Raw genomic sequence first — 72,089 nt, forward strand, 5'->3', positions numbered from 1 at the left:
AAATGAGCATTGTTCAAAAGAAGTTGGCGAGTGTTTATGAGGATTGTAAGTATTTAGAATTTGGGGGGGTCCTTAGGAAAAATTTGTAGACACAAATTCATGTGTTGCGGTCTTGGCATAATGGTTGGGTTCGATTGGGATTGTCTTATATGATATTAGTGTGCGAAAATTTAGTTTTGCTTGGGGCAAGCAAAAGTCAAGTGTGGGGTATTTTGATACGTGCATATTTAGCTATATATTTAGTATAGATTTTTATTATTTATTAGCTAATTATTTGAAAATTATGGACAAAAGGTACTTAATTGCGCTTAAATTGTATTTTCAGTCCAAAAGATATGCACGGAAGCAAAAGGAAGCAGGAAATACGGTCGAAAGCTCGGGAACTAAAGAAAGAAGGAAAAGAACCAAATCCCAATGGACTCACCGAGTCTGGACATTTACTCGACAAGTACCCACGAATGTTCATGAAGTAAAACATAAATTCCTTACCATACACAGATTCAACAAGGGGACTCGGCGAGTCGGTTGGCTACTCTACGAGTAGCCTCTGTTTTCTAAAAACTATAAGTAGAGGCCAAATTCTAAAACAAAGCCCTCTCTGGGTTTTTGAAGGATTACCTTGCAACTAGGAAGGTTGTTGGAGCTCTGGAAATGGTGAGAGTCAACCCTAGTTTTCAATTCTAAGAAGATTAAAGGCAACATAAGTTTACTCTTTACTTTATCTATTGTTTTAATCATGTTTAAACTACTACACATCGTTTTTTAGTTGCTTTGTGCTACAATCATGAGCTAAGCTTTATATCTTCTGTTTAGGGTAGGAAAATTTACAACTATGGATTGATTTGTGGTTGGATTAATTATTTATTGGTGAATTTAGTTTCATTAAGTTTGTAAAAGAACCTTATGCATTAACCATAACTATTTTCTGTTAATTATCAAGTAATTAAGCTGCATGAACATCTCTTAATTGCTTATCTCATGTGATTTATGTGAAAGCATTGTTATGTGCCTAGGAATAGCGAACGTGAAACTACGATTAACTAGAAAATGGGTAAATTAATGTGTGAGCTTGTGTGATAAACCATCAACAAGAGGTTAAATGAATGACCAATGTAATTAACCACTACAAGTCTTATTTAACCCAAATAATTAACTAGGAAATTTATTAGTTTAATCAATTGGCCATTGTTTGAATTGATATGTTTTCTAAGGATTGGTAATAGCGAATGTGAACCTAATCACTTTAATCGGTAGCCAATAACAATTAATCCATTGCACTTACCATAAAATCAACCATAGAAGTAGATAAACCGAACCTAAACAGAAGTCTTTTCATTATTGAATTTAGTTGATTTTTACTTGCTTTATCTGTTAATTATTTAATTTGTGTGTTAGTTAGTTCATCTATTTGTCTCGTCTTGCAAAACTAGAGAAACCCTTTTACTTTTATTACTTGTTTTAGTTAATTCTAGTTATTAGTTTAATTACCGTTCTCTGAGTTCGATACCCTGCTTATTCAACTATATCACTGATTGACAGGTCCACTGCCTTTTGTGTGTCTAATTCATATTTAAAAAGTAGGATAAAACTAGTTTGTTTCACACACATCACTTGGTATGAGATTTAAAGATCCAGATCAAGCAAAAACTAAGTTGTGCAACTATATCGTATCCAATGGTTACCAATTATGCTTTGTTAAAAATGATAGGAAAAGGTTGTTGGCACATTGTTGCAAGAGTAAGTGTACCTTCATGTTATGGGCATCATGGATGAGTGATGAAGATAGCTTCCAAATTAATTATTTGAACTTAGAGCATAACTACGCTAGGAAATTCACGTTAGGTTCATTGGTTTCATATTCATGGATAGGAATTCATTATACCAAACAAATCGTACACGGACAAAAGATGATTGTCATAAAATTAAGATTAGAAGTTATTAGTAAGTTTGGTATTCATGTCAGTCTTGGTCAATGCAATAGGGCTAAGAAATATGCTTTCAAATTAATAGATGGAACTCTTGTGGAACACTATGCAAAGTTATGGTCATATGGAGAAGAGGTTAGGAGATCAAATCCAGGTTCAACTATCAAAGTTGATGTCAGCAACATGCCAAATAGGAAGAAGTACTTTAGTAAATTTTATGTTTGCTTTGATGTAGTGAAAAAATGATGGATAGAGGAATGCAGGATGATAATAGGACTTGATGGATGTTTTATGAAAGGCATTTGTAAGGGAGAATTACTATGTACTATTGGCAGAGATGCAAACAATTAGATTTATCCAATTGCATGGGTAGTAGCATGTGTTGAGAACAAAGAGAATTGGAAGCGGTTTTTGGATAATTTTATTGATGATTTGCAATTGCATTTAGGGAATGGATACAACTTAATATCAGATGGGCACAAGGTATCTACTAAATTTTTATGATAGTATGTATTGATTATTTATGCTTTGTTTGTTAGTATCTAATCTTATTAAGGTTTTTTGTTATAGGGTTTGATAGAAGCTGTGAAATAGATGTTATCCTATGCAGAACACAGACAATATACTAGACACAATCAAATTTTGCAGAAAAGGTATAGTGGTGCCCACTATAGTACCTTATTTTAGAGAGTTGCACAATCAACAACTGAACAATCATTCAAAACTGCAATGAGAGAGCTTGAGATGATAAATCCAGATGCTCATAAGTACCTGATGGATAATGACCCAAAGACTTGGTCATTGGCAATTTACCAAATTGGACGATGTTGTGCTATTGTAGAGAATGGTATGTGTGAAAGCTTCAATTCACTCATAGTAGATGCTATAAAAAAGCCTCTTATCATAATTTTAGAGGAATTAAGATTGTATATGATGGAAAGATTATACAACTTAAAGTTGAAGGGACAAGCATGTGGAAATCAAGTATTCCCGAAAATAAGAGAGCTACTCAATAAACTAAAGTTCTATCAGAGAAATTACATTGTACTACCTAGTGGCTTGAATCAGTTTGAGGTGAGAGGAATTGGAGATGTATATGATAGTTATCTGGAGATGAGAACTTGATCATGTAGGTTATGGGAACTCAATGAATATTGTTGTGTCCATTCGGTTGCTAGTGTGGTGTATCTCAATGGGAATGTGGATGATTATGTGGACAAAATGTTCAATAGCAATACCTTCATGAAATCATATAAGTATAGAATTTCAGGGATGAATGGGTCTAACATGTGGCCAGAAACTGAATATACACCACCATTAGCCCCTGTGAGTAGAAGAATGCTTGGAAGACCAACTGTTAAAAGGAAGAGGGATGTCACAAAAAATAATGGCAGAACACAGAAAAAATAAACAAGGATTCAACAGTTACTAATTGCACCAAGAATGTTTCCAAAACTGGAAAGGGGTGAAGTGCAGCATTTGCAAGCAACTAGGTCACAATAAAGCAACTTGTTCTGTGGGAAGACCCCAAAAACTTAATGTAAAGAAGACATGGAACAAAAAATGTTCATGTATTACACTACTTAAATTTTATTTGGATTGTACATAAAATTTAGGTTTTCATGACTTATATAACAATCTTTCACCATGCTATCTAGGTAACTGCAAATGAAGGTCAAGAACAAGAAGAAATTCAATTAACTCCAATTGAGGTACAAGTTACTCAAACACAAGTTTGGGAAGGTATCCAAGTTGAGGTGCAAGTTGAACAGTGATTAGATGATGATGGTATTGACATTGAATATTTGTATAATGATGTGGAAGCTGAAGAGGATAATATTGAAGTTTAAGAGGTCAATGCTGCTAATGCTCAAGTTCAAGAGGTCCCACAAGTACCACACATATATGACTTATAGAGAATGATCAAAAGAAGAAAGTTTGAGAGAATCATGAAGTTGAAGCTAGGTAAGAGAGTGGGTGATGAGCATGCTCCAGGGAATTCAAGTGAAAAAGCTCTTCTTATAGTCTAGGATAGTATTGGTAATTTTGTTTTAATATGGTTACGTTGTTGAAAGAATTGGATCCCTTGATACTTGGTAGTTTTTATTTATGTAAGGTTATATTGAATTTGAAATGTATGAAAGTATGTTGCCTTATTATTACATGATATAGTGATACTAGGTTGGTTGCCTTATTATTGCATGCATGCACACAAATGGGTAATATGGTACATTATCATAATATGTGCATGATATATACAGACCAAAACAATATGCTCCTCATTTTTTATTATTGTCAGTTCTTGCACATAAAAAGGGAAAACAAAGTGGACACAAACCGATCCACTCCTATATAATCCAACATTTATGGTCCCATGTTATTATTAAAGTAATGTGGTCCATTCTTGCACATGCAATATACTCAGTTCCTTGTAAACAACACAGACAGTGTACTTTTGCAAGGTCCAAGAATCTAATACACACACAAACACTTTCCAATTGACAATAATATAAGGACACTTTTCATTATAATAATGTCAAAAGACTTTACAAAACCATACATTTCTAGTACAAAAGGCCCTATCATTCAGTCTTGGCAGTATTCATGAACTGCATACAGTACTAAAATGATCCCAAAAGTTGGAATTGTTATCATCAACCACTCATATACCAAAGCCCCCAAAAGTACGTTGGAATTTTTATCGTCAACCTAACCCTAAGACATATACAAAAAACCCCATCCCCGACTAACTTCACTTCCATAACATCCAAAGGCAAAACACAACCACCACAAGAACCACAATCACAATCTTCAACCTAGCAGCTACTTTGTTTGACTGAACCAGGAGCTTTTGCATCCCCTCAACCTCATGATTCTCCTTTAATAGGAGAAACTTTAACTCTACCACTTTAATCCTACACTCACGCAATTTAGATTGATCCTCTCTACTGTCCAAATGTTGCTTCATGGAGTAAATCAATGTTTTGTAGTAACCATCTTCCAACACATCATCTATCCACTCACAGAAGTTGAATTTCATAAGCATGGTTGGTTAATCGTTTAAACAAGCATAGGTCGTAGTTATTAATCAATAAATCTTGGTCTATTAATCAAGTAAGCAAACACAGAATGTCATAATTGCTAATCAAGTAATATTTATCGTATTGTTCATGTCAGACTAATTATGGTTTTTGGAACCCTAATTTCTTGAATAAAGCTTAGATTAAGTAAAGGATTATCAACACAAAAGTAATGTGGGTCAATTGGAAGCTCGCCAAGCTATTACGACATTTACACCCTGCTCCTGAGTTTCACTTAACGAAAGAACAGAACAGAATTGAGAGGATTTGGAAGGAAAACAGAGAATTTTGGTTGCTCCCTAGTTTTTTTTTTTAAGAAGAGAAGAGAAGAACAGAACGGATTGTAGAGGAATTGTATCGCTCTAAACTTTCCTCCCAAATCGGGAGGAATTGGAGAGAAAGAAACGCATGGAAGATAAAAAGTTAATTTATGACGAAAATACCCTTAGCCTTGATGATAAAAGGATACGCCCCTGTCTTCTATTCTACCTTCTTCATCATCTAGCCTTCTGCCTTCTCCAACTGGTACGCACAATTTCTGTTTTTTTTTACAGCTTCTTATATAAAGCATAATTTCTTCTTATATACAGCTTCAAACTAGTTTTTTGGTTATTATTCTGACGTATCATCTAGCCTTCTGCCTTGTGTTTTGTTTTTGGTTATTATTCTGTACATAATTTCTTCTTATAAACAACAACCTGTTTTCATATTTCTAGTAAAAAGGGTAAAATTGGAAATAAAATCAAATTGGATATAATATCAGCAAATGACTATACAGCAAATTTGTTTTTCCTTTCTCCTCACAGTAAGTATATATCAGCAAATGGGCAGAAATATATATAACTAATGATAACAAACTTTTTATATATTTTCATTTAATTCCTGTGATCTTTTGTGGTTTTCCCAGATATATTAACACCCAAAAAACTAATCAGCATTAAAAATTAATTTTTTTTTGTACATGCTTAAGTACTTATTGTTTGTTGTAGATGTATAATTAGAATAATATAAAACTTTTAACTTACCATTAGTATGACCTGATGGGCATTGTTTGTCACAAATTTCTTAAAATTAGCTATTGAGTTTTATACTTTGAACGACTAAATTCAACTTAAATCTTAGTTGGTAATTACCAATTGATTCGCCTCAATTACATTGGGTGAACCATATTAGAAAACATCTTGTAAATATAAAGTATTTACATATTTGTCTCCATGATGGATAGAATTTACAAATATTCATCTTACAAGTACTTAGTATTTTCAACAATATACATATATCAATATTACCATGCAATCAATTTTATTCGTACACAAAATCTAGATATATGCCTAATACTTTTATGATATTGTTTACCAATATTGCTAGAATGTGATCAATGTATATATGTTTTATATTACTAAATCATATTTCTCCAATTCGGAAATAATCAATATTTAAAAATTGCTTTGAATATTGGAGATGGGGTTGTATATTTTCAAAGCTTAGGGGCTAAAGCAAAACTTCTTTCAACCTTCGACTTTCATGCTTAAGTGAGACAAATGTATGCTACCTATGCTTACAAATGTTTTATTTATTTATTTATTAAGAGTATAAAAAGACAACCGATCTTAATCTATGAAGATGTTCTTAACCTAAATATTGTTGTTTATCAATGTTGTTTAAATTTAACTCAAACTATTTTATCATGTATCAGAAAAACGGATTAGTTCATATATAGTCCTTATGGATACTCCGATACTCAACCCTGCCCATGCTTTAAGAGCCCGACAATTGCAAGTCGTTAACTTGATATGCTTGTTGTTTACTTTTATTACACAACGTAATATGGCCAACAAAAAGCGGGTTAGGTTACCCACTAGAAAAGTTATTTTAGAAAGACAAGTTGTACGGGAAGAGTTGCTACACAATCTTTTAGAAGGTGGTCAATGTCGTGACCTTATTCGTATGAGTGAAAACGCTTTTAGGAGATTGTGTGAAATCTTACAAACTGTTGGTGGTCTACGACGTACGCAACGCATGTCCGTTGAGGAACATGTTGCTAGATTTTTGCATATTGTAAGTAATGATTTGCGAACTCGGTTTACCTCATGGATGTATCGTCGCTCTAGATCAACAACGAGTAGGTGCTTCCATAGAGTATTACGATCGATTATAGCAATAGAAGGTCTTTATATTCAGCAACCTACAGGTGATGTTGTCCCAAGAGAAATTCAAGAAAGTAGGAGATTTTATCCTTTTTTCAAGGATTGTATAGGGGCAATAGATGGAACACATGTTCGTGTCCATGTGCCTAATAGAGATGCCCCTAGATATCGTGGTCATAAATGATACCCGATAATAAATGTATTAGTTGCTTGTACATTTGATTTGAAGTTTACGTATGTGTTAACGGGTTGGGAGGGTACTGCATCAGACTCGAGAATAATAAAGAACGCATTTACTAGAAACGATAAACTAATAATTCCATCAGGTAATTTATTAAACCAATGTAATTTCAATATCTAATATTTTTCAATAATATTGATTAACCTCTTTATAGGTAAATATTGTTTAGTAGATGGGGGTTTGCCTCATACGAATAAACTAATGGCGCCATATAGAGGTGTTAGATATCATTTAAAAGAGTACTCCATGCGTGGTCCACAAAATTCTAAAGAGTTGTTTAATCTTCGTCATGCTTCTTTACGTAACACCATTGAGCGAGCTTTTGGTGTCCTTAAAAGAAGGTTTCCTATCATTCGAAGTATAACGGAACCATTTTACTCTTGTGAAACACAATCTGCCATATTTTTGGCATGTTGTATTTTACACAACTTTGTATTAGATGAAGACCGCGACATAAATCTTGAAGATGAGGTGATGCAAGAGATCTTAAACGGACCACAAGAGCAAGATCGTCGTAATTCAACAGAAACAAATGAGGGTAATAGAATGGCAGAGCAACTAAGGAATTCAATTGCAAATGAAATGTGGGAAAATTATTTGACACATTCAAACAATTAAATTAATATGTAAAACAAGTTTCATTTTGATACATTTTGTTTTCAATTTCACATTGTATTGATGATTGGTTTTTTAGATTAATTATGTTATTTACCCTTCATATATTTTGATTAGTATTATCCTTCATATTGTGGTCTAACAATGTACCATTCTTTAATTTTTATTCCTATGTGCAAAGTCATCATGATCAAACAGGAAGCTGGTGGTAGTGAAAAGGAACAAGTTAAATGGTCATAAATAATGGATTATGCGTACATCCAAGCGATGATTAAACAACAAGAGACACGCAATAGGGTGAATGGTAGTTTCACACCAACTGCATATGCTCAAATGGTTGAGGAATTGAACACAAACCATCAAATGGATATTACCAAAAGTCATTTGAAGAATCGCTACAAAACCTTAAAAAAAACATTTTTCGCAATGGTACGATCTGTTTAGGGGAATTTCAATGAGCGGGTTCTCTTGGAATTCGTCTACTCTAACTAATAGAAGCGGAGGAAGAAGTATGGGATAATTTAATAAAAGTAATTGTTCCTTTTATGTCTATGTTATTTTTTTAAAATATTTTATGTTATCGTTTGCAATACTAATTATTTTTGTGTTGTTATACAGTCAAAACCTGAGGCTGTGTCTTTAAGGACAAAAAAGATTGCATACTTCGATGAGATGTTGGTATTATTTGCAAGGGATAGGGCATCTGGTGCACATGCTGAGACAGCGAAAGAAAGAAATGCCCGATTAAATAAAAATGAAAACATTCAAGTTGAAACACAAAAAGAAGTTGATGACATGTTAGCTAACAATGAAATTCATTTGGAGAACAAATATATTGATCTTGATGATAACATTCAGGATGTTATTCCACCTCCTTTTTCACAAGAACAGTCTTCATGTGCAAAGAAGTGTAAGAGTAAAAAGAGGAAATTTGAAGACGACGAAGAAGAAGATATTAACTCAAAGATAATGAAATCGGTTGATAATGTGGTTGGTGCTATCAGGGAGGGTAATATAATTTTTGATAGAGCTTATCCTCGGGAATATACAGGGGAAGAAATTTATAGAGAATTGGAGTTGGTGGGTTTGGAACCCCATGAATTATCGAGGGCTCTAAATTTTTTGGCAACAAATCAAGCAAAAGCTAGGATATTGTTCAATTGTCTCCTTCAGATACGGATGGGTGTCCTCAAAGATATGATGGGTGGACGTGATTAAATAACCTTGGGTGATTGTTACTGGATTGATCTAATGTGTTTATGATTTTGGTTTTTTTTTGTTTTTTTTGAGTTGTTTGTGGTTTTCGTTTTGCATCTTGAAAACAATTGAATAACATGCGGTTTTCCTTTTTACAATTTACTTTATATTAAAATAAAATTGTTTTGTTAATGTTTTAAGTAGAGGGGAGGAAGGGAGAGTTGGTTTTTTTGGGGTAGGGGTACGGTAGAATGAATGTGGGGATGTAAAGACTTAATATTTACTCAAAAGCATAAAAGGTATAATTGTCTTTTTTTTACTTTCTTTTCTTTCCTTTAATGAACTCGGGAGCACCTAAAATGAATACTCTCTTTTCCTTTCTTTCGAACTCGGGAGCACTGGATACTTTATTATTTCCGTTCCCTTCCTTTTCTTTTCTCTCCTTGTTCTTCCTTTCTTTCCTTTTCTTTCCTTTAATGAACTCGGGAGCAGGGTGTTAAAGAACCTGCTCCCAGGAATTTCCAATGTGCCACGATGTCCGTTGTAATGAGGTTTTCTCACAGTCACATTCGGTAGGGTGATTCACGTAACCGACATTGGAACCTCGTAGCCTCAACGGAGGATGAGCAACCCATTGGGAGATTTCTAAGTTGAACAACTTTGTTTGAATGGTCGGATGAAGGAAACAATGTAACAAGAGTGTGCTATATGAGGGTATCATTTATTAGGTAGGTGGTGACCGAGTTGTGACGTGGCTGAGTAGCTAGGTTTAGCTAATCTCACACATCAGATTGCCAAGTAACCGGACAACCGTCTAAAATCGATCGAAACGGCATAATTGACAGGTAATATGAAAGTGACCCATCCGAGACAAAGCCAAAACTTCATTCTGCTACAGCGAAATTCTTGGGCCATCTCAATGGGTTAGTGTCAATTTCCCTTTTATAAACAAACTTAACATTTCCAATCTTAATATTCTTAGTCGTACATAAAGATTTCATAAGGGTATGATATGTTATTTCTTGTATTGTGTTGTGTAGTACCCATTCTTTTCTTTGCAGATTTAATATTCTGAAACCCGGATCTTATTCAATCCGTGGGTCAGTTTTGTCCCGGCTATTTATTGTGTCAACTGGTGTTCGGATCTCATAGCACACGAATTAGTCACACACTTAGTGTAGAACTCTCTCAAATCTCTTTCAATATATTGTGTTCATTTTAGATTAGGGTTTCAGTTGAGTTAATCTCTATGTAAATCACCTTCTGTTAACAGTGAAAAGTGAATCTGGAGTAAACTTCCTTTTGTAATTTGAATGATGTATAAACAATGTGGTTTTATAAACTGATCAAGTTGGGAAAACTATGAGTTTATAGTTTCTTCCCATACATAGCCAAAAATGTTGTGAGCATAGAAACACCATCCTCAAATCCACAACAATTACCCAAGCCATAAAAACACCATCCTCAAATCCACAGCATACAAAACAATTACTTGCTGAGCACACATTTAAGTTCATTATTTCACAGTATGTTTTAAAACCTGAATGCAACTTAACAACCATTGCAAATGGATTTTGAGGCTTAAATTCCTCGATACCCAGACCACAAGTTGCAGATTTCTAACTCGTTAGATTTTTCAAATAGCAAATTTATCAATGTACAGGTAGTTCAACCCTGTATGCAACAACATCTAAACTTTGAAATGAAGCCCAGATAACTTCAATTAAAACAAGTACAAATGCATCACGATAATATGATATTACTCCCTAACAATTTTGCAAACAAGACATTTACAAAAATCATCTCTAAGCCCTCTCACCTCTAATCCTCCTAGCCAACTGCATATCCTTAGGCATAATAGTAACCCTCTTGGCATGAATGGCACACAAATTAGTATCCTCGAACAAACCTACCAAATAAGCCTCCGAAGCCTCCTGAAGTGCAGCCACTGCACTGCTCTGGAACCTCAAATCTGTCTTGAAATCTTGAGCAATTTCTCTCACAAGTCTCTGAAACGGAAGTTTGCGGATCAGAAGCTCGGTACTCTTCTGGTACTTGCGGATTTCCCTGAGAGCGACAGTTCCTGGCCTGAATCTGTGGGGCTTCTTCACTCCTCCGGTGGCCGGTGCTGATTTCCTTGCAGCTTTTGTCGCCAATTGCTTTCTCGGAGCCTTTCCTCCAGTTGATTTGCGAGCAGTTTGCTTGGTTCTTGCCATTTTTTGCGAAGATACGCGGTGATTAAGAAGCTTTTGTTATGTGTATGCAAGACTGATTGCTGTGAGGATTTGTGGAGGAAGATATCTGTTTTTTATAATGGTTTGCCGCTGATGGGGTTTGTGGAGATTTGAAACTTTTCGGAGGGACAGCGGCGCGAACGAGATTTGTCCGTTGGATTGTTGAAGTGATAAATGGACGGCCTAGATTATGGGTTTTAAGGCGACACGGATTGCGATCCGTGTGCTTTTTTTTATGTAACCGGTATGTGTTTTTAAAAAAAATATATATATTGGATTATAAACTTATGTTGAATTTCGTAGAAGACACCCTTGATATTTTAAATTTGGTTGTAAAAAATGCTAACGTGATTTTTTAAATTTATTTAATCGTATTCTTTTTTTGTTTTAAATATAAAATAGCACCTTTGTTATTGGGTTTTTTTTTGTCACCCAAGTAAATCTTTTGTGGGTCCTTTTTATCACGTATTTATTTATTATACCGACTCGGTTTCGTTAGTAACCATCCCCAATTCTATGTTTAAGCTTCAAAACATCAAAGTTGGCAATTAATCTTGGTTTTCACCTAGACTGTTGCGGTAGAGACTGCACCACCGGTACCACTTAAACTGGAACATTGCCTTTCCACCGCGGTTTGGGTACGGTGGAGGCCACACTACGGCTTCCTACAAAAGCGTTCTTTTCTTTCCATTTTATTTCATGTGACCGTTAAACGGTCAGATTTAATATATATATATATATATATATATATATATATATATATATATATATATATATATATATATATATATATGTTTTTTCTTTTTAAGCTTTAAGCTTTCTTATTTAAACCTTTCAAATCTTAACAATTTTTTTTATCTTCCTACTACATTTCTTTCAAAAAAAAAATAAAAAAATGTCATCATTCGGTTCTTCTGAAAACTTTGATATTATATTTGATGTTTTTGTCGCTGCTACTAAATTAGTTGAACAAACGTATGAATCGGCATGCAGTAGCGCAGTCGGAAGTGCTGAACGGAGATCCCGAATATATGTTTATAGAAATCGTGAAAAAACACACAAACGCTTGATACAATACTACTTTCAAGAAAATGTCACTTTTCAATGGTACTACTTCCGAATGTGTTTTAAAATGTTCAAACATTTATACGAACATATAGTCGAAGATCTAACGAAGGAGTGTGATTTTTCCCAACAACGGTTCAATGCTAGAGGTACACCCGATTTCACCACTTTACGAAAATGAGCAGCTGCACTTCATCAATTAGCATATGACATCCCTCCTAATGCGTTGGATGGGAGTTTTAGGATGTGCGTTAGGACTGTACGAGATAGTCTCCATTATTTTTGTAAAACTATTATTCAGCTTTATATGCCAAAATATTTACGTAAGCCTACACACAATGGCATCATGAAATTGCAATTTTATCATGCTAGCGTACATGACTTTCTTGGATGTTAGAAAGTTTAGATTGTCTACATTAGGCATGGGAAATTTTCCCTACCTCACACCATGGTCAATTTACCCGAGGTGATCATGGGCATCCAATCGTCATACTTGAAGAAGTGGCATCATAAGATCTATGGATTTGACATGCTTTTTTAACAACATATGCGACGGATTTGCACATGATTCTTATTTTCAATTGCGTGGAACACCATATAAATATGGTTATTATCTAGTTAATGAGATCTATCCTGAGTACGCAGATTTTTTTTTAAATCGTTTACATGTCTGCATGATTCTCGCTGGAAAAAATAAAGAAATCTCAAGAAAGAGCTAGGAAGGATGTCAAGCGGGCTTTTGGAACTTTCAATAAACATTGGTTCATATTGAAAAAACCAACAATTTTTTTCATCTAGGAAAAAATGCATGAAGTCATATATGCATGTATAATACTGCATAACAAGATTATTGAAGATGAAGGAAGAGCAATATGTGATTATGATGAGCAGGAAACCATTCTCGAGACACAAGCAATAGAAATTGGTGGCGAATAGTACATTGAAAAGAGAGGTGATGTTTGTTCCAATGAAACATTTCATAATCTTTATATGGGCTTTATGGAACACATTTACGAGATTCAACACATTAACATCAATTTGGATCCCCAGAGTGGCCCGGAAAACGAGTTATCGGAGGACAATTTCATGTATTTTTTTTTTAAATGTGATGTTATTTTTCTAATTGATGCAATGTATGGGTTTTTTTATTAATGAAATATTTTATTTTTGATTAAAACTAAAAAATTTAATTATTTAAAAAATTATATATATTGAATGTGGCACCACTCATTGGGTGTGGTATAAAACCACACTTTTGTGGTAAATTGTGAGGTGGCGCCTACGTGGTACTGTGGTTTCATGAGGGAGTGTGACACCGCTCACTCCAGCCTCATGATTTGCAACTAGGGATGAACAAAAGGACCGAACCGGCCGGAACCGGTCCAAACTGAACCGGAACCGGCTTCGGTTAAAATCAAGAACCGAACTGGCCCGGCGGTTCTACCGGTTCCCGGTTCCTACCGGTTCTTGTCGTGTCTTCAAATGTTGGAACCGATCTTCGAAAAATAGCATCATACGGTTTCGGTTTTTACCGGTTCTACTGGTTCCGGTTATATCGATTTCGGTTCCTATAGGTTCCCGGTTCAAAAAATCCACAAAAATAATGTTCCGGTCCCGGCCCGACCGGTTCCGGTCAGTTCCCCGATCCATATGCTCATCCCTATTTGCAACTAGGATGACTATACATAAATACAATATAGGGTTGTTGTCACTGTAGCCAACAAATTTATCAATTTTGTTTTTAAAGGTCCTTCTTTCTTCTTTTTTTTTTTTTTTTTTGCATTCTAATAAACATAAAATTCATATTAACTTGTTTATTTAGTCACTTTTACCCACTACGAACAGTTATACTATGTAGGTGGCTTTTTCTTTTGTTTTACTTTAAATTTAAAAGCAAATTAAGTACACGTGGCTTTTCTTTAGTTTTACTTTAAATTAAAAAATCAATTTAAGTATTGTGCGGTTCATGTCTAGTATATTCTTCACCATACCAACCCTAGTTTTTTTCACCGCTACAATTATCGATTCTTATTATCCACTGATCTCATCTCTCTTTGACTTTAAGCTTTCAACATTTGATCACATATGCTTGTTGTTCTTCGCCTCCCGTTCCTTTTCTGCCACCCGACATTTAATATGTTAAAGAAAATGTTGGAATTAAGAGAATTAAGCTTAACTTCAACACTCCCCCTTAAGCTATCCATTTCACCAAGATGTTCCATGAGAGGGCAATGTTTTGTCCTAAGCACGTGTTTACCGAGCAGGCACATATGAGTAGGTATTTTAGTATTTTGAGGAGGGACATACGAGAGTTCGTGGTGAACTCGTCATACCGAACATTTTTCGAGCTTCAGGGAAATGATCGGAAGAGGGAGATAAAATTGGAGACTCAGATTAGGGAGGAGGCGAAGTCTCACGGGAGGGATCGGCGATCGGCTCAGTCCCAACTGGCAGCTAAGCGGGCCAAGCCCGCCGATTCGAGATCAGGTAACCAGAAGGGTCGTACTTGTGGCAAGTGCGGCAAGGGTCATCAGGGAGTGTGTAGAGTAGGGTCTTGCTACAAGTGTGGCAAAGAGGGGCGTATGGCTAAGGATTTCCCCAAGGGATTTGCAGTATGTTTTCACTGCAAACAGACCGAACACCGGAAGGCCAAGTGTCTGCAGCTGTGGGGATCAGCACAGGGAGCATCACAGGCATCTGCCCCTGGTGTTGTTCGAGCTACCGAGAGTCGGCCGGTGAAGGCCGAGGCACCGAAGGCACGATGGAGAGCTTTCCAGTTGACCGCGGAGGAGGTCCGCACGGCGCCCGATGTTATGGATGGTATGTATTCTTTCACATATTTACTATGATGTTTGAGATATGGTGTTTATATTATGTGATGCGTAGGTACTTTCCTTGTGTGTTTTGTGCATGCCTTGGTGTTACTTGACTCGGGCGCGAGTTTATCTTTTGTGTCATTAGCCTTTAGTGAGCACATCAATATTCATCAAGCGGTGTTGAGTTGACCTCTGCGAGTTTACATAGCTGACGAGCGAGCAGTGTATGCTACCGATGTGATTCAGGGATGTGTGCTTGAAATCTTTGGAGTTGAGTTTCCGATTAATTTGGTTCCGATTGCGATGAGGGTGTTTGTCTCATCGTGGGAATTGACTGATTAAGCAGATTTGGAGCAGTTATCGACTGTGAGCGGTAACTGGTGACCATACGAAACCCTAGCGGGGGAGTTCTTACGGTTTATGGCGAGGGCACCCGTCCTGGGTCAGCATTTTGTTCGGCCGCTAGAGTGAGGCATAACCTACAACAGGGCTGTAGCGGGTTTGTGGCTTATGTGGTGGATACGAGAGTAGATGGAGAGAGACCGAGGTCGGTCGATGAGGTCCCGATAGTGTCTGACTTCCCGGACATTTTTTCCGAGGAGTTGCCGGGAGTGCCTCCCGAGAGGCAGGTAGAGTTCTGTATCGATTTGGTATCGGGGGCAACACCTATCGCCAAGGCGCCCTATCGCCTTGCGCCACTAGAGATGCAGGAGTTATCCTCACAACTTCAGGAGCTACTGGGGAAGGGATTTATCCGGCCGAGTATCTCGCCGTGGGGAGCGTCGATCCTCTTTGTCAATAAAAAAGATGGTTTGCACTGGATGTGTATCGATTACCGGGAGTTGAATAAGCTAACGGTCAAGAACCATTACCCTTTGTCAAGGATCGATGATTTGTTTGACTAGTTACATGGAGCGTCTTGGTTCTACAAGATTGATCTGAGATCTGGATATCATCAGATGAGAGTACGCGATGAGGATATCCAGAAGACAGCATTCAGGACTCGTTATGAGCATTACGGGTTCGTGATGATGCCTTTCGGGTTCACTAATGCACCGGCGACATTCATGGACCTCATGAACAGAGTGTGCATGCTGATGCTGGATCATTCAGTGATCATGTTCATCGATGATATATTGGTATATTCGAGATCTAGAGAGCATCATGAAGAGCATTTGAGGGAGATCCTCGGAGTTTTGAGATCGGAGAGGCTTTACGCCAGATTCTCCAAGTACGATTTCTGGTTACGAGAGGTCTAGTTCATGGGGCATCTCGTTAACCAGAATGGGATATTGGTCGATCCGACCAAGATTGAGGCGGTGATGAGCTGGGTGGTGCCGAGATCCCCCTCAGAGATCAGGAGTTTTTTGGGGTTAGCCGACTATTATCGGAGATTTATCAAAGATTTCTCCAATATTGCGATTCCTCTCACCAGGTTGACCCAGAAGGGCGTAGCATTCAGTTGGGGCCCAAAGCAGCAGGCCTCATTCGAGACACTTCGCCAGAGATTATGCGAAGCCCCAGTATTGGCCCTTCCGGAGGGGATGGAGGATTTGTGGTATATTGTGATGCGTCGATATCAGGATTGGGTGCAGTTTCGAAGTGTGGATTTCACTCAGTTTGTGGTGTTAAAAACTAATATCATTAACACATATGTTGTGTAACCATAAACCTCAGTGGTAACTTCTGAGAGTCTCAAGGGTTACAATTATAAAAGAGAATGTGATGGAGAAATGTAGGAGGTGGTTCCAAAGAAACGAATGTACCTCTACTATGTGAAAGTGACCAAGCAGACAACTCTTTACTTAATATGAGATGAGTAAGGCAACTCATGATTTATGTGAATTTTTAGCTTAATTGGGAAGAAACGATTGGTGTTATCGATTCGTTAAGGCTTTATCATAAAATCGTCGAGGCTTTAGACAACATACAACAGCATGCTTCTAGGGACACTTATCTAGTTCATGGATAAATAGATTTATACCTGCCCCATCATTCGTGTTATAAAAATGTAGCCTTCAAACCTACACAAATGGTTAATAAAAAAAATATTTTTGAGTTTTTGAAAATTTTGAAATAAATAGAATGAAGAGTAAATAAAAGTAAGAAAATATTTTTCATGTTTGAATAAAAAGATAAAAAAAATGAAGTAAACTGTTTTTTGTAATTTCGAAAATATTGAAATAAACAAAATTACTAAAAGTAAGAAAATTAAAAGTAAAGAAAATATTTTTGTATTTTTGACTTTCGTATAATAATAATAATACTAATAATAATAATAATAATAATAATAAACAAATCAAAATAAAAATATACACAATATACAAAAATGATATAAATCGCTCCAAACCACGAGGGAAAAGTTGACCATGAAAGATATAGAACTTTCGCATGAACTGCCGGAAAAATAGGGGATACGAATTACTGCGAGAGTTCACACCAATTCGCATGGCAAAATATGACTGCGAATTACTGCGAACATTCACACCAATTCGCATAACATATTTTAGACGCGAGTGCGAAAGTCCAATAAAAAAACAAAAGTGTCAACATTGTAGTGAAAGTGATTTTAGAACAGATTCAACTTGTATCATTCCCAAGCCTTGAAGGATTTTATTAAAGGTTGTTTCAGGCAAGACTTTTGTGAATATATCAACAAGCTGATCAGCAGATCTTACGAAGTGTACTTTAACATTACCATCTTCCACATGATCCTTGATAAAATGATATTGTAGTGCTATATGTTTCATTTTTTGAGTATCGCACTGGATTGTGACAGATGTGAATGGCACTTTCGGAGTCACAGTATAAGGGAATTCATTTCATATTTAGACCATAGTCACGAAATTGACTTTGAATCCAAATGACTTGTGAAGTGCATGTGGCTGCAACTATATACTTTGCTTCAGCTGTTCAGAGAGATACACAAGTTTGCTTTTTCGATTGCCAACTTACGAGTTTTCCATCCAAGAATTGGCATCCTCCCATTGTACTTTTGCTATCCAAGCCACATCCTCCAAAATCGGCATCCGACAAGGCTTGTACGAAGAAACCTGAGTTTGATGGATACCATATACCCAACGATGAGGTTCGTTTAAGGTACCTGAAAATGTTCTTGACGACCACCATGTGAGGTTCGCAAGGATTCGCTTGGAACATTGCACAATAACAAAACGGAAAACATAATGTCCAGTCGACTAGTTGTTAAATACATCAACGAACCTATCTTTTGACGATAAAGTGTCATATCAGCAGCTGGTTTTTCCAGAGATGGTGTTAGTTTCGTTCCGAATGCCATTGGAACCTTTGTTTTTGAGTCTCCCACCATTCCAAAATTAGCAAGCAAGGTCTTCGTGTATGCCTCCTGATTGATAAATATACCTTCCTCGCCCTGTCTTATATTTAATCCAAGGAAAAAATTAATTGGACTCATTGAGCTCATCTCAAATTTCGTTTCCATTAAATTTTGGAATTCAACTATCAAGCTGGGATTGGTTTATCTGAAGATAATGTCATCAACGCATATTTGGACGATCATTAAGTGGTCAACCTCTTTATTGCGAAAGAAGGTTGGGTCAACCGAACCTTGTTTAAATTTAGAAAATTTCAAGAAACGAGTTAAAGTTTCGTACCAGGTTCTTGGAGTTTGTTTCAGACCATAGACTGCTCTGTCCAGAATATAGCAATGGTTAGGATACCTCTCATTTATAAACACTGGTGGTTGCTCCACATAAACATTCTTTTCTAGATCCCCATTCAAAAAGGCACACTTGACATCCATTTGATAAACCTCAAAGTTCATATGTGCGGCGTAAGCCAAAAAGATGTGAACTGATTCTAGCCTAGCCACAGGTGCGAAAGTCTCTTTGTAATCAATGCCTTCTTCATGACAATACCCTTTTACAACCAATCACGGTTTGTTTCTTATAACATTTCCTTCTTTATCAAGCTTGTTGTGAAACACCCACTTTAACCCTACAACAAATGCATCTTCTGGAGTAGGAATCAACCTCCAGACTTTGTTTCGTTCAAATTCATTAAGTTCCTCTTGCATCGCTTGTACCCAATCTGAATGATCTAGAGCAATCTGAACGTTTTTGGGTTTGACTTTGGAGATGAACGAATTGAACATGCAATATTCTACTTTGGAGAGTAGATCCGTTCGTTTCGCCTTTTGTTGTGACCTTGTAAGAACTCATGAAGATGATTCGCCTATGATAACTTGATTTTTTGTACATATTTTAGCAATCGTTTTCTTTCACTTTTAGCATTTTTAATATTCTTTTAGCATTAAATCGTTAGATTTATTGTTTTGAATATTTTTACTCGTTTAATCTATTTTTGTGCAGACTTGTATGAGCAAGATGGTATTTTGAAGCATTGTTAAATCCACATTGAATGTCTTGCAACCAAGATTGAAATCTCATAGCAAAATCCCGGAGCGAAAAGAAAAAAACAAAGCGATATAAATTAATTTTTCGAATTTTGACAGCTTTGCACGACTTTCTTCAAGCGATCAGACGGAGGGCCAACGTTGTCCGTTTGAGCTGAAATTTTACGAGCATCTTTCCAACTCGTTGATCTTCAGTCTCACAAAAAATGAGATGATTCCGACATGTTTTGGTCAGGTTTTCGGTCTGATGAACAACAGTATAGAAGGCTGTCCAGCAGCCCATTTAAATAGCCCAATTAATTTATATGGCAACCCATTTAGAGATTTTATCCAGCAGCCCAAGTTTCATTTAGTTGAGCCCACTATGGCTTATTGTGTAGCTTGGAAACGCACCAAATAAAGGGCACAAAAAAGAAGAAAGCATCTCATTTTCACATTTCGCTGGCATGAAAGAAAAAGAAGGGACGGCGGCTCCTGTGTCTCCTTTCCTTTGTTACTTCATATTTTTGGAACATTAATATAGCTTTCATGATATTATTATTGTGATGATTTATATGATATTATTATTGTGATGATTTATATTTTTAATTAGATGAGGTTAGGTTGATTTTTGTATTAATATTTGGATTATGAATGAAGTTTTTTTGGAGCAACAAGAAGTGACGATTTTAAGGAGTTTTATCATCTTCATTTCGTAATCGGTATTGGTATAATTTCTATCCTTTTTATTGTTATTATTATCATTATTATTATTATTATTATTATTATTATTATTATTATTATGTATTGTTAGTTTTTATTTTCAACATTGGGTGAATCTATAGAACAATTAATTGATTAGGAATAGTTTTGTGTGGTTTTGATGGTATGCTATGGAAATATTTTCTAGTAAAACATCTATTATGTTCGTATGTCTTTAATCATGAGTTTAGATATGTGAATATTTAATTAGTTGGTTAATTTCTTGATTACATAATAGATCCTCAAATTAACAAGCGACAAATGGTTCTTGTGATTGTTTTCCTTTCACACAATCATGAAAGTATTTTCTCTAATATGGTAGTGAAAACATTTTGAATCCTCTTGGATTTGATGACTTTTAAATCTTAATGCTAGTTAATTTTCATTAATTACATGCTTCATGGAAATTATGACTTTAACTAAGAAAATGTGTTATGAGCTTCTCTAACCAGTGTATTAACTAAGAAAAGTCTAGGTGGTCTAAATCTTCTTAGATTGCTATAGCCAAATTAGTGTCCATTAAACTCATTGCTCCACAAAATTATCATGATTAGTCAAATAGTTGAACTTGCAATTTATCCCGATATTGGAATGTTTTATTTTATAGATTTTGTATTTTTTCCATTTTTGTTATTTTTGTAAATTAGTTTTTATCACATTTATGTAACGCCCCGATTATCAGGTATGGATTTAAGTAAGAATATCTTTGGTTTAAGACCTACTCGATGTGTTAAGGGTGCGCTACTCGTCGAGTAGCAGCAAGGTGGGATCACATATTTAGTGACCTACTCGCCGGGTCCATAAAGGGACTCGACGAGTAGGAGCTGGCAGAAGAAACCCTAAGTCCCGGGTTCTGCCTTCTATTTAAGGAGGCATAAGCCTCATTTGGTCTCCTTGCAATCAGTAATTGTTCATAGAAAACCCTAATCGTGTATTGTGTCTTTCTTGTGCTTTGTAAGCTTGGAAGGAGGGCTTGTGGGAGGAAGAACTTGGAGAACAAGGGATAGGAGCAAGGAAGGAGTGGGAAATCTAAAATCTACCTCACTTAGCACCCATTGAACGTATCAAGTCGACATCTTTATCTCTTTTCCCTTCTAGGTCTCATATGGTGGAAATCTAGGGTTTTATGGTTTGAGTAAGGTGATATTGCAAGACATGAGCTAGATCTGAAGTTGTAACTTCAGATCTGGACCTTTAACGAGTTCTAGATTGATAAAGTTCTTGTCTTGGTCGTGAATGAGCCCCCCCCCCCCCCCCCCCATTGTGCATGAAACCCATTAAGAGCTTAGTTTTGACATTAAGAACCTTTTTAGCCATGCATGCACGTAAAGTTTGCAACTTTATTGGATCTGTAATTTGGAACCTTTGCATGGCTTAAAATGGGTCTGTATGGCTTAAATACTGAAGGAACTTGGCTAGTCGCAAGGGCGACTCGGCGAGTCAGATGAAGATAGTCATGGGCTCGACGAGTTGGATGAACAACTCGGCGAGTCCGATGAAGATTGCCATAGACTCAACGAGTTGCAATAACTAGGCGAGTAGGATGAGTTTTCCCCAAGTTAGGAATGTGTGTGTATCGACGTGTTACTAGAAGGAAACTCGACGGGTGGCCATAGGGCCTCAATCAAGAATCGTGGGAACTCGACGAGTCACCCCGGTGACTCGGCGAGTGGGTAAGGATTTCAAGGAACTCGACGAGTAGCCGAGGGTACTCGAAGAGTTAAGGTCAACATGGAATGTTGACCTTGACTAAGGACTTTGACTTTGACCAAGGTTAGCTAGTTGGGTTATGAAGTACTCTGTGACGATGAAGACTTATGAGCATGTTCGTAATGTGGTAATAGGTGGTGGAGTCTTTGACGAGTGATCAGAGAGCTGTGATTAATTTACTGAGCTGACATCTACAAGGTGAGTTATCCTCACTATACTAAGGGGTATAAGGCACCAAGGTCGGCTCATTGGATGTATTATCCTAGCAGAGTTAGATGTTGGTCATGAGTTAGTATTGCATGCTAGTGATGTATTCCAGTTGATATGCTAGTTTGGTAGGTCTGTTGGACTACCTGTGATATTGTTTGATTTCCTGTATGTGTATTTTTTTTGTTACATGTCGACATGTTATGTGGGATGGGTTGAGGTTGTACTGCTCTGTTCGGTAGCCAACAAACCCTAGAGTATTCCAGATATGAGTTGAGGGCCCGGTAGGCATTCCAGACTCATACCGAGGACTCGAGAGCATTCCAAATACGAGTTGAGGGCCCGATAGGCATTCCAGACTCGTACTGAGGGCTCGATGGCATTCCAGATACGAGCTGAGGACCCGGTAGGCATTCCAGACTCGTACTGAGGGCCTAGGCGGTAGTCCAGCTTGTAAAGTCGTGAACCCAGTGCATGTTGTTTTGTTTTGAATGATATGATATGTTAATGTTGATATTGCTGTGGACTGTATGTGTATCAGTATTTTGGGGTTAACTCACTAAGCTTTCGGGCTTACAGTTTCAGATTATTGTTTCAGGTACATCAGGGGATCGAGGCAAGGTTAAGGCGTGATCATACAGCTCCTCCTATGGTGTTTATGTTTCTGAGAAAAACTCTTATAATCACTATTTTGAAAACAAAGTTGTAATGTTTTGATGAACTTGACATGTTTTAAAAAAGTTTAAATTGGTTTGAAATTTTGGATTTTACAATTTAACGTTTTAAAACCCCCATATCATTATATATATATATATATATTTATTTATTTATTTATTTATTTATTTATTTATTTTGTAGAAACTGAATGCATAGATTTGATTCGAACCAATCCCTGTGGATTTGATCCCTATTACCGCTACTACAATTCATTTTTTTGTATGTTGTCGTATTAAGTTTTTTTTTTTTTTTTTTTTTTTTTTTTTTTTTTTTTTTAGTTTGGTGGTCTCGACACCCACCAACCTATTACCTGCATTTTTGGATGATCTCTTGTCCATTTAGTTAGAGGAGGATAATTAGGATCATAAGTGGGATCTAATTCAACATTTATGTCCTCAAATTCTAACTGTACATCCGAATCATCATTCACATCATCTTTATCCCCCTCGAATGATGAGTATATTTCTTCTTCGGTTATTGGATTCTCCGCCTGGAGTGGATTTTCTTTGGTATTTATTGAAGTTGGGTGCTCCCCATGAAAGGTTGCATCGGTAGTTGATTCAGAACGCTCCCCTAAACTGTAGCATTCATGTCTTTTGAATCATTCACACTTGGTTGCTCTTTGTGCATATCATGTGCAACGTCGTCAATAGTCTTCTTCAATTCATCGACCTTGTTGTTAGCTACTCTAGATTCGGAAGTGATTGCCTTCTTTGGCTCATCAAACAGTAACATGAACTCTTCATAGAGATTGGATAGAGGAATGGTGGCTGGGCTTGGTTTAGGAAAAATCTCCTTTGATTGACTGTTGTTCACTTGAATCTTCTTTAAGTAGTTGTCGTCGAACGTCACATAATAGGTTTATTTTATTCGTTTTTATAGTTTGTTAAGAACCCTATATGCCTTAGAGGTCAGCGAATATCCCAAGAAGATACCTTTGTCAGCTTTCACATCGAATTTGTTCCTATGTTCTTTAGAATTAAAGATAAAGCACCTAGAACCAAAAACATGGAAAAAATTTACGTTAGGCTTTCGTTTGTTTTATATTTCATAGGGAGTGACAGAGAATCGTTTATTGAGAAATGATCGGTTTTGGGTATAGCAAGCAGTTCCTATCACATCTGCCCAGAAGTAGAGTGGCAAATTCGCAAATGAAAGCATGGTTTTTGCAGCCTCGCACAATGATCAGTTTTGCCTTTCAACGACCCCATTTTCTGGTGGAGTGTAAGGAACTAAAAAATTATGTGAAACTCCTTTCGTAGTCAGAAATTCTTCAAACACCTGGTTTTTTTAATTCCAACCCATTGTCACTGTGATATTGCGAACCAACTTTCGTAGTTGTAGTTCAATCTGTTTTACGAAGTCTTGGAGCTTTGAAGTGGCTTCAGATTTCTACTTAAGAAAATAAACCTAAGTAAAACGAGAAAAATCATCCACAATTACAAGGATAAATTTATTACCACTAATACTTTCGATAGCAGATGGACCACAAAGATCGATGTGCAATAATTCGAGTAGCTCAATAACTTTCGTATTTACCACCATTGGATGACTTTTCCTGCTTTGCTTCCCTATTTCACATGCAGCGCAAAGATGATCATTGTCATAATTTAGGAGGGGAAGTCCTCACACATGATCACCAAGAACGAGTTTGTTGATATCTTTTAAGTTAAGGTGAGAAATTCTTCTATGCCATAGCCAACTTTCGTCAGTAGGAGCTTTCATTAGATGGCAGATGGTTTGCTTCCCTCGAATTGGATTTAAGTTTAATGGATACATTCTGCCCTTTTATTCAGACTTTAAAAGGACACTCTTGGTTTTGTTTTCTATGATCTTAGAACCTTCGTCATTAAATGAGACTTTTAATCGTGTACCAACGACCAACTACGAAACGCTTATAAGGTTATGTTGCAGACCCTCGACATATGCAACTTTTCAAATTGAGAATTCGCCATTTGTTATCATCCCATAAACTTTTATTTCCCCAAGAGAGTTATTCCAAAACTCTACTTTTCCACCATTCTTCAGTTCCCTATACTATCGCAATTCCTCCTTCCTACCGGTCATGTGATGCGAACAACCACTGTCGATATACTATTTAGTGTCAAACTGATCGTCATGAATTACCTGTAAAAAAAATCAAGCATATTTAGGAACCCAAAGTTGTTTGGGTCCTTGTAAGCCTTTTACAGAATGTGGGAAAGTTATTGAAAGATCAACCATATAAGTTTGTTTTATTAAGGTGGTGTTATCTTTCTTTGTGATTTTAAAAACCTTAATCCTTTTATCTTTTAAGTTAGTATCTTTTGAAGATGATTGATTTTTGTTTTCTCTTTTCACAAACACCTTATTACTTTTATTTGTGTTAGTGTCAGACTTCTTTACTTGAACATGATGATCCGAAACCTGTTTCCTTTTCCTTTAACATCTGTTGATGTCTTGTGAGGATGCAAAGCGTTTTTGGTAGGTAACTGATGTTTTGGACTCTCTACACTTTTTTTTTGCTCTGAAAGAATGAGTTTTTGAAAAGACTTTTGTTTAGAATTCTGTGGACTGCAAAACGGATTTTGCGAAGAGTTCCTTGGATTTGATTTTGGTACTACTTTTGCCTTTTGATTAAGAGGATTCTCAATGTGAACAAAGACGGGATTTCTGGATTGCCAGAACTGTTTTCTTTCCCTAAGATTTTTGTTGTATTTGACGTTCCTATGTCGTTTCTGTGTTGAGAACTGTTCTGAAGATTTGTGAACATTACATTCACTCTTGGTCTTCTCACAAGAATTTCATTTTGCATAGACGATGTGTTGCTAGAAACACTCTTAGTTCCACTGGGACTTACTTTCTCTTAGCCAGAATTGACTTTATTCAAAGGTGTCGCCACATATCTTCCTTTTACTCTCCATGTCGTCCGTTCAGAGAGATCGACTGTTTCATTAGCGTTATCGATTGGAGCTAACCAAAAGTACGCATCACACACATCTACGTTGTCTTTTTCAACTAATGACGTTAATTCAGTGGTTTGGTTTTTGTCAAGTCCTTTTGTTGTAAAAACTTGGTTGGGACAGTTTGGACTTTAGGGAAAATGGTCGCTTTTGCTTTTAATACCTCAGGTTTAGTTTTGGAAATTCATGTGAATCTACTGAATCCTCAAAAATTAAGACTTGCACAGTGACAGGTTCATTTTTAATGAACTCAGAACAGTCAACCTCATCCTCTACCGAAATTTCACTCATATCACTCTCCTCATCAAATTCAGATGTATTTTCAACATTAAGCTTATTATTTGAACTTAACTTGTTACTCAATGAGTCGAACTTTAGTAAAGTATCATATTTAATTTGTATTTTGTCATTTTCGTCTAATAGCTGCATCAACATGTTTTAATTATATTTGGACTCAATATATGATTCAATTTTGTCCAGATCTATCCTATAAGCCTCTAAAGTTTCATCAGACGAAACTATTGATTCACACTTGTAACAATCAGCGTCAATTTTGTCTTCCTTTAGCTCAAGGAATGGTAAAATCATTTTGTGAATTTTCTTACCAATCTCACAATCAAGATGCAATTGAGTGATGTTAAAATAAAGCCTTTTTGTAATCAAACAAAAAATATTACGTTGTTTCAAAAACATTAAATTGTCTCGTTGTAAATAAATCAACTCATCCCTAGACTTGGCTAAATCCAATTCAATCTTCTCTATCCAAATGCATCTCTCCTTACTTTTTGATGAAACCCTGCTGATTTGATCAGTTAGGTTAGAATTTGTCAAGCAAGTTTGTTTTAAACGGTTACTAATGCTTGAAAATGTGAATTTTAATTCATTTAGTTCGGTTTCATATCGTGACATAGGAATATTAAGTGATTCAAGAATAGAGTGTACCTTATTGATCATTTGATCACATTCATTGATTTGTTTTTCGCATCAAAACAACTATAACTCCCACACCTACTATCAGTAACATATCCTCGTAACTGTGACACATCATTCGTCACCATAAAGCATCTTCCTCCAGAGTGCGAATCCTCCTTTTTTGCAACAAAGCTTTTTCCATGAGTAGGCCTGGGAACCTCCTCGTCTTCAGAATCTATGGACCAAACTTCCACCCTCCCAAATTCATCATCAGCTTCATTTTCCTGCACAATCAAAGCATGCATTGTGTTATTTGCATTCTTTTTCTTCTTGATTTCTTCAAGCTTTCGTAGATGGTAAGCTTCATCATTTTCTCCCTATTTCTTTTCGTTCAATCTTCGCAACATGCACTCCTTCGCTAAATGGTTTTTGCCATGGCAATAGTTGCAATAATAGCAGGAGTCACCCGTGAGCTTCTTTTCTTTCTTGTCTTCATCCTTTTGTGAAATGTTCGCAATTTCTTCTTTCACCTTTTCAGAGCTATAACTTCCCTACCAATTTCGATTCTTGTTCCGGTTGAAATTCTTCTTTGCGAACCTCCTTGGATTCGACACTATCATTGCAAACTCTTCTTTAGAGAGTTCACAATCAGAAAGCTCAAAATCTAAATCATCCTCTTCAGCAACTTTCTTACCCTTCGTGACAAGTGCTAGTGATCCTATCCCAGAGACGACTTTCACTTATTTAGTCACTTCATCTTCATGTGACTTTAGGATACCAACAAGCTTGGTCAAAGAATAATTCTTGAATTGCTCATGTTCTTTAAGTGTAGACACCACTGCCTTTAACTCTGATCTGAGCCCATTCATGAACGTGACCTTTTGTTCAATAACTTCACGTCCAATGCCATGTTTCATTATTTTGCTTAACAGATGATTGTAACGATTGAAGGTTTGACTCAAACTTTCTCCAGAATTATGTGTAAATGCATCAAACTCCGAAAGAAAGAGCGTTTGTGTTGAGTGCTTAAGATCTGCATCTGCTGATTAGAGTTCCTTAAGCGGATCCCAGATGGTTTTGGCTGTTTCACATGAACTAACCAGACGAAAAGTGTCAGCCTGCAAGGCAAATCGAATGATTATTAATGCTTTAACATTGCTAATCTCCTTTTCCTTCTCATCTTGAGGAATGTCCTTAATATCAAGAAAGAGTTTGTTGTAGTCGTTTTGAGTTTTCATAACTCTTTGCTTTTAGTGTGAACAAACGGTCTAATAGTGATTGCCTCACATATAAGATATACATTGTCTTCTAGGTCAAGAACATAATATTCGAAGTGAAGCGCTCAAACTTCATATTCGTTAAGGAAGATAATTGGGATCATAGTGTTCGATCCAATGCTGCTTGAAAGATTTATGGAGTTGAAGTGAGAATCGTCGTGCTGCATGATGATATATAACCTTTGTAACTTGTTAAGAATCAGACGTGTAAACTCAAACAGTTTTAGGGTAATATTAGAATCACAATATAGCGTCAAGAACACAGTGATGACGGCTGAACCAGATCCAATATCAACGGAAACCCTAATAACTCTATAAACAGAAGAGATGTGTATAGATTACACGGTCTCCTGCTCTGATACCAACTGACAGGACAATAATCCTTAGAAGACCGATTAGATTCAAAACAGATTACAAGTAAGAGCAAAGAAAATGATTTAAAGTATACGGAATGATTATATTCCACAGCATCAGAAGAACTCATTACAAATTGCTACTGTAGAGGCGTGATTAAGGTTACAAAGATTGTAACACCGTAAATTTCAAGACAAAATTTTCTTTTAAAATAATCATTTTATTCTTAGAAACGCTTGTTTAAAATCTCATTCATAGTCGATTTACAAAACATGACTCCATTTTCACTTGCATAGAAAACCAGGATCCTCCAAAATATGACTCTTTCTCTGGTGTGTACAATCAAGCCGGTGCCGTCCCGTGATACTGAAAGAAACCTGAAAAAAACATCACACAAAACACTGTAAGCACGAAGCTTAGTGAGTTCCCCAAAATACCACACATAACACATATTAGCCACTCGAGGCTATAACTCTATGGGTCCGTGCACCCAAACTCTGTGAACCCTCAGGTTCTAACTCTGGGAACCTTCCGGTTCCAACTCTATAAACATGCACAGCATAAATCACATAGAAATAATGCAGTACAGCACATTACGTACATATAGCATACAAATACTCTGATCACATAACTCTGGTTACCTACTCAAGGTAAAGTATAGTGAGAAGACTCACCTGGCAAGCAGAAAGCAGATATCCCCACAGTTGAATCTCGAACTCGCCACCGCCTAACACGTAAGGCAAATACTCTCATGAATATAACTCTCGAGACTAGAATAAATCCTCTCATAACATCCTCTTATGGGTAAAAGACTATTTTACCTTTCTCTTGGCCCAAAGGCCACATCGTTGACCAAACCCTAAAAGTCAACGGCCAACCCTTGGTCAAAATCAAAGTCCTCAGTCTAAGTCAACCCCTGACTGACCCTACTCGCCGAGTCAACCCTGTGACTCGTCGAGTTCCCATAATCAGAACTTCACTCAATCTGTGACCTAACTCGCCGAGTCACCCCGAGACTCGCCGAGTCCAACAACTCTGAGTCCACTCGCACACGACTCACCGATTCTCGACTCAACCAGAGAATATTTGGGACTCTTCGACAAGACTCGCCGAGTCCAAATGGACTCGTCGAGTCCAAGGCTATCTTCAACCTACTCGCCGAGTTGTTCTTCCAACTTGTCGAGTTCCAGGCCATCTTCAAGCAACTCGTCGAGTCGACCCATGTGACTCGCCGAGTACCACCGTTCTGAATCCATTCAGAAGCACTCCAGGCCATGCAATTGATCCAAAGCATAGATCTAGCCTCCTACAACCCATCCATCACGTAAAGTGGCAAACTTTACGTGAATCCAAAGAGATCTAAGCCGTTTGTACATTGGGGCTAGGGTTTGGGACATGTAAGCTTCACTAAACACTCCAACACAGGGACTTTCATGCTCTCTGATTCTTCTCCCTTCCAGATCTGAGGTAGCAACCTCAGATCTAACCTCTAGACTTCCCATTTCATCCATAGACAATTTCTCACAAACCCCAAAATGAAGAAACAACATAACAACAGGTCAATAACGAGATATTACCTCTAAGTGATGCCCCAACTGCAATGAAATTCGAATCCAAGCAAATCCCCTTACTCTAAGCCTTCATTCTTCCCAAAATTCCTTCAACCATTACTTCTCCAAGCTCCAATCCACTCAAAAATGGTGTTTCTCCGTGATTTAGGGTTTTCTGGGGCTCAAGGGGTGATAAAGAGGCTGGGAGGAAAACATAGTGATCTTTATATAAGGCTCAACCCCGAGAATTAGGGTTTTCTCCACTCAGCGTCTACTCGCCGAGTCCATTACACTGACTCGCCGAGTCGGCCACTTAACACGCGACCAGGTCGCGACCCTACTCGCCGAGTCCGCACATGGACTCGCCGAGTCACTCTTTCCCAATTTACTCTTTTAGCCCTTCAACTCTACTCTTGATATTTCGGGATGTTACAATTCTCCCCCACTTAAATTAGGCTTCGCCCTCGAAGCCTACAACAAATCAACTCCAGAAATACTCCCACAACGTGCCACCTGGCCTTAATCGGACCAGATCTCACAAGGCATACCCATCGAAACTCGAACACACTTTTCCTTTCCTTACGGTGTCCTGACCACTGTCTCGAACCGGGCACCGGATGTACCCTCTGATAACCACACTCAACGATCCGAGAATTACCCATGAAACATCACTGACCCAAATCTCAACAATCACTCGACCCATAAGGGTTAGAAGCCATGAACCATCGGATCCCCGATCCGAATCCCATTCTATCCAATCTGTGACGACAGAAAGGCCCACTCTTCAATCCCAGAGCAACTCTCATGAGTCCTCTTCTTGCAATCAAGCAACCAAGCCGCACCAACCTTCGCACTCTCGGGTTAGGAGAACCCGTCGCACTGATGACATCTCTAATATTCCCAGGAGACACCACCACTACGCACACGACCCTTGATCAGAATCAAGCTGGAAGTCCCAGACTCCATCCCTACATCCATCCTGAGACTCTTGGCTCTACACCTGTGGAATGCCTTCCGCATCCTCAGCAGACATCCCATCATGATGTCATTCCATACCACTGTCACAGACACAATGTTTGACTATCATACTCCAAATCATCCATTCTCACTACAACTTCCACTTCCGCGAATCGACACTTTCCTCAGCAAATGAGGGTCCGACACTTCCTCCCATACAACAGCACAAAGAGTGGCATACCAATGCACTAATGATGGCTGTTGAAATAGGATAACTCAACCAAGGATAAATACGTGCCGCAACACCCTCCGAAATCTAATACACATGCCCGAAGCATGTCTTTGAGCGTCTGAATCGTTCACTCCCTCTGAGGTTTTCCTCAGACATCATCATGATAGGCTCTAGCTCATCTCATATCCCTCTTCGAGACTGGTCACCAGGTCAGCTTTTGACTCCACAGCTGAGCCTCCAAAGGTCACCCAAATCATGATCCAAATATCCCACTAACTTCCTCCTCGTGACCACTATCCCGGCCCCGTGACACGCAAGTCATGAAATTCTCTTTTCCTTATGCAAGAAAGTACAATCCAACCGAGGATCGTCTCCACTCTGATCTCTGGTTTCTGCTGCGCATATCCCTTGCGCATCTTACCACATTCCCTGACAGAGACGGGGACCCCAGTCTCGCCCCCGGTCCAACATCCAGGCTCCAAAAACTCAATACTAGGGCTACTCAAGCCCCAAACTCTTCCACATCATACACTGATCGGAGAACATTCCATCATCACACTCTCTTGCCATCTAGTGAGCACTACGGCTCCCCGCGGTATCACAACACCCTCTGACTAGTGAGTACTACGGCTCCCCGCAGTATCACAACACCCTCTGACTAGTGAGTACTACGGCTCTCCGCAGTATCAGAACACCCTCTGACTGGTGAGTACTACGGCTCCCCGCAGTATCACAACACCCTCTGACTAGTGAGTACTACGGCTCCCCGCAGTATCACAACACCCTCTGACTCCACTAGTTCGTGCTCCACAGACTATCATAGGCAGCTACCCATACTCATCTCGAATATTCATCACAGACTCTGGAGGCAATCGTCATAACAGATGCCCACCCTTGCGAAGATCCACTCTCCCAAGTAATCTCCCTGGATGCCCATACTCGAAGGCTCTCACAAGATCCATAGATACCTGATATACCACAAGTCGTCTCAACTCAAGATTCACGAATAACTTTGAAATAAAGATATCAATACCCGGATACCTCGGAACACCCCCACCGAACATCACAAGATCCTGCCACAACCACAGATCTCCTGCTCCAAGCACCATATAGATGCAATAATACATTCCCTCTGAACCCCATAACTAGATCTTCATTTTTCCCAAGTTGCAACTTCGATGTATTCAATTTCTCAATTGCAATACGAAGAAACGCTAACGCTACGAAATACACTGATAATTCTCCGAAACCCTTTTTCCTGCCGCTCAAAATCCAAACAAGGATACGCATACCGACCCGGGAGTTGGCTGCCCAATCATTCTTTATCTACTTGCCCCAACACTGACTAATACCAGATTCCTGACTAATAAACACCTGTCGTGGAGACATTCATCCTTCTCAAGCAAGTACTTCCCGTATTAACTCACTCTGACCCCTTTCCTCGATCACCGACATCTCTGGTCTCATGATTTCTTACCTCATATCTCTATACTCCACTTATAACTGCTCTTAACAAATCTCTGCTTTCTTACATACGACACCCGATTCTCCCCCACTTAGGGATCGAACCATCACCAAATAGCATGCAACTAACCCATAACTATATTCTCCAGCAAAATCGCACCTGCCCCTGGAAAGTGCTACACAACGCCCGATAATCCCCCTTTAAGGAAATGAATCGACCTCATAGACTCTGAACCTCTGATGAACTTCTCGTCACGTCTGCCTCTAGTCGTTCCAAATCTCGTACCAATTTAGTACTAAATAACTCAACTGCTCGATAACATCCCTGACTCATAGACTTAACCATAAAATCATCGTACCCCTCACCTCAACTCATTAACCAACGCTCCAACACCAGGATCATCCCAAGAACAGGAACCCACTCCCAAATTCAACACACTATGGATAGAAAACTCTCGGCACCGCTGAACTCGATTGAACTCCCGCTGATACCACTACCGTGCACCCGACTAAACTCAATTAGGTATAGCGTGGCCCTCGATTATCCCAGTCTCAACTGACTATCTGCTCATGATAGATCACTGCCTCGCGGCACACATGCTACCTGATACTCTGGGGGAAATCATCATCAATGACAACCTGCAGGGTTTACCCCTAAACCCAAAACCAAAACATCATGCTTCTCATATTTTTCACACAAGCATAATCAGTACCTCCCAGATCATAGGAGGTGACATCTCCTTTATCGACTGATCGCCCAACTCAGATCGAAATTCTCCCTTCTTACTGACTCCTTACTAAAATACTCTGAGGGGCTCTCGATCTCCCTCTCAAGGGGCGCCTCTTCGAACTTACTCGTGACCGAATAACCGGAGAACCCCAAACATCATTCACTACGAACCATGGTACTCATTCCATGACATCTCTTCTCAATATGCCCCGGTGTATGGTACCCTAACCATAACATCACTCCCCAATCCGCTCTGATGTATGGTACCCGGACCATAACATCACTCCTCAATCTGCTCTGATGTATGGTACCCGAACCATAACATCACTCCTCAATCTGCCCTGATGTATGGTACCCGAACCATAACATTGCTCCTCAATCTGCCCTGATGTATGGTACCCGAACCATAACATTGCTCCTCAATCTGCCCTGATGTATGGTACCCGAACCATAACATCACTCCTCGATCCGCTCCGATGTATGGTACTCAAACCATAACGTCACTCCTCAATCTGTTCTGATGTATGGTACCCGAACCATAACATCACTCCTCAATCTGCCCTGATGTATGGTACCCGAACCATAACATCACTCCTCAATCTGCCCTGATGTATGATACCCGAACCATAACATTGCTCCTCAATCTGCCCTGATGTATGGTACCCGAACCATAACATCACTCCTCGATCCGCTCCGATGTATGGTACTCAAACCATAACATCACTCCTCAATCTGTTCTGATGTATGGTACCCGAACCATAACATCACTCCTCGATCCGCTCCGATGTAGGGTACTCAAACCATAACATCACTCCTCAATCTGCTCCTTAGAACCTTCAGAATACTCCCTGTATCAAGTATGGGTCCTCTTCTTTCAGTAGTACGGGCCCATACTACCTGCCACATCTACCCATACTTTCCACACGGACCATCCCAGAGCTTCTAAATAGCTGCTCGACCTGCTCTTTCACCAATCCCATCGCGCGTGCTCGCTCCCCAACGAAATTCTCTATTCTACAAGCGCACTCATCTGGATAGGGTTACTCCCTAGGCTCTTCCGTTGTCCTCCCACTTCTTTGCTACCAGCTACTGAAGAGCTCCTAATGATGCCAGCCATCTACCTCCTGAATATCGTCATATTCACTTGGTAGCTGACTCCCATCATCGAGAGTTCCAAAAAGCACAAAGCAAGCAGCATTCGAGCATCAAAGAATACATAGGACTCCCTCTCTGTGATAACTCCACCTTCTCAGCTCATCCTCGAAAGTACCACCGAACTCTGTAACTCTACCCCTCATGGGTTCTAACTGGATACTCTCACTCATCACATACTCAAAAGCATAACACCTATAACAACGAGTCCTAGGCTAAGGCATCACAAATCAGGCCACTCTAGTCCTAACATATGAAATACCTAGCCTGTCTCTAGCATGCAATAATATCTCATAAAGTGCATCATGCATATCTCATAACACAAAAATAAGGGTATTTTGGGAAATCACCGTTCGGGCTCTGGCTGATTGTACACACTGCTCCTTCTTGCTTTCTCTTTGAACTTTTATTCATTTTTAGAAAATTATTTCCTTAAAACTTTTCTTACTTCCTCAGTTTGAGTCTAGATTTACCCGAAGGCGCATCCGAATCCCTCAAACCAAGGCTCTGATACCAACTTGTAACACCGTAAATTTCAAGACAAAATTTTCTTTTAAAATAATCATTTTATTCTTAGAAACACTTGTTTAAAATCTCATTCATAGTCGATTTACAAAACATGACTCCATTTTCACTTGCATAGAAAACCAGGATCCTCCAAAATATGACTCTTTCTCTGGTGTGTACAATCAAGCCGGTGCCGTCCCGTGATACTGAAAGAAACCTGAAAAAAACATCACACAAAACACTGTAAGCACGAAGCTTAGTGAGTTCCCCAAAATACCACACATAACACATATTAGCCACTCGAGGCTATAACTCTATGGGTCCGTGCACCCAAACTCTGTGAACCCTCAGGTTCTAACTCTGGGAACCTTCCGGTTCCAACTCTATAAACATGCACAGCATAAATCACATAGAAATAATGCAGTACAGCACATTACGTACATATAGCATACAAATACTCTGATCACATAACTCTGGTTACCTACTCAAGGTAAAGTATAGTGAGAAGACTCACCTGGCAAGCAGAAAACAGATATCCCCACACTTGAATCTCGAACTCGCCACCGCCTAACACGTAAGGCAAATACTCTCATGAATATAACTCTCGAGACTAGAATAAATCCTCTCATAACATCCTCTTATGGGTAAAAGACTATTTTACCTTTCTCTTGGCCCAAAGGCCACATCGCTGACCAAACCCTAAAAGTCAACGGCCAACCCTTGGTCGAAATCAAAGTCCTCAGTCTAAGTCAACCCCTGACTGACCCTACTCGCCGAGTCAACCCTGTGACTCGTCGAGTTCCTATAATCAGAACTTCACTCAATCTGCGACCTAACTCGCCGAGTCACCCCGAGACTCGCCGAGTTCAACAACTCTGAGTCCACTCGCACACGACTCACCGAGTCATCCCTCGACTCACCGATTCTCAACTCAACCAAAGAATATTTGGGACTCTTCGACAAGACTCGCCGAGTCCAAATGGACTCGTCGAGTCCAAGGCTATCTTCAACCTACTCGCCGAGTTGTTCTTCCAACTCGTCGAGTTCCAGGCCATCTTCAAGCAACTCGTCGAGTCGACCCATGTGACTCGCCGAGTACCACCGTTCTGAATCCATTCAGAAGCACTCCAGGCCATGCAATTGATCCAAAACATAGATCTAGCCTCCTACAACCCATCCATCACGTAAAGTGGCAAACTTTACGTGAATCCAAAGAGATCTAAGCCGTTTGCACATTTGGGCTAGGGTTTGGGACATGTAAGCTTCACTAAACACTCCAACACAGGGACTTTCATGCTCTCTGATTCTTCTCCCTTCCAGATCTGAGGTAGCAACCTCAGATCTAACCTCTAGACTTCCCATTTCATCCATAGACAATTTCTCACAAACCCCAAAATGAAGAAACAACATAATAACAGGTCAATAACGAGATATTACCTCTAAGTGATGCCCCAACTGCAATGAAATTCGAATCCAAGCAAATCCCCTTACTCCAAGCCTTCATTCTTCCCAAAATTCCTTCAACCATTACTTCTCCAAGCTCCAATCCACTCAACAATGGTGTTTCTTCGTGATTTAGGGTTTTCTGGGGCTCAAGGGGTGATAAAGAGGCTGGGAGGAAAACATAGTGATCTTTATATAAGGCTCAACCCCGAGAATTAGGGTTTTCTCCACTCAGCGCCTACTCGCCGAGTCCATTACACTGACTCGCCGAGTCGGCCACTTAACACGCGACCAGGTCGCGACCCTACTCGCCGAGTCCGCACATGGACTCGCCGAGTCACTCTTTCCCAATTTACCCTTTTAGCCCTTCAACTCTACTCTTGATATTTCGGGATGTTACAAAGATAATTGCCAAAAGTTTTTGAAACACGATGTATGCATACACCTTAAATACACTAACCCTAATAAAAGACCGTTGGACAAGCCCAAGCCCGTTTATATAAATGGACTAACAAAAACATACAAGGACGAAACATAATATCCCAACACAATAAGATTAGTTAAAAATAATATTATATAAAAAAACTATATTATTTTCTTTATAAACAAAAATAATATTTTTTGTTTTAAATAACTACAATCATAGAAACTAACAATATTCATTAAATAAATTTTAAAAACATTAAATTTCTGAAACCAAATTAAAATAATTAAGAGTTTTGAAATACGTTATTTTAAATAACTTACAACTACAATAGTTAAAAGTAAAATTATGTACAAAATTAAATTGTTGTCTTTAAAAATAAAAACAATGTTTAATGTTTTAAATAATTACAATGATAAAAATTAAAAAATCTTAAGCAAATACACGTTTAAAATTTAATTAATCATAAGAACAACTATAAATATCATTAAATCATATATATATATATATATATATATATATATATATATATATATATATATATATATATATATAACTTGGAGGTAGACATCATTATGACACTTAGGATTATACAACTTTAAAAGATATCTACATTATCATATAATTCAAAACAAATAATATTTATATCAACTTTCTATAAGATTTATTATATAAAAACTAATAATAATATCATTGATATATTTAAAAAACATATATTTGTAAAATTTTCAAATATATTATTTTATTCTACACAACGCACAATGCACATACATTCGCCTAGTTTCCTTATATTTATTTGAAGGGGGTAGGGGTGTACCGGCGTTATAACTAGGTTTTAGAGTTGCACATTGACAACTCCAATGTTTTCTTGTCACGTATGCAGGATTCTAAAACATAAATTGTAAATTGATTTTGATTGGGAAAATTCTTTGTAGATATTTGTAATTTTTCCATTAAATTAAAGTAACTGCAAAAGCTTCATGGTACTCGTAGCAAGTTTTTTTGTTATATATTAGTACACATGAAAAGGTGAACATTGTGACAAAAAACATGTTTCTTATTTTCAAAATATCAAACTGTGTGCAATACGTGTTTCAACTTGAATTTTTTAACAATTGCCACGATTTCGTGATATATATATATATATATATATATATATATATATATATATATATATATATATATATATATATATATATATATATATATATATATATATGCATGTAATGCTAGGAAGATGCACATTATTTCCACGTCATATATCTCTTTTTTCTTAGAGACAACATGATACAAGGATCACAATCTCATATTCAACCTTGTCACTTTCTTTACAAGTCCAACAATGTGATGTTGCTTGGCTTTTTTCTAATGGTAGTTTCGTTACAGGTAAGTGAGTCAGGATTCTTGGTTAAAACACTTCCAGGTTTTTCTGGTGATCTTCCTTTCATACTCGAAACCGGGTAAGATCTTGTAATAGAATCTATATGTTGATTTAATTCATGTTTTTTGTTTATTATTATACTTCGTTTGTAGTTATACTGACTCTCAAGAAAACAATGTGTTTTAAGTTACATTTCGGTAGGAGAATTTGATGAAGTGCGGTTATTTTACTACTTTATTGAATCGGAAAGAAGTCCGGAAAACGACCCTCTCTTACTTTGGGTCAGAGGAGGGCCCGGTTGTGGTGTTCTCAGTTCTATTTTCTTTCAAATAGGTATATCTACTATCCTACAAATTTGTTACTGAAGTTGCTTTCCGGGCATAGATATGTAGGACAATTTTTTCAACAAGTGTTTTTAGTTTAATGTTATAGTCACGTCAACACTCAACAAACCAAAAAACTCAAAAACATCCTCAATATGATATCAAGTCTATTATGTAACTAATTAAAGGATTATTAAAAAACATGAAAATCTCTACCATGGAACTTCTAAATTTACAAATAATGTCATAATACTTTGGAATCAAAAACCTTCTACGACTTTTTATTTTTATTTTCTTATTCTTTTAGAGCTTATTTACCCGATAAGTTTTTTAAAAACTGTTGCTATTATGGATACTCTTAGTTTCTTCTTTCATATGGTTATGCAAAGGTTTATAGTACGTGCTCCAAGCTCATCAAAAATGATATATAAATTCTCATGCTTAATTTGCTTCACTTTCTTTTTCAACATCCTACTATGAAGATCATTTCACAAATGTTCTTATGTTAAATATAGCTCGCAACGCACCAAGGAATTAGCAAAAAAAGTTAAAAACATAAGTATATTTGCAACAATAAATTTATAAACGGGATTAGGGTCAGCCAGCTCCATTGTATACGGATGTTTAACTCACCAAGGAATTATGACGAATCTCAACACATACATACAAGATTGTATTTTGTACTCATATAAAGAACATTCTCATCCTCGTCCTTTCTATACCCTTTAACCACATGCACAAAAGACATATCAATTTTTTTTACCTTATTTATCGACCATCCATCTAGAAAATAGTTTGCAACTTCGTAACAGTAGGAAAAGTTTTAAACATTCATATCCAAATTGTATTTAAACAATAAGCAAAATCCTAAACATTACCAAGCTTCAAGAATGTAACAAACCTAATTTTTTTAACCGCGGTTATAACCTTCTTTGTGATGTACGTAGACATCCAAAATCTTGCGGTATTTGTTAGTTACTTTTCATACACCCTTTTCAATCGAATCCTTAAAAAAGTAGTTCAGAATGGACCAAATTTGATCATCGGACCTTGTACCATAGTCCAACACCTTTTTAACTTAGTCACAATGTTGCACCATACACCTCCAACATTATCCATTAACAGAAATGCATGGAAAGTAAGGAAAACCTTTGTAAAAATATGATGTTTTATGCTGCTTTTGCAAAAGGACTTTAGATAATTTAATTTAATTTTTTTTTTAAATTTTGTTGCAAAAACAGGGAGATTTTATATTGTTATGCAAAAAAAGTTATTTATTATTTATTATTATTATTATTATTTTTTGGGGTAAAAGCGGAATGATTTAAAAATCTTTTGTAAAAGTATGATGGTTTTATATTGTTTAGCCCTAACAAAAGGGTTATTACCTTAAAAACCCTTGCTAAAATTAGGAGAAGTATCAACAATCAATTAATATCCGATTTCACGAGTTGCTTAGGTAAAACAAAAATGAAAAAGTCAATCTCTCAATTTTTTTTCCACACTAGACACTCATCTCCATGATGTTGATGCTACACCTATATGGTAGAATCTTTCCATCATGTAGATTTAGATTTCCTTTATCATTGTAAATAGAGGCTTTTTCTTGATGTCGCTGACCATTGCATTAAAGGACCCATACCCATATACTCCATTTTCAACAGCCTCACATGCATATCATTGAGAGAAAAAGGCCATACACCATGTCGATGGATTCTTTGACATCATCCAATCATACGACTTTTCACTAATCTTCTTGATTTCTTCCGGTATAACAATCAAATCACCTTGCGCAATACTTTTGCTGCTGCCCAAAATAAAAATTTCAACTCCCAAGCATTATAAGACTTCCTGAAGTTTGCAAGAACATGTCTCTCACATTGCCTATGTTCAACATGTGGCATGATGTCCTTCACAACTTCAAACAGTCTATGGAACATGTAAAATAATGTTACTATAGCATACAAATAAATTGCATTACTATACAACTTTATGTAATGTATGCTTACCTTATGTTGATCTGAAATGACAACCAAACCCCTACCACCATAAACTCCTAAGTCATCAATAAGGAGTTATAAAAACCATGTCCGAGTTTATCTTTGTTTTCTACATTCACTTCAACCCATGCTATCGGATAAACATGGTTGTTACCATCTCTTCTAATATCACTTAACAACTCACCTTTTACTTGACCCTTCAAGAAAGACCTATCCAGTCCTACTACCGACCTAACAGTTCATTCGCATGATCCCAAACCCTAACATAATGTTCATGCAACTTACCCTCAATCATTGCATGTGCCTTTACCTTGGCCGTATATCATTGACTTTTTTGACACTTATATATAGAACTTTCTTAGGACATCCTCTTTTATATATGTTGTTGAAAATTTAGGTTTTTGAATAATATCCTTTGCATAGTGCCGAGTTAACCACTCATAACTAACTAGATGTCCAAATTTATAGTTCCTTGCACAGAGATGTGTATTAGTCATGGTCTTTATCTGAAATGTATGTTTATTATATTTCCAAGATGCATAAAGCTTAAAAGGACATTGCCTTTTAATTTATCACTTGGTTTACTACACTAAACAAGTAATATTCTGGATTATCAGACTTCATAAACCATAGTTGATAACCTTTACAAACTACCTAGTTAGTTGATGCCAACCTCAACTGGGTAAGGGACTCATATAATTCTCCCAAACTAGGCTTCATTGTGTCCCACTTAACGATAGGATCATAATTCATAAACCTTGTACTCAAAACCAACATCAAGTTCATTTTCTTCTCCAATGTGCTCATGTTTTGCTCTTGCCCCACATCAAGTTAGTTTTCTTCTCTAATATCCTTATATATGTTCTGGAAGATGTTTTCCACACATAACATGTTGATAAAGGGTTCATCATAGATGGGGTTCTGAAGGTCTCTGATTCAAAATCTACATATGACATGTCAAGAAGATTATCATCGGAGTCTTCACCAAGAATGTATTTTACATTAGCAAACTTTTTTTAACTCTTGCGTGATGACACTGCTATTACCCACATTTGCATAGGTTTGAAGGTCTTTGGTTTACAGTTCAAATATAAAATGGCAGTTAATAACACTAACATTGCTATTTCAATGATCGAGAACGGTTTCTGGTTCCTATCGAGGGTTTTTGAACATCAATCGATAATAGGAAGATGATCAGAACTACGGTTTTTGAACTTCAATTTTGAAAACCCTCTTTCTCCTCACAAATCAAATCAGTCACCGTAAGAGAAAGAGTGAAATGATTGTGGGTCTCCGTATTGCACTTGAGGGAAACTTGTTTACCGGGAATGAAAACTTTTGATGTAAAACTAAGGGTTTTTAAGGTAATAACCGTTAGCAAAATGGGTGTAGTTTGATAAATGGGTCCCCAACAATATCAAATGATTCTATAAACACTTTCAAAATAATTCTATAATTTTATATCTTGAATGTATTAGTTTCTTATTTATTATATTAGTTATGAGACTCGTATACTGATTGTTAAAAAAAACTAAAAATGGTATTAAATCAAAATCGATTATAATGAATTACATTGAATTTATCAATTATAGAGAGTCACTCTCAATTTGTTTTAGATTGTAATGTATTTTTTTCTATCAAAACTATTTTGGAGGTTGCATGTAACTTTCAAATAATTTTTGATCCATATAAATTGATTTTTATGATTTAAGTTAAAGTTTGATTTTAAAGCACTCAATCAATATGTGTCAAGAAATTGGTGTAAATTTGATAATTATATGGTAAATTGTAATACCATATAATAAATATGGTATTATTTTGGAAAATATATATATGATTAGCTTATAATTTAGGGTGATACAATCAAAATTAGATGCGTATTTATGATATCATAGGAAAGAAACACACACATATATATATATATATATATATATATATATATATATATATATATATATATATATATATATATATATATATATATATATAACATTTATAATTTTATTTTTGAAATCTACTATAATAAATGAAGATTAATTTTGCCACATGTCAATTTCTCATAAGTTTTGACACTTGTCATTTTGTAATATTTTTAAAATAAAATAATATCAACATGTTAATTTCTATATTTTTAAATTTTTTTAAAATTAAAGTCCCACAATACTTATACTTATATATATATATATATATATATATATATATATATATATATATATATATAATCATTAAATATAATAAATATGATAATAAATTACAATTAATATGTTTTCATTCCTTATTTCAATATATATTTTAAAAAAAAAAATATTTATTGTTTACATTTTAATATTTAATATTTTTTAATCAACTCGTGTATTACACAGATTTTACACCTAATTAATAGAATAAATACATTAATTAGTTAATTAATCTCATTTAATACAAGGCAACCACAAAATGACACGTGAAATTAATTTATTAAAAAACCCCACAAAATTAGATGTTGCAAAACTCTTGAGAATTTGACAAGTGACAAAAAATCTCCATTTATTAGAGAGGATTTTTATCTTATATAATAATTTTTGTTTACCTTCCTTTCGTTTATAATACATAGATAAAACAGTTTTATAATTTTTCATATATAAATTTATTGAGAAGATAGTAATAATGTTAGAATTTGCCAATTATTTATCTTGGTACAATCACAGTTCTAAATAGCGTGAGGTGTGGTGTGACGGCAATGCAAAACCTAAAGCTTAACGAGTCGTAGCGAGCCATGATGTTTTTCAAGGCGTGATGTAAGGCGGCGATTTTGTATTAATTTATAATTATATTACGACATAATAAAAATTTACATTAAATATAACTACTTTTTAGAAGTGTTATATAAATAACTAATAACAAAAACTTAATAAAAACCACAATACTTGTATCACCGATTAGAAAAGACATATCAAAGAACAAAAAAAATGTGTCTCAAACAAAAAAACACGCACCATAACACGTCATAACACACAATGGCACACCATATCACGCCTTATCATACGTCACCCCTAACATCAATGTTATGAGGCTATTCGTAGCGCTGAAGTCACGCCTTACACCATGGCATGCCTTGGCGCGTGCCATGACGTGCTTTTAGAACACTTGGTACAATTCGGTATCCTTATAAATTACATAACTTTTATGCAAAGACAAATAATAGTTATAAGAAAATAAAATTACCATATTGCATTCATTCGTTTATCAGACGTGTTTGATAAAATAAACTAGTAGCTAAAAAGTTGTATATTTTATTTGAATAAAAGTGTTCGAAAAAAACAAGTTTAGAATTTTTTAAAATATGTAAAAAAACATAAAAATATATTTATGTAAAAACTACAATTGAAGCATAATAACAAACAATTAATTGTCTAAAATACAATCTTTTAATTTTCCATGTTTTATTATAAAATAAAAAATCATATGAGAACGTAAAAAAATATGGTAGAACATTAGTTTAATCTTAGGTGAAGCTAATATTTAGGTAAAAAGTTTAATCTTAGGTGAAGCTAATATTTAGGTAAAAAGTTAAACTATCATTCAAAATTCTCTACCAGAGACACCCTAATTCTGGTTTTTATAAGTTAAGTAAATAGTTTTAGACCAAATAGATTCTAGCTCAACGATATCAGGTGTTGCAATTCCTTCTTGAATTCGAACGTTTAAGTCCAGTTAAAGACATATATGGATGTATGAAACTTTTTTAAAATATAATATATTTGACGTTCAAAAATAAAATAAATAGTTTGAGTAATTGTTTTGATCGTTTGTTTAAAAGAATTTATTATTGCTTCGATTTTATGTTTTTATGTTTTAAAAAAATCTATTATTATTATTATTATTATTATTATTATGTTTAATACCATGTATTAGAAACACAGACTTACTTATTATTATTATTATTATTATTGTTATTATTATTATTATTAGAAACATACATTTACTGGTGAATCTGTGCAGGCCCCATCTCCATCGACTTAGTTAATTCTACTTTGGAGAATCCAATGCTCAAGTTAAGATCTGATGGTTTGACAAAGGTGTGTAATTATCACCTTACTTTTTTATCTGCAAGAATAATTTTATTAAAAATAGTTAGTGAGAGGCTAGAATTACAAATATTTAAGGTAATCCTTATGATGATTGTAACACCAATTTGACCGACAAAAGCTTTCAGATTTTCAAGCTGTAATCCTAATTGAGTTGAAGGTTGTAGCTTAATCCTTTGCTACTCTTGGACTAGGTATTAAAGACAACCTCGTTACAAAGTCTCCACATAACACAATAAAGCCATGAGAACAATAGTGACAGCCTGTTTGATCTTGTGACAGGGATCCTAAGTGTCCTACCTTAAAAAAGCTCTCGATGAACATACTAGTAATAAGAATTTGTCTCCACCACTATTTTAAAATCCCACAGACCTTGATCACTTTAGGGCATTCTATAATTAAGTGTGTCTCATATTCATTGGAAAAATCACAAACGAGATAGAGGAAATTAACCGACCCAAGGTTTATACACCTTGGTAGATGACCAAGCCGAAAACTCCAAGTTAATATGTTTGCCTTTCTAGGTACAATGTGATTCAAGATAGTGTTGCGCTTGTTTTGGTCTAGTAGAATCTCATAGTAATGGACCTAACCTAAGGGAGGAGACATATAAACATACACCATTGTTCACAATCCATCTAGGACTGCTATTTTAGTAAGAAAACATAGAAAGAAGGTCCAAATCAGATGATCGAAAGATTTGTGCAAATGACTAATTTTTCCCATGTTCTGCTTTTCAAAGCCATGAATCCATTTCTCTCCAAGCGATAAAGCCATGCAATGCATTGATAGGATTTTACAAATTGACTTGTTTTTAGTATAGAATTACCACCAATGTTTTCCTAATAAAGCAATTTTAAATGTTTGGATGTGCCCAATGGAGATACCACCCATTTCTTCTTATTTTAAAACCCCTTTCCAATTAAATCATGTTTAAATGCTTTAATAAATCCTTTCGACACCTTGAAAAAGGGAGAATAAGTAGGTTCCAAGGCAACCAAGAACGTTACACAAGGCTAATATATCGACAAAAGATAGTTCTTGCGACTCTATCTACATAATTCTTGATTGAAATATATGAAAATGCTGCTAAATTAACACCCCACAGACACTCCTACTCATGCTGTGTTTGGCGTGCCACAGTTAGCTGATAAGCTAGCTTATTTTTCGAGTTTTTTTTTTTTTTTTTTTATGTTGTCATGTTTGGTAAACCAAAAAGTAGCTTATAAGCTAGCTTTTTGAAAAGCTACTTAGACTAGCTTTTGAGAAGTTTTTTTTAACAATTTCAAAATATACCCCTTAATTAATTATAGAAACACATACTCTTACATATCATTTTATGTAATTTTATATATTTCAGCTAGCTTTTCAGCTAGTTTTACAAAACATTATTTTTTATCAGCTAGTTTTTATTTAGTAGCTAGCTTTTCAGCTAACAGCTAGTACGCCAAGCATAACCTTACTTAAAAGTCGATTCCCTTAAATATTTAAAGTACATTGTTTTCTGAAAAAAAAGTTTATTAAAAAAGTTTAATCATTTCACTAACATTAATTGTTAATATAATGGGATAATGACTTAAAAGGGTTATATACTTTTTGATTTGTACACATTTGGTCACTGAGATTTTTTTCGTCTATATTTACCCCTTCAATTTGTTAAATTGTACACATTCAGTCATTATGACCGGTTTCTCCTGGTTAGCCGGGAAAAATAACTTAATAGGGTAATATATTTCTTATTTTGTACACATTCAGTCCTTAATATTTTTGTACACATTTAGTCTTTAATATTTTTTTTGTTTCAAAATAAACCATTTTTGTTTTTGTACTCATTCAATACTTATAAATGTTGGACATCATTGGTGAAGTGTGTAGGGTTGTTGATGAGTAATATAAGAAACGCAAAATCCTCAATACTGTTGTTGAGTGTGTACAACCAAGCCTTTTTGATCCCCACGATCAACGATAGAAACTGAAAACATAAACAACCAGGTAAACACAAAGTTTAGTGAGTTTTCCCCAAAATACCCAATACAACAAACATATTATCATGCATAATGGGCCCACACTCATCATATTAGAATACCTTGGCCTAATCAGTCATCGGACTGGAATACCGAGGGTTTGTCGGCATGCTGCCTTAACCCAATCGCTCTTCTCGAGCCTCTGTGCCTACGACTTACAGCCGGCCCACACCAGGTATCTTGGCCTACAACATATAACAGGACCACCTCAACCTATCCTACCACCATATGGCTATCCTACGTAAGATGTCGCAAGAAAAACCTAAAGAAATCATTCATAAATACTGAATGAGTACAAAAAATTAATGACTAAATGTGTACACAAATATTAAGGACTAAATGTGTATAAAGTGAAAAATATATTACCCTATTAAGACATTTTTACCGGTTAATTTGGAGTAGCCGGTCATAAGGACTAAATATATACAGTTTAACAAGTTGAAGGGTCAAATATGAACGAAAAAAAAATCATTGACTAAACGTATATAAATAAAATAATATATTACCCTTTTAAATCATTATAATGATTTTTCAAATAAAATTTCTAACTCATTTATATATTCAGGATATTTATTTTACTTATTGATTTTCAACTTCCTTTTTTATTATACGTAAAACACCGTTTTCTATTTTTTAGTATTCTTTTATGCTACACTACTATTATTTTTAATTTTTATTCTAAAGCCTTTTTGTTTTATCACATTCTCTTTAGACCATTCTTCAATGAACTAGGAATCATCTATCGTATTGAAAGGTGGAAAGAATGTGCCTGTTGTTGAGGAGAGAGATACCCTTTATATGTTATTGTTTGTAGCCTCATTGAAAGCCACCTTGAGACCTTTTTGTTGTGATAATGAACATGAAAGAAGAAAGATGATATCCTTGTGAACTCTTCTTTCTAATTTTTTTTTTGCTTTGTAGGACTGATGTTGACAAGAACATAATTTTTTTTATCCAAATGACAATCTTCCTAGTCTAACACCTCTCCTTATAAACTTCCTACTTCTGTGAATGTATTAGGGTTACAATTTTCCAAAGACCTAAACCAATTCCTACAATATGAAATGGCTCAAATTAAATTGAAGTTTTGTATTATAACTTCCAAATCGAAGATGATATGTAAACCTCCAATGTAAGAGAATAAGAGATATCATGAATTCCTTTTGAAGCTATGAAAATACTAAAGTACTTAAGTATAGAATTTAACCTCCGCAAAGAGGGTGCCCTGAGTGAAGTTCAAGTCTTTGTTTTGATTTAGATTTCAGCCTAGTGAAGTTTAAGTCTTTGTTTTGATTTCGATTTCAACCTAGTGAAGTTTAAGTCTTTGTTTTCATTTGAATTTCAGCCTAGTGAAGTTCAAGTATAGGTTTTTATTTGGATTTCAATCTAGTGAAGTTCAAGTCTTATATATATATATATATATATATATATATATATATATATATATATATATATATATATATATATATACTCCTTAATCTAGATTATGCAAACACTTAATTGTAAAAGAAATCTTAATTTTCTTGATTATGGGTTAAGAATCACATATTTGAGGGCATAAAGATATTTCAAGCAATTGTAGTGATGAATGGCTTGATGCACTGTTATCAGAATTAGAGTTAATATAGAAGAACAATATATAAACTAGAGATGACTTGTTTTTTATGAAGGGTTTTGAATGTTGTCCCTAGTGTTCTCTCTAAATACCTATGCATGGTGTTTTTTTTTAATCTTTACAATCTGGTTGATGCAATGGAATTAGGTAGCCAACATATTATTTCTTGATGAACCTGCTGGATCTGGATTCTCATATGCAAAATCCCCTGAAGCTTACATGACAAACGATACATTAACACCAATTCTGATACACAAATTTATAAGGAAGGTAATATAATATCCACATGAAAAGATATATATTTTTCATTATTGTTAGTTAGCATATCTCTAGTTAATACAAACATATGTGTACATATTTGAATGCATTCACACATACTCCATTTGAGTCCATGAATGGATTGATTATTAATTCTATAACTCACAGTGTTATACATGAAACAATTACTTATTAATTTCATGTCATCCAAGCATTAAGAGTATATTGCAATTTATATATGTTTTAGATAAAAACTAATATCATGTTTATTTTTATGTCAATCCAACTAGTGGCTTGTGGATCATTCTAAATTTGTCAAGAATCCCTTATATGTTGGTGGTGATTCGTACAGTGGCATAGTAGTGCCAATGACTATTCAGAAGATTTATAACAGTACGCTATTTTCAGGAAATATATAATGTGTTAGAGAGACCATGCTAAAATATTATGTCTTTTAGCTTCTTTTTCGTATTTTGTAGGTAATGAAGGTGGAGAAGAACCACATGTCAACATCAAAGTACAATTTGATCCTTTATTTATATTAGTTGAATTTTCCTATATATTTATATTTCTTCCTGAATTTCAATATTGAATGAAACTGATATATGATTTTCCAACATAGGGGTACATTCTTGGTAATCCTGTAACAGAAAAAAATGATGAATATAATGCAAAAATCAAACAAGCTCATCGTATGACACTCTTATCAGATAAAATATATGAGGTAAATATTTAAGTATTGTTGAGTTGTGACTAATACCATAAGTGTTAGTAAATTATTTTGTTTACACAGTTCCTAGCTGTTATTTGTAATAACTATTACTCCAAATATTTGGAAATTAATATAGATGCATATTTTTCCAGTCGGTTAAAAATAATTGTCATGGTGAGTACTTCAATGTAGATCCAAAGAACAGTCTTTGCATACATGATCTTCAAGTGGTACACAAGGTACAAAATAAATCTAGACTTTTACTTAGACTGTTAGCTTACAATGTACACCAAAATTTTCATTTGATTTTAATTAGTGCTTTGTTATGTTGAATCTACAGTGCGTTGAAAGAATTAACGTGTATAACATGATAGAGCCTGTTTGTGACCCTTTAAACACATCAAAATCCAAGCTCTTGAGGAGAGGCTTACGGTCTCTTGACAAGACATCTATTGATATTTGGTCATCAGATGATGTTCAAACACAATGGGATTGCGTATTACTTTCTCACTCTTTCTTACATGTTATTCCTTCATTTGGAAAAATATCCATCATACTTGCATTTTTTATATATGCAACTTTAAATCTATGAGTGAATGACATCCGAGAATCATCACATGCAACGATGGTTTGAAAATAATCAACTATACTTGTTGAAATTAAAATAGGTTCATGTTATCTTAAATAGTTAGAATTTTAGTCCGTTCAATTTTTTTTTGGACATTCAGGTTTCTAAAAACTTAGTTTTAAAAGATAGAATCTTTATATTATATATATATATATATATATATATATATATATATATATATATATATATATATATATATATATATATATATATATATGTCTGTGTGTGTGCGTGTGTGTTTGTGTGTTTTCTACATGTGTCTTAAGACACTAAATTAAAGATTTAAATAAGTGCAATGCCAAACAAAGATTAAATTTAAGAGTAAAAGCATAATTAAAATATGATTTAGCATCTAAATAAGTGTAGTTTTGAAATAACATACTAGTGTTATAAAAATTTAAAACTACAACTGAAAATATTTTATATTAATATCCTTACAAACAATTACCAAAATGTCTTTGTCCTAATGGTACCATGAGTTGACGAATAGATGTCTATCAGCCAAAGATTGAGGTTCAAGTCTTGTTGTAGACGAATAATATACATTTAAGAGTAAATTATTTGGTTTAGAAGAATAATGTACATGTAAGATTAAGTTAGTTGATGTGTAAGCGGTTTAGTATTTGTTAAATGATGAAACTTATCATCTATATTGATTGTAACATACTATCATAATATCTTTATAAGTACTAGATTTCTAATTTGGTTTATGAAATACAAATTAATGTTTTCTTTCCAATTTATCCGAGACAATGAAAGTTTACCAACAAGTATTGGGGTATCCCCAACAAGTGAAGGGGTATCCTTGAAAAATCTTGTATCTCTAATCTCTTTTAGAAGGATTAATGACCTAGGAAGGTAATGAGGTTTCAAATTTGTTTACATTAGGTCCTCAATGTATTTTTTTTTGTACGTATTACACAAACATGGTTGTTACAACCATTTAAATGCCTCAATTTATCCGAGACAATGAAAGTTTACAAGACCCAAAAATGTTTAACATATCTTACTTAAATTTACATTTAATTGTAAATCAAACCAAATTAATCGATAACCGATTAAAACAAACCTTATTCAATTGGATTTCGATTATAATTTTAAAGTAAAAAACCAGATTTCTGTTAATATTTTTAAAATAAAAAACCAATCAAATAACATCATACCACAATAATAAAGCTTATTAGTTGAACATTTTCATGATACATAAACATAATTCATCAATTTAAAAACAAAAAAAAAAAAAAATCTAAAGAAGAATTTTTTCATCAATTTATTTATAAGATGCATGAATTTTATTATTATTATTATTATTATTATTATTATTATTATTATTATTATTATTATTATTATTATTATTATTATTATTATTTAAAATTGGTTGGAAATTGATAGGACGTACCATACTCATTGAAAAAAATGTATAGCAACAACTTCTAATTATAAAGTATCCGAATTAACTTTTAACTGAATAAAGGTTCACGATAGTTGTTTTTTTTTTTTCAATAACTTAATCCACTCAATAAGCTTATGAAAAACTTCCTATTATGGATCCTCTAATAACATTTCATCAAATTTGTATGGAATATTTGATTTGTTTCAATAATATATATAAGCATTACTAGTTAAACATATTAATATAATATATTCGTTATAATAATATGATACAGTTGGTACACAGAGGTGTATACATGAAATAAAAATGAGAAAATAATAGAATCACAATTTTCAAAACACTTTAGACCTTAGCTATTAAAATTATTTTGAACCTGAGTACAAAATACATTATTTGCAAATATCAAATCACTTTATTATATAATAAGAAAATTGTTGTTTTTTAATAATTTGATTTTTCTAGTGTATTATGGTTTCTTATACTAGAATTTTACAAGTATAATTTTCATGGTAAAACTAAGTAAGATTTTTCTTCTGTTTGCAGAATTCAAAGTCTGCATACACTGAGGCATGGGCTAATAGGAAAGATGTAAAAGAGGCTCTTCATGTTAGTGAGGTTGGTAGTTTAATTAATTAGAGGAATTCTATTCATGTTCATATTTATTATGTAAAATAACAATCATATGGCTACCAGGACTTTAACAAAATTAGGTGGGTGGTATGCAATGAAAGCTTGACTTATGATTATGGTAACCCAGTGAAAACTTACAAGTTCAACGTCTTGAGTACTGTTGCTTATCATCGAGAATTTTCTCATAGACATTTACGAGCTCTGGTATATAGGTATTACCCATAGTTAGTCATGCTTCTTAATTTTCATAAATATCTGGCTCCCAATATATATATTTATATCTATTTTTTTGAGTCGGCCATTGGTCACTTATGTTCACGCATTCATATGGGAACTTTAAAGAAAACAATTATTAATAATATTTTGGTTCTTTGTTGTCTTCTCAAAATAGTGGAGATCATGATCTATTTGTTCCACATTTCTCTACATTGAAATGGATTAAATCGATAAATTTGTTACTTGTGGAGGATTGGAGACCATGGTACGTCGACAAACAAGTAGCCGGGTTAGTTATGTTTTCATTAGGATCACATGAACTCTGATCATCGATATAAATATTAAAAATGACAATTTCTGATCATATTCTACTGTCTCATTCCATGCAGATATACGATGAAATACTCAAACCAAGACTATAGATTGACATTTGCTACGGTGAAGGTGAGAAAACTTCCTTAAAAACTTCTTCTCACTTGGTGCTTATCCTAACTCATGAAAACTACTACATTTGACTTCATAAATATTTTTAACTAATTTTTTGAATATAATAAAAATTGTGCACTTAAGACTTAGTTTATTACGATACACTTCCAATCCTTTTAATAAAAGTTTTGCAATTCTATGAGCTAAAAGGATCATTTCATGTTATGATGATGATGGTCGATCCTTTTGTTTTATTAAAGGGAGGAAGTCACACTGCTCCGGAGAATAGACCTAAAGAATGTTTAAATATGTTTATGAGGTGGATTACTAATGCAGACATGTAAACAAATACCATAAAGTTTGATGTTAGTTTCTTAATTATGGTGTGTGCACCCGTTTGTATGTTTATATTTTCTATATATAAGTCAGATCAATTGATATTGTAATGTCTATTGGTTTAAATCAAAAATAATAAATGTATCTTGGTATTAATAATATTTAGGTAATTTGAAACACTCGTGGCATATGATATTTTAAGTAACCATTTTTTAAATAATTTTAAAAACATTTTGAGTTTTAATTTGGCATACGGTCATAAAGTTTAATTTCCAAAATAGTTTGGAAAAAACATGTGTGAGTGTAAAAATTTAGTTAAAAGATAATGTATTAGTAAAATAATACTAATTATACTAGAATATGTCTTTTATATGTCTTTATATTTCTCGATCTTCAATTCTAATAGTTATCTGCTACTAACCTAAAATACTTCAATGTAGTAAGTTAGGTTTGAGAAGCCATGAGTAAGTCTCGGGTTAAACATTATATGGATAGTATATAAATGAACATTTAATTTATATACATATGTCTAAATCCATACCTTTTTAAAACTCAACAATTAACAAACGGTTTGTTTTGGGAGGGGGGTTGCGATGAGGGAAACATAGCATAAGTCTAAGTACATTATTGTTAACATCAAATCTCATATAAAGTTGTAAACATCATAAAGTAACAAACAATGTATAAAAATTAATGTAGGTAATGCAACATAGTTCCCAAACCCCTAGTCAACTACAACTCACCAAACAAGTTCCTCTTTCCTAAGGTAGAAGGTAGAACCAAGGTAAGAATAATCAAGGGCAAAAGTTTATCGTATAATCATATTCTTGTATTCTCATATAAGTTAATCAAGTGTCTTACTCACCAAACAAGTTCTTCTTTCCTAAGGTAGAATGTAGAACCAAGGTAAGAATAATCAAGGGTAAAAGTTTATCCTATAATCATATTCCTGTATTCTCATATAAGTTATTTAAGTCTCATATATATTGTGTTCATACCACTCATTTCTCAACCACCAAAGAAAATGGATGTGTATAATTATGATTTAAATATAAATATAATTTAAAGATAAAGAAAATGTAACACTCTAAAATTTCACACAATTTTTTTTTTTTTTTTTCCATTTTTAAATCATATAAAACTCAATATCACATTTCCTCAAAACCACAATGTATCAATTGTCAAAACACAAATCAACAACACAACTGATAATATCCTAAAATCCTCAAACATAATTGCGAACAGGTGTGTACAATCATGCCGACGTCTTCCCTCGATCATGAGAAGTACCTGAAACATATATCACACAACACGGTAAGCACGAAGCTTAGTGAGTTTCCTAAAAATACCACACACAATAATTAGCCTCACATGACTATATCTCGATAAGGACCCTTCGGTCACGTGTCTCAGTGAAGACCCTCCCGTCTCACAACTCGGGTTGGACCCTCCGGCCCTAACCAATACATCACAAGATAATATGCATCATAAATCACAAAGACAAATGCATGATATCACATAACTCAATATAAGCATATAGGACCCTCCAGTTGCACAACATTACCACTCATGTAAGTATAATGAGAAGACTCACCTCATAAGTAAGCAAGTAGGTCTCGTATTCCACGAACGATCTAGACTTCGCCTACATATCATAATCATCTCTAATTAACACTTAATAACCACAACCCTAAAAATTAGTCGAACCCATTCTCTAACTCATGGAAAGGGTGAAAGACCATTTTACCCCTCCTTGGTCTCCTCACTCATGTCTTGACCAAACCCTAAAAGTCAATGGAAGTCAACACCCGAGTCAACAATCTATGTTGACCCGACTTGTCGAGTACATCTATGCGACTCGTCGAGTTCCTTCGTTTACTCTTTAATATCATGAGAATCCAACTCAAATCGTTGAGTTGTCTTATCAACTCGCCGAGTTGAAGCGCGTCGAGACTATCAGGGAAAACCTTAGCTAACTTGTCAAGTTAGCTCATGCACTCGTCAAGTCCCTCTTGACCAATTCTCATTCAGACGATTCTAAGTAGAAATAAGGTCCCAAACTCTAGATCTAGCCTCCCAAGGCTGAAATACCATGTAAAGTTGCAAGCTTTACGTCCATGCATGACATCTAGGGCTCGAAATGCCAAAACAAGCTCTATATGGGGTTTAATGCATAAAAGCTTGCCACTAGCTTGATAAAGCTTAGATCTTTGGGCTCAAGGGACCTCATATTGTCCAGATCTGAAGTCTTAACTCCAGAGCAAGCTCAATCAACTCCATAACTCAAAGAAGGATGGAAAAAGACCCTAAACTCCCTAGAAAACAGATCTAACCAAACAATGAGCAAGGTGGTAGCATTTTACCTTCACACAGAAGCTAGGAATGAATGAACACCGAATCCAAGAGCTCCCTCTCGTCCCAAGCCTTTTGCTCCTCAATCTTCCTCCAAAAATGCACTAAAATATGCAATATTAGCCTCTCTTTCTCTCACACAAGGATATAGCTCAATTAGGGTTTCTCTCATAGTGTTAAGATGATAAGGGAGGAGGAAATGAAGGCTTAAGGTCCTTTAAATATGACACAAACCCTGAAAATTAGGTTTTTCTCACCCATCTCCTACTCGACAAGTTTGGGTCCTCAAACTCGTCGAGTAGAATCTAAAAATCATGCGGCTATTAACTCTTATACTCGGTGAGTTGGGGAATCTAACTCGTCAAGTTGCTCTAACATCATGAATGCAAATTAATTAAATGTTATACCTGGGAGTCGGGATGTTATAATTCCCCCCACTAGAATCAGCCTTTGCCATCGTATTCATCCTCCAGAAACAACTCTGGGTACTGCTCCCGCATCTCAAACTCTGGCTCCCAAGTCCACTCGGATCCCTTCTGATGTTGCTACTGAACCTGAACCAAGGGCACCTCATTATTCCTTAATACCTTCACCTTCCTTTCCAAGATCATTATCGGCCTCTCAATGTAGTTCATGTGTTCATCAACCTAAATGTCCTCTAAAGGGACCACTGCCGTCTAATCGGCTACACACTTCCTTAGCTAGGACACATGGAAAGTATTATGAATCTGGGTCAACTCTGAAGGCAACTCCAATTGATAAGCTACCTTACACACTTGGGTGATCACCCTGAAACGACCAATGTATCTAGGGCCAAGCTTGCCCAGCTTCTTGAATCAGATCACCCCTTTCCATGAGGATACCTTCAGGAGGACAAAATCTGCGACCTGAAACTCTAGCTCTAAACGGCTCCATTCGGCGTAACTTTTTTGATGACTCTATGCCGTCAATAACCTCTGTCTGACCTGCTGGATCTTCTCTATCATCTTGAGCACTATCTTAGTGCCCCATCACTCTCTACCCTACCTCTCCCTAACCGATGGGAGTCCGACACCTCCTCCCATATAAGAGCTTAAAGGGAGGCATTCCAATACTAGAATGATGGATTTTGTTGTATGAAAACTCAGCCAAGGGCAAGTAAGTGTCCAAACTTCCACCGAAGTCCATAACACATGCACGTAGCTTGTCCTAGTGCATCTAAATCATCCGCTCGCTCAGCTTGTCCATCTGTGGGTGATATGCGGTATTGAAGTGCAACCGGGTACCTAACTCCTCATGAAATTTCTTCTAAAACCTGGAAGTAAAACACGCATCTCGATTTAAAACTATCAATAATGGAACCCCATGATGTGCCACCACCTCTCAAACGTAGATCTCAGGCAATTTCTTCACAAAAGAGCTCTCACTGATAGCCAGAAAGTGAGCACTCTTTGTCAACCGATCTACACTCACTCTTATCGCATCAACACCCCACACTATCCTCGGTAATTTGGTAATAAAATCCATTGAAATATGTTCCCACTTCCACTGGGGAATATTTAAAGGCTGTAACGGGTCGTGTGGGTGCTGGTACTCCGCCTTGACCCGATGACAGGTTAAGCATCTCTCGACTACCCATGTCACATCTTTCTTCATACAGGGCCACCGATAATCCATTTTTAAGTCCAAATACATCTTGGTGGCTTCTGAATGGATCGGGAATCTCGACCTATGGGCCTCCTCCATCAAAATACGTCGAGCTCCACCCGTATATGGCACCCTATACCCTCCTACGGAAGGTCATAAGTGAAGGGTTTTGAGCATTCTAACACTCCTAAGGTGTACATGCAACCCTAGAAACCAGGGATCTATGTTTTACTAAGATACATGTAAAAATGATTTTCCAAGGTTCTTAACTTAACTAGCATGGCATAGGGAACTTTAAAACATAAATGCTAGTAGAATAACATACCTTTTAGTTTCTTGGATTCCTTGAAAACCTTGTGAGCCTAGTACCTCAAGTGTGATGCCTCAAATGTCTCACACAACGCCACAACACTTAGAATAACTTTGAGAGAAGTAAACTTACACCTCAAAATCGGCTAGTCCTCTATTACTTGCTTGTAGTGGCCAATTTTGGTTAACATGGGGTCTTTATATAGTCATGTCACAAGTAAGGTTACACCATGTGAACCCTAATTGTCATGGCTTTTCATATTCCATGATCCATGGTTTTGTAACCTCCATGGACTATCCATGGAGCACCTTATGGGTTTTAACCCAATCCATACAAACCATGGATCATTAGCCCAACTATACAAGAATAAATGATTTACACAATCAAACCCATATATTTAATTAGTCTCCTTTTGATCACTTAATTAATTCTTGATCAATACTAATTAAATAATATTTTTAATATTTTAGAACTTATAATATATTAATAATTCTTAAGTGTCCTTTCTCTCATTTATTCTATCCAAGTGTTGCAATGACATGGAACCTAAATGGACATGCCAACCGGGTCAACTACATTCCAGAAATAGTTATAAACTTAGACATCTAATCCAACAGTCTCCCACTTGGATAAGTCTAATAACTATAACTGCAAGAACGACTTCAGGAACCGATCAACAATCGTAGCTCATTCAAGGTCTCACGAAACTGAGATGATGATGATACAACATTTAAGATAAGTGATCATATAATCCTCTGTTCTAGATATCAGCTAGACAAATACATGGAACAATGTCTTACTTATTGTCCAACAGTTTGTTTCCCGATTTTCGATTTGTTTGACATAGAACTTAATCGAACACATCAATTTAGTTCTCACCGGGCCTGATACATAGGTCAAAAACAAAATCATCGAGGGGCCCATATATCGCTTCTAATCCAAGAAGGAATAGATAAACTTTGACTCATATGCTTGTTCTACTACTTGTTGAATCATACACAAAGACACATTTTATAACATCGAGTTACCAATGCGTTTCGTACAATCAATGTATAACCAAATCATAGTCAACAACTCATATCTCTAGGTTTGAATACTTGTATGATATTACCGTCTCACGATCACTCGAGATAAATTCCATGAAGTGATACAAGTGAGCATGGGTTGAATCCAATACTCAGGAATTATGAGCACTCATGAGTGCTGTAGCACCTCTTGTTATGTACAAAAACTTAGACATCTACAAGCCAACTCATGACTGTCTTGATTCATATCTACTTCCAACATATGACCGACTGTGGAGAATTTGAATTATATGATATACCATAACATAATTATTCTGGAAGTCAAAACATGCAAATTGAAATGATAGTAAACGATTTACAAAAGATAGCAACACTTATACTTATAAATAAACAACAACTTTTATTTATCATCAAATGTCAATTACACTTTAAAAATTTCAAAGCTATCTAACTACTAAAACTAATATCATCCTTCAGCCCTATGCGCCTTGCATAATGGAGATGCTTAACCCTACCCAGTCCCTTCGTGAGGGGATCTGCTGGGTTCTCATTAATGATACTCTCTTTGCCACGATGATTCCTTCTTCTATTCGATGCCTGATGAAATGATATTTTCTATCGATGTGACTGGATCTCCCGTGATCCCTTGGTTCCTTGGCGAAGGCAACTGCATTTTCGCTATTATGGAAAATTTCCATGGGTTCCTTTATAGTTTGTACAACTCCAAGGTCTCCAATGAAGTTCTTTATCCATATAGCCTCCTTCGCTGCCTCGCTTGTTGCTATATACTCTGATTTGCAAGTTGAATAAGCCACTGTCTCTTGCTTGGAACTTTTCCAAGTTATTGCCCCTCCATTTAAGGTAAAGACCCAGCCTGACTGAGAGCGGAAATTATCCCTATCAGTCTGGAAGCTAGCATCACTATACCCTACTACTCTCAAGTTATCACTCCTACCAAGGGTAAGGACCCAGTCCTTAGTCCTCCGAAGGTACTTGAGAATGTTCTTCACCGCAGTCCAGTGAGCCTTGCTAGGTTCCCCTGATATCTGCTGACCATGCTCAATGCGAATGCCACATCAGGACGAGTACAAGTCATATCATACATGATCGACCATACAACGAAAGCGTACAATACTCGACTCATCTCAGCTATCTTAGCCTGTGTACTCGGGCTCTGAGTCTTACTTAGTCTGCCGTTACTCTGGATCGCTAACTCTCCTTTCTTGGAATTCTGCATGCTGAACCTATTCGGCACCTTATCCAAGTAGGTACTTTGACTAAGTCCAATTATTCTTTTACTCCTGTCTCTCAAAATTCTTATCCCTAGGATATAGACAGCTTCTCCAAGGTCCTTCATAGCGAAACACTTCCCAAGCCAGGACTTTACTTCCTGCAAAGTTGGGATGTCATTTCCCATGAGTAGTATGTCATCCACATACAATACCAAAAAGCTAACTATACTCCCACTAGCCTTGACATATACACAATATTCATCTTTACTTCTCGAAAATCCAAACTCTTTGACTTTCTCATCGAAACAAAGATTCCATCTACGAGGTGCTTGTTTCAATCCATAAATGGATTTCTCAAGATTACACATTCTATTAGGGTACTCTGTGCTGACAAAACCCTCTGGCCGACTCATGTAAACATCCTCAACCAACTTTCCATTAAGGAAGGCGGTTTTGACATCCATTTGCCATATTTCATAATCATGAAATGCAACAATGGCTAACATAACTCTAATAGACTTAATCTTCGCTACTGGTGAAAAGGTCTCATAAAAATCAACTCCTGAAGTTTGAGAAAAGCCCTTTGCAACCAATCTAGCCTTATAAGTGTGTACATTACCATCCATGTCGGAGGTCTTCTTCTTGAAGATCCATTTGCACCTAACTGTCTTATGACCTGGTACATTGTCAATCAAGTTCCAAACTTGATTGTCATACATGGACTGTATTTCGCTGCCCATAGTCTCTTTCCATTTATCAACCTCAGGGCCTGTCATGGATTCTGTGTAGCTGTTAGGTTCATCCATACCTATCAGTGTGTTATCACTGATAAGTGTATCACCCTCCACAGTAATATGGAAACCATATTAATACTCAGGTGCATTCCTAACTCTTTTGGAACGCCTCAGAGGTATAGACTCGTCGGTCGGATCAACAGGAGTTTCCTCCTTAGGTTGATTTCTAGGGTTTGAGGTTCCTTCACTACTTGACTCTTGAATTTCTTCAAAGTCAATTTGCCTCCCACTGTTTACTTAGCTTATGAACTCTCTCTCGCGAAAGACTCCCCTCCTTGCTACAAAGACCATATTATCACTGGGTCTGTAGAAGAGGTAACCAAATGATTTATGTGGGTAGCCGATGAAAATACACCTCTCACTTAGGGGTTTAAGCTTATCGAGAGTCTCGCGCCTCATGAAAGCCTCGCAACCCCAAATCTTGATGTGGTCCAGGTTGGGAACTTTTCGAGTCCACATCTCATGAGATGTTTTGGCAACCTTTTTGGTAGGGATTAGATTAAGAATATGGGTGGCAGTCTCTAAGGCATACCCCCAAAATGAGATTGGTAGTGAAGCTCGACTCATCATGGAATGAACCATGTCCAACAAGGTTTGTGTTGTGAATTATAAACTCTTTGATCGATTAGATCTTTGCAACAGGTAGATAATGAAAGTAAAAACAATGAAACAATACACAAGAATGGATTTGAATGAGTCGAATGATTAGAACGTTCAATCCTCAGCAGAGCTCGATAAAGAACTTCCGCTGTAGAGGATTCTAGGGTTACAAAAGAGATCTTCTTAAATTACACGTAAAAACCAACGATCTATCAGTTATCAAAAAGATGCATGCAAGCATCTATTAATACACAAACCCTAGTAAAGCAAGATACGGATGGACAGGCCCATGCCGTATACAAGATGGGCTAGGAAGCGAGCCCAAGACGCAACATTAAGTACCCAACAATCTCCCCCTTTTCGTCAATTGGGGTGATACCTCACTCCAGCTTACTTACCCTCGCGACACTGGCTTTCTTTACGGTCTTGAACAGGCAGGGGATGATAGCAAGAAGTGTTTGTCGGAAGTGAATATACCAATTTATCATATCATTGAAGTACTTTTTATCACTATCCGAGTTTTTCTTGCACCGATTGATGATACCCAAAACATGCTCCAAACAGGTAGTGGTGTAAAGATGTTTGTCAGCCAAAGCAAATAGGCATTTCTGACCTTCTGCCCTGGTGAACATGACTGAATTCTGTTTCGGATCAATCTTTCCCATCTTCATTCGGTTTATATCGCTTGCAGAACCGACTGGAGTGATGATGGGCTTCTTCCTTAGAACATTAGCAACCTCTTGATCCAGGTTAGCCACCTCCAAAATATAGCAAACTAACATTCTCTTGAAATGGTCTATGACCGGAGCATATTCTGCTTCATTGACAAGAAGAATGTTGTGCAAGACAATCCAATCCAATCATGAGGGTTTAAGTTGGGAAGATCAACCAGAGAGATGGAATGCTCGGATTTGTCAGATCCCCTCAAGACCTTGAATCGAACATTAACGAAATTGCCTTCACGAACAGGTTTAAGAACCCGAACGTTGGTTATCTTCTGTGCTCTCCATGTATGGTACTGAGGTTGAGCGGTCCTCAGATAATAGTCTATAAGCTCCCTATCAACCTTCGAGTGAGGATGGGGAACTTCAGCTATATGAGCGAATGCATGGAAGATAAAGGCTTTTCGGGTCAGGGGCATGTCAAACTGGGAATCGACCGAATTGACACGGTCTAAGGAGACGACCGGTTCTAACCAAAGAGTGCATGGGGACTCAATGGCTTCTTTGATAAGCACTTCGAGAGTCCAAGGAGGAAATAAAGTTTTTCTGCTTTCAAGGAGATCATGAGCCTCCTTTATCTTCCTCTCCTTGGACTTGGCTTCCCTGACGATGCGAGCGTTTTCATTCAGCTCTCTCTCTCTGGTCTGTTTCCTGACTAAGCTGACAATCGGTTCTTGATCATCACTTTCATCACTGTCGTCAAAAATTTGTTTGGCTTTGGTTTGAGCACTCAAACCTGATGCAGGAACAGGTGTTGATTTGGGTGCTTTCGGAGGGACAAGTGATGAAAATGGAAGTGATTGAGATTTGGAACTTGGAGGGGGTTTCGTTTGAGCTGTGGACTTCTTTTCTCCCCCTTGTTTCGGATGGTCCTCCTGCTCAGGAATGCCTTCAATACGGCTAAGCAGGGCAAGAGCAGGAGCGAGCTTCTCTGCAAGAGTATGCCTCACCGAATAGTTAAGAATCGGATCATGGGCTTCGATAATATTAGACAAAGCTCCGTGGACATCTGAAACACAACTCCTGACTACAACTTTCTCAGACCGAAGATAATCGATCTCCTTCTCGGCTTGGGAGAGCTGATGAGTTGCCATAGTAAGCTCGGTAGACTTTCAAGCAAGCTCGTCCTTTGTGGTGGATTCGGTGGCAAGAGTGGCTTGAAAGGAAAGAAGACAATCCGCAAACGAAGACTGAAAAGATTGATTGTCTTCTTTGAGTTTCTGGCGGAAGCTGGCAAATTGGTCTTTTTCGGTTTCGAAGGAATGGACCAGCTTCTCCACAATGGTGCAAATCTTCTTAGTGTTTGTTTCTGATGCCGCCTGCAAAGACTCCAGCCAACTCTGGGCGTCTTGAAATAGTTTTTCGACTTTTTCGGTGGCAACAACACTAGCCTTTGTGGATGTATCAATAGCAGTAGCAGCTGAGCTGATGGAGGCTTCGTGTGCTTTGGAGAGAGATTCCACCATCCCCTGAATGGCAGCCTCCGAAAGTGAGATGTTGAGGAAGAGGAAGAAGCCACAAGATTGTCAATCTTCTCGTGGAGTTCCTTGATGTGCTTTTTAGTAACTGGAGCATCATCATCATCATCACTTTGAAGTTGGTAGGGGATGTAGTAGATGGAATCAAAAACCGTATCCTCCCCTCCCAAAAAGGTTTCGGTTTCAGCAGATGGAGTGGGAGATAAGGGTGCGGTGGGTGGTTCGGTAGTGGTAGTGGGTTCGGGAACGGAAGTGGGTTCAGGTTGTGAAATTGGAACCCCCGTATCAGATACGTTGGTTGGAACCTCACTGGTGGTAGTTTTGGTGGCTTCTGTGAAAAGTGGTGGGGGAATGGAAGTTGTTGTGGTTGGGAGAGTAGTAGAGGTAGTTATGGGGGGAATGGAAATAGAGGAGGTTATGATGGGAATGGAAGAGGTTATGGTGGGAATGGAAGAGGTGGTTATAGGAGAAGGGGAAGGAGGTTTTGATGAAATAGGAACCTCATGAGCAGGCGAGTGAGGAGGAGTTTCGCCTCTAGCCGACTCATCTGAGTCAGAATGGTTATCTTCTGAATCACTGGATGAAGAAGAGAGAATAAGTTTCCTCTTCGGCTGTACTTTCCTCTTCTTCGCTGGTGGGGAAAGATCTGTCTTTGAGGGTTTTCGCTTCTTAGGAGAAGGACCCTTTTCCCCCTTTGCTGCTTTCTTGATCTTCCCTTTCTTGGGTTTCTTCCCTCTAGCAGCAGGTTTATCTGCATCATTAATGGACTGAACCATTTCTGCAGAAAGTTCCCTTGGACCCGAAGGACGAAAGTCCTTGTAGGCCTTCATTATTGCACTCTCCTTGGACACCCCGGCGGACAAAGAATCCGGAATGGATCCGACGAAGGAAAACTTAGTCGGATCGGTATCAATGATCTTGGTGGTGTGGAAGACACTGATGGAGGAGAGTAGGGAACCTGCAACTGTGGGAACGTGAAGTTTATCCATGGCCCACTTGGTGATTAGCGTCCAAAATCTGGCATAGGACACCTCAGTGTGGCGAGAGGAGGAGGCTAGGCTCTGAATGAGTTGTTGCCAGAGAACCAAGTTGTAGTCGAGGTTGATGCCGTGATATAGACCATAGAGAATGGTCATGAACAACTTGCTGGCCCCATCAGAACCAGAACTGCGCTCAGAGAGCCCTTTGAACAGAATGGTGAAGAAACCATTCCATGGAGGAGGGAGACACGACTTCTTGAACTTAGTGACCGTCGTGAGAATCTCCGTGTAGCCCATGTTGTAGAACATCGAAAATAACTGTCCTACTGTGATGGAATTGGGATTAACCCTAGATTCATCGGCTTCAAAACCTAGGAGCCAACAGAATCGTTGCTTGGAGATGGAGGTCTTGTGAGAAAGAAGATCAAAGTAAATTCGATCCTCTGATCTATCATAATGGGCAGTGGAGAAGACCTGGGAAAGACATTCCATGGGCACAATCTCGACTTTGGAAAGAGCGAGCACCAATGGAGAGTATTTGAGACACTCCACCATGGGATACATATAATTCTCGTAAGCTTTAGGGTTTAAATCGATCACCAGACTTTGTTGAGCGCGGATGGGAAGAATGTTGGTGCGGGAAGAGGTTTCCTGAATAGATGAAGAGTCCGCCATTGTTGAATGTGGAAGATGATGAACAGTTGAGTATAAATCGCCTGATTTTGCTCGTTTGAGTTTTGATTGCGGTAAGTATGGAATGAAGCAGATGTGTTCCTTTTATATTGTGGGTAGAGGAGAGAGAAAGATCATCCCCCAAATCTGCTTGATACACGAAACAGTTTCGGATGTGACAGAAGCGCGACGGTTGGCACCCCTGATGATTACGCATGAGAGAGAAGAACTGTTCCGTTTTGCACGCATGCCCGTCACCTCACTATTGAAGCCGTTACTCTGTCGGCTTAGTCAACATCTTATCTGTTAAATAGCTGTCATCCAAACATAAGATTATAATGGAACCGAATGAGATTTTTGGAAAATCAAAGATTTTCGTGCATAGAGTGTGAAAGATAAGGAAATAAAGTGAGATATATGTGGGAATTTATGATGTCAATATAGACACAAAACAGTTGATCCCGGGCACGAATCACTTTCTTCAAGGTCAAGAGAGACCTTAAAGTGTCTGTATGGATTCCCGTTGAACTACGATCAATCACTTTCTAAGAAGTGTTGAAAGGCATCTTTTTATAAGGCTTAAAAGGGTGGCTTTCGCTTCAGTTTAGAATCCCGGACCTTGACATAAGACCGAGACTAAATGAAGTACCTGTGAGACCGATGTGATCTGTTGAACAAGTAGGTTGGATTATGTATATAGTGACTTATTGAAGATGTGTGATGGTGAAATCCCAAAAAAAAAAAATTAAACTGGATTCTAAGGGAAGAAATGTTATGGTAAATAACAATTTCATAAGAATCGCACAACCAAAAAGAGATTTCATGTTGACCGTCAATTCATGTTAGGTATTAAATTTTGGGTTTCACTAAGCACGTAGTGACACGAGGCTTAGATCATAAACACAGAGATTGTGTAACCATAAACCTCAGTGGTTAATTCTGAGAGTCTCAAGGGTTACGATATGAGACCGAAATATGATGGAGAAAAATATTGAGGTGGTGAAGAGAAACTATAGTACCTCTGCTGAAAATAGTGACCAAGCAGTGAACTCTTAACCCATATGAGAAAAGAGTAAGGTAGCTCAGGATTAGAATAAATGGAGCAGCCTTATTGGGAAGACAAGGTTTGTATATACCTGGTCATTAAGGATTTTATTCAAAATCAGTTGAGGCTTTGGACAACATGCAACATCATGCTTCTAGGAACGCTTAACTATTATAAAGTGTGGGAACGAAACCTGTCCCGTCGATATTTAAACAAGAATGAAAGAAAAAAATATTTTTGGAGATTTTAAGTTTTTGAAAAGAGATAAACCAAACAGAATAAATAATAAAAAAAATTTTTGAACCGAACCCGAAATGGACCGAACGCTCGGTTCATTTCGGTTCCTAAAAAAATATTTTTGGATTTTTTTTTTTTTTTTTTTTTTTTTTTTTTTTTTTTTTTTTGGAAAACAGCTTTACAAAAGTTTACAACCATAGACAACACCTTTTTGAGATTGAGCGAAAATATGTTTAATGGGACCGAACCCGAAATAGACCGAGCGTTCGGTTCATTTCGGTTCCCATGTGAACCGAACCCGAAATACACCGAGCGTTCGGTTCATTTCGCTTCTAACATTTAACTTTGGGATGGTGTTTTTGGTACCGATTCTGATTCCATCATTCCTAGACCATGAAGGATTTTATTGAAACTTGCTTCAGGTAGGGCTTTGGTGAAGATATCGGCCAGTTGATCAGTGGTTCGAACAAAGTGAATTTCGACATTTCCATCCTCCACATGATCCTTAATGAAGTGATACCTCAGTGCTATATGCTTGGTCTTAGAGTGTTGCACTGGGTTATGACAGATCCTAATTGCACTTTCTGAATCGCAATATAGTGGGATCTTTTTCATGTTGAGTCCACAATCTCTGAGCTGGCTTTGGATCCATATGACTTGAGATGTGCAAGAGGCGGCTGCGATGTACTCTGCTTCGGCTGTAGAAAGGGAAACACACGTTTGCTTCTTTGACTGCCAGCTGACCAACTTCCCATCAAGGAATTGGCAACCCCCTGTGGTGCTTTTCTTGTCTAAACCAGATCCTCCAAGGTCTGCATCAGAGAAGGCTTGAATGAAGAAGCCTAAGTTGGATGGATACCATAGACCGAGAGAGGTAGGTCGCTTTAGATACCTGAGTATATTTTTCACTGCAAGCATATGTAGTTCTCGTGGGTTCGCCTGAAACCTAGCACAATAACATACGGAAAACATGATATCAGGCCTGCTAGCAGTAAGATACATTAAGGACCCAATCATCTGGCAGTATAGCGTAATGTCAACTGTCGGTTTCTCCAGCAAAGGTGTGAGTTTGGTGCCGAATGCCATTGGAACTTTGACCTTTGAGTCTCCCGTCATACCAAATTTGGCAAGAAGAGTTTTGGTGTATGCTTCCTGGTTGATAAAGATGCCTTCGGGTCCCTGTCTAATATTTAAACCAAGGAAAAAATTAATTGGACCCATGGAGCTCATTTCAAATTTAGTCTCCATCAGCTTTCTGAATTCAACTGTTAAGCTGGGATTCATTGAGCCAAAGATGATATCATCGACATAAATTTGTACAATCATAAGGTGGTTACCTTCCTTCTTACGAAAGAAGGTTGGGTCAACCGAACCTTGTTTGAATTTGGACATCTTTAAAAACTTAGTTAGCGTTTCATACCAGGCCCTAGGTGCTTGTTTCAGACCATAAACCGCCTTGTCCAGAATATAGCAGTGATTTGGGAACTTCTCATTGACAAAACCAGGAGGTTGCTCCACGTAGACTGTTTCTTTGAGTTCTCCATTCAGAAAGGCACATTTGACGTCCATTTGGTAGACCTCGAAGTTTTTGTGCGCTGCATAGGCAAGAAATATTCGAACAGATTCCAGCCTTGCAACTGGAGCGAAAGTCTCTTCATAGTCAATTCCTTCCTCCTGACAATATCCTTTCACTACCAGACGTGCTTTGTTTCGTATCACATTCCCTTCCTTGTCCATTTTGTTCCTGAATACCCATTTGAGACTAACAACTGAGGCATTTTGAGGAGTTGGAATGAGGCGCGAAACTTTGTTCCTTTCGAATTCATTCAGTTCGTCTTGCATAGCTTGAACCCAATCGGAGTGATCAAGAGCAGTGTTTACCGTTTTTGGTTCAACCTTTGAGACGAAAGAATTAAACATGCAGAACTCAACTTTGGAAAATAAAGAAGTTTGTTTTGCCTTCAGTTGAGATCTGGTCAATACCTTTTCAGAGACATCACCCACAATGAAACAGGATGATCTCTAGTCCATTTGACAAGAGGAGGGTAATTTGGATCATAGGATGGATCCAATTCAGCGTTTACCATCTCTTCTGGTTCGGATTGACTTTCATCATCATAAAGCATATTGGCATTCTCCCCCTCAAATGATGAGCTTTCTGGCGTAATGGGACTTTCGGGTGTAGTGAAGTGTTCGGGTGCTACTGTGCCTTCAGATGCTGTGGAGTGTTCGTGAGCTACAATACCTTCAGGTGCTGTGGAGCGTTCGGGTGCTACAGTACCTTCGGGTGCTGTGGAGCGTTCGGGTGCTATAGTAGCTTCGGGTGCTACAGTACCTTCGGGTGCTGTGGAGCGTTCGGTTGCTACAGTACCTTCGGGTGCTACTGTATCAGAGTGCTCCCCCTTAATTGGTGCATTGTGCTGAGAAGATTCGTTGGAACTGGATACTCCTTCATTCATTCGCCTTGTAGCATCTTCTACTAGTTGCTTCAGATGATCTACCTTGTTGTCTGCTGCGCTGGCTTCTGAGTGAATTGCCTTCTCTGTTTCATCAAATAACTCGACAAACTTCTCAAAGAGATTTGCAATTGATACTGTGACTTGACCTGTTTGAGGAAAGATTTCGCCAGCTGTGTCTACGTTGGTCTTTAGGTTTTTGACATAGCTATCATCAAAAGTCACGTAACAAGTTTCTTCTATTTTCCTCGAACGTTTCTTTAATACCCTGTACGCTTTAGAAGTGAGAGAATAGCCCAGAAAAATCCCTTCATCGGCTTTGACATCAAACTTGTTGCGATGTTCTTTAGAATTGAAGATGAAGCACCGTGAACCGAACACATGAAAGAATTTAACATTCGGCTTCCTGTTGTTGATGATCTCATAAGGAGTGAGCGTGAATCGCTTATTGAGATATGACCTGTTATGTGTAAAACAAGCTGCAGAGATAGCATCATCCCAAAAATATAAAGGTAAAGAAGCAAAACTTAGCATGGTTCGAGCTGCTTCACACAAAGATTGGTTTTGTCTCTCGACAATTCCGTTTTGTTGAGGTGTGTAGGAAGCTGAGAAGTTGTGACTGGTTCCTCTTTCTGCCAAGAATTCTTCGAATTCTTTATTTTTGAACTCCAACCCATTGTCGCTCCTGATGTTGCGAATGACTTTCTTCAGCTGTACTTCAACCTGCTTGATGAACATCTTTAGCTTGTGAGTCGCTTCAGATTTAAGCTTCAGAAAGAACACCCATGTAAAACGCGAAAAGTCATCAACAATAACAAGAATGTACTTGCTACCGCCAATGCTTTCGATAGATGATGGACCACACAAATCAATATGAAGTAACTCTAGTGGTTCAACAACTTTAGTGTTTATGATTGATGGATGACTTTGACGACTCTACTTCCCCATTTCACATGCAGCACACAAATGTTCTCTATCGTACTTGAGCAATGGAAGACCTCGAACATGACCTCCAGTGACAAGTTTGTTGATATCCTTAAAGTTGAGATGAGAAAGCCTTCGGTGCCACAGCCAGCTTTCGTCAGATTGTGCTTTTGATAACAAGCTGATTGCTGGATTCCCTTTTATGGGTTTGAGGTTTAGGGGAAACATTTCACCTTTGCGCTCTAATTTGAGAATAACTCTGTTCATTTGCTTCTCAATTATTTCCGAACCCTCATCATCGAATGAGACCTTGAGACCGGTACCTCCAACAAGCTGAGATACACTGATGAGATTATGTTGTAGTCATTCTACGTATGCAACCTTCCTAATCGTGAAATCACCGTTTGTAATCATTGCATAGCCTTTTATGGTTCTGAAGTAGTTGTTCCCGAACTTGACATTTCCACCGTTTGAAAGAGACCTGAATTCCCTTAGCTCTTCCTTCCTCCCTGTCATGTGACGTGAGCAGCCACTGTCGATATACCATTCTTCGTCAAACCGCTCGTCACTGATAACCTGCACAAATTAAGCAGATTTAGGAACCCAAAGTTTCTTGGGTCCTCGTGAGCCTTTTACAGGAACAGGAGTAGTAAGAGAGATGTCAACAAGATATGTTCTTTTTATTAGCGTTGTTTCGTCTTTCTTTCTGATGGTGAAAACTTTAATTTTATTGGGATTTGTTGCTTTTGGTTTGGACTCTGATTTAACTGACGAAATCTTTGATTTCCCTTTCAGATCAGTTGAAGATTTAGGTTTTTGAGAGTGAACCGAATAGAATTTAGAATGAGGTTGAGAGGAAGAATAATTGAAAGAATGAGAAGAGTTAGAATGAGAGAATTTAGACTGAGATGATTTCTTGACTTTGATATTCTAGGTGACCCTTTCGGTTTTGATCATCAGTGGGACCGACCCTAGAATTTTGGTCTCTTTTGCTCTCTGAACCGAACATCTGCTTTCAGTTGATGTTGTTTTCCGAACCGAACCTCTGCTTTCGGTTGACACTATTCTTTGAACCGAACTTCTGCTTTCGGTTGTTATTTCTCTCTTGTGGTCTAACAGTATTTTTCTCTGACTTTAAATTTCTGTCACGATATGAGAAATAGGCATTTTGAGACTGCCAAAACTGTTTTCTTTCAGAATTATTCTTCTTGTATCTCTCATTCCTTTGTTGTTTTCGGTTTCTCATCTGCTTAGGCTGATGATGGATGTTTTCCTTTTGTTTTTGTTTTCTGTCAACAGGTTCACTTTGAACTGATGAAGATTCACTTGAATCCGCTTTTTCTTTAGGGACATCTTTTGTACCACTAGTACTTGGTACGTCAAAGTTATCAGGCTTGTTCAGTGGCTTCGGAATATATCTTCCTTTTGTTTTCCAGGATGTTCGCTCTGATAGACCAACTGTTTCATCAGCATTGTCGATAGGGGCGGAACTGAAGAACTCATCACAACCATCAGCATTATCTTCGTTTACAATAGTTGTGAGTTCGGCTGTCTGATGTTCAGTTACACCTGTGACCTTATACACCTGATTTGGTGTTGTCCTTACCTTTTGGTATACAACAGCCTTTTCTTCAAGAATCGGGGACTTTTGTTGGGACAACCAAGCAAACTCCACAGAATTTTCTGAGATAAGATTTTTGTGGTTTTCGGGTTCGCTCTTGACAAACTCAGAACAGTCAACTTCATCCTCTACAGAAATTTCACTCATATCATCATCCTCATTAAGCTCAGATGCATTTTCAACATTAATTTTATTTTCTGAGCTCAAATTGGCATTCAATGAATCAAACTTTTGTATGGTTTCGGTCCTTAGATTCAGTTTGTCATTTTCATCCAAAAAGTTTTTCAGCATGTCCTTATGGTCCTTGGACTTTATGAAAGATTCAATTTTGTCTAGACCATACATATATGTCGGATTAACATCCTCAGATGAAACCACACTTTCACAATTGTATGCTTCAGCGTCGATTTCATCCTCCTTAAACTCAAGGAAGGGCAAAATCATACGATGAATTTTCTGCCCTATTTCACAGTTTAAATGAAGTTGAGTGATATTATTGTAAAGATGCTTAGCAATCAAACAAAAAACATTTCGCTGTTTTAAAAGTTTTAAATTGTCTCTTTGCAAATAAATGTTTTCATCCTTGGTTTTGATTAACTCCGACTCCTTCAGTTCGATCCACATCCTCCGTTCCTCACTCTTCGAAGACACCTTTCTTATTTGGTAAGTTAGGTTAGAATTGGTGACTCGAGTTTGAGTTAAACTGCTGTCTAGATGAGAGATTCTTGAATTAATATTTTTTAATTCTTTTTCGTATGAGCATAGTGGGACTTTGAATGAAACAAAAACGGATTGTACCTTCTTGATCAGTTCATCAAGCTCGTTGAACTGCACGCTGAGCGGTTTTGCTGTAAAGCACATGTCCTGTTGCTCCTTCGTGTCTTCATTCCCACCATCTGTGTTGTATCCCCTCATCTGAGATACATCAGACACCATCAAGCATTTTCCACCGCTATCCTCATCTTTCGCCACAT

At 36.8% G+C, this 72,089-nt stretch overlaps 2 protein-coding genes and 1 pseudogene across 3 annotated transcripts; 2 read left to right on the forward strand and 1 right to left on the reverse strand.

Annotated features, from left to right (window-relative positions):
- The first annotated feature begins 4,935 nt into the window (after window positions 1-4,935).
- On the forward strand, window positions 4,936-9,343 carry LOC144998312 (uncharacterized; annotated as a pseudogene). The gene is made up of 3 exons (XR_013660246.1): window positions 4,936-5,530; window positions 8,190-8,538; window positions 8,627-9,343. The product of XR_013660246.1 is annotated as an uncharacterized LOC144998312 (transcript).
- A 1,558-nt stretch (window positions 9,344-10,901) lies between these two features.
- Window positions 10,902-11,501, reverse strand: LOC144997811 (histone H3.2). Its single transcript, XM_078957679.1, has one exon. It carries the CDS (start codon window positions 11,419-11,421, stop codon window positions 11,011-11,013), a length of 411 nt encoding a protein of 136 aa, XP_078813805.1. The 5' UTR covers window positions 11,422-11,501; the 3' UTR covers window positions 10,902-11,010.
- Window positions 11,502-38,273: 26,772 nt separating this feature from the next.
- LOC144997437 (serine carboxypeptidase-like 10) lies at window positions 38,274-53,164 on the forward strand. The gene is made up of 14 exons (XM_078957346.1): window positions 38,274-38,492; window positions 38,601-38,746; window positions 44,718-44,794; window positions 48,590-48,712; window positions 48,991-49,093; window positions 49,180-49,217; window positions 49,323-49,424; window positions 49,565-49,651; window positions 49,753-49,908; window positions 51,977-52,048; window positions 52,127-52,275; window positions 52,455-52,568; window positions 52,669-52,723; window positions 52,966-53,164. The coding sequence occupies exons 1-14, from the start codon at window positions 38,317-38,319 to the stop codon at window positions 53,047-53,049; spliced, it is 1,482 nt and encodes a 493-aa protein (XP_078813472.1). The 5' UTR covers window positions 38,274-38,316; the 3' UTR covers window positions 53,050-53,164.
- Window positions 53,165-72,089: the final 18,925 nt, after the last annotated feature.

Source organism: Lactuca saligna, chromosome 5 (assembly GCF_052625555.1).
Source record: "Lactuca saligna cultivar CGN05327 chromosome 5, ASM5262555v1, whole genome shotgun sequence".
Taxonomy (NCBI): Eukaryota; Viridiplantae; Streptophyta; class Magnoliopsida; order Asterales; family Asteraceae; genus Lactuca; species Lactuca saligna.

Excerpts from the sequence above, each read along its gene's own strand:
- LOC144997811 (XM_078957679.1), bottom strand. The coding sequence starts at position 11,421 with ATGGCAAGAACCAAGCAAACTGCTCGCAAATCAACTGGAGGAAAGGCT.
- LOC144997437 (XM_078957346.1), top strand. The coding sequence starts at position 38,317 with ATGATACAAGGATCACAATCTCATATTCAACCTTGTCACTTTCTTTAC. Across the intron at positions 38,493-38,600 it reads CCTTTCATACTCGAAACCGG|TTACATTTCGGTAGGAGAAT; the intron begins GTAAGATCTTGT and ends ATGTGTTTTAAG. Across the intron at positions 49,652-49,752 it reads ATCTTCAAGTGGTACACAAG|TGCGTTGAAAGAATTAACGT; the intron begins GTACAAAATAAA and ends TTGAATCTACAG.